We start from the raw sequence: 64,234 nt of genomic DNA on the forward strand, positions 1-64,234 counted from the left end.
ACTTGATCAGATAATCCAAAGAATGTATTGATTGGTTAATTTGAATTTTTCAGTTTAGAAAATGCTCTCATACCTGCTAGATGACCCCATGTTTGGTGACCTGTCATCAAATTACTGGTGAAGCAAAAAAAAAAAAAAAACCACCCTGATTGCAAATACTCTTGAAAACTAAGTTGTAAAATATTATTAGTCCAGGTTTTTCAAAAGAGGAGAATGTCAAAAGTATTAAAGTAATCCAAGAAGGAGGCATCCAAGCTGTCATTTTGCAATGTTCCAAGAAAGGATTGAGACTAGATCACAATCATGGAAAAATCAGCCTCAGGGACAAAAATCAGAAATATCTTGGTACGTAAGGAAAAACCTTGGGAGACAGAGCAAAGAAATGCTGCTAACGGTATGATTGGATTAGACAGAGTGTAACCTGCCACTGGATATGGTAAGGACAAGAGGCTCAGAAGAGACTTTCCCTAATTTCTCTGGCTGTAAAGGAGATGGGCCAGGGGAGGATTGTACTTATCACAGTTGGGAAGGTGAGGCAGGGTAAGAGGGACCTCAGCAAAACAGGGCTAGTCTTTCACAGAATGCCAGAGTTTGCACGGCATCTTTCAGCATCAATATGAGAGCAGGAAGATCATCCCTCAAATGAAAAAGCAAGACTCCTCATCTACCAGTGGGGTGCAGGTATCTAGAGACACATTTGAAAAGTTGCACTTGTTTCTGCTCTGCCTGGATGCAAGCAACTTTTGCTGAGTTTCTAATTCTATTCTGGGCCATAATTAGGTGGTAGATCCTGGGGCTTTCAAGAGTCTAGGACAACTTATCTCATCCAACATGTCATGGCCAACTTGCCACAGCCAATTCGCTGCAGCCAACTTGCCACAGGACCATTCAATGTCGTATTAATCATTTTATTCAGTTACTTTTATTATTGGTGACCATGAAAAAAAAGCTGAAACCTTTAGACACACACCTTGGGGCTTCCCAGTCAAGAAACTGCAATATAGAAATTATTACTAGTATTGCATTTTTGATCTTTTAATCATCAGGGAGGCAGAACCTTAGCTTTTTCACACACTGAGATTAGTAGGGCAAATATAGGTAGTGCCCTTGGGAAAGGCCAAGCTGCAAAGCCAACATAGGAGGCATTGCCAAGATGTGAAATCTAAGAGGACTTAGCCTCCAACCTTCCCCCCTGGAGACTCAGCTGCTAGAGCTGTTTAATTACTCTTTTGTCCTGCCTCACAGGTTTAGAGGTGACAGATGAGAAGCAATATATTCTATTTAACTCAAAGGTTTGAAGGCCAGATTTCAGCAAATTTTCCAATTATTTTTTTAAACATTAATTTTTTAAAAAAAAAAAATAAAGATCAGTTCCCAAGAGATCAATTTAAACCCAACCATTTTTCCCTTCCTTGGTAATGCCTAGGAAATATTTCCATTCTCTATCCATTTTGGATTTTTTCAGGGAAAGAAAGGACCCTTCCATAAATCCAATGGAAAATAGAAACCTAAATATTTGAGAACTGTGGCTTTATCCTGTCTCAGTTTGGCACTTTCTAAATGTGCTTCCAACAATCCCAATCAACATGCTGCTCAGCTATGACAGTTGTTGTAGTTCAACACATTTGGAGAACTTTAGATAGAGTAGGGGCAAACACATCACTAGTGTCCTTGTGGATATGACAGTTCTCTATATCCAAAATGGGCAACTGATTTGGCTTAAACTTGGTTATGAAATTTAAACTTTATTTAAACAGAAAAGCAATCATTTTCAGGCAAATGCATTAGCCAAATTCTTCAAATATTCATTTTCAGTCAGAACCCAATAAGCAGTGGTGGGATTCAGCTGGTTCGCACCACTTTGGCAGAAACGGTAGCTAATTTTTTGTTGCCCAGGCCCAGAATGGACTTCTGGAAGTGGCATCCACACAGAGAACTGGTTGTTCACATATTTGAATCCCACCACTGTCAATAAGTCTTTTTTTTCTGGGCAAACATCAATAATAAATTGCATTTTCAAAATACACTACTCAGTTCTTTATAAAAAAATAATGTCTAAAAGTAAATATTTATAGCTATTCTGAATCCAGAATGATTGGAAACAGATGGTTGTATGTGTTTTAGTTTTAGTTGTTTTAAAGGTGTTTCTGAATAATAATAAATAACAAATATATTCAGCCTCCAAATTATAAAAAATGTGTGTTTTTCTGCTGTTGGTTATTAAAAATCAAACATTATTATTGCTTTTATTCCAGAAACATGAAATAGAAAAGTCTTTGTGGGATTAAGATCCAAAGCACCCGTCGTGTCTTAAAGATTTTTAGGCAGTCTAATCTATTTTTAAAAAAGCCTTATAATGTCTGCTTTTATATTGTATTTGCATGCTTATTGTGTGTCTATTCTACTTTCCATATAACCGTATCACAAGAGCTATTTTAAATAATTGAATTGGTTCATCTTGCCTCATATTATAAACAGAGAAGGTCTCCATGGTTTCAAGCATTTTTTTCTCCCTAGTCTTTCTTGTAAATGCCAGAGATTCACCTCAGGAACTTCAGTAAGTATAGCATGTCATCTTAGGTGGGCTGCCTTGAAATTACTGAAAGAAAATTGGGCACAAATAGACAAAGAAATAAACCACCGACTCATTACCAAATATGGATTTACTTTACCCCAAAATAGGATATATTTTTGCATGAAAGCTTTACATGCTGAGGTATATGCTCAGATGTCTTTTTTGAAAATTATTTCTATAGTAGTTTAAATAGAAATATACTACATCTCAACATTATGAGGAAGATTGACCAGCTACTTAATCTCCTTCCTAGAGGCTAACAACTGTTGATTGGCAGATTAAGTCTACGTAGTGCCTCTTCCAGCCTCTAATTCTTTGTGTTTGGGCCCAGGGTCTTCAGTCAGAGGACTTCAATCTTCCAAGAAACAGGTTTTATCACCTCTCATTATTTGCCTCATCTTTGTGAAAAAGAGGAAAACAATCTGAACTTACAATTAAATAAGAAGGAGGAGAAGTTGTTGTTTCCATGATTTGGTATGTTTAAGTGAAAAGTGCACATTAGGTTTTATTGGATTTTTTTTTTTATGTGTTACAAACATAAATGAAGGGATTTGGGTAGAGACTCCTTCCTGTCATCAGTACATGGACTGAATTCAACCAGAATGGAATATGTGTGAAGGAATATGTGTGAAGGGATTCCACAACTGTCCTGGCAATGCATATATGCTGGTTTATGAAGCTAACTACATTTGCCACTACTTAATGGAAAACAGGAGTAGACTTCACTGTGCTTATCCAACCTTCCAGAGGAACATGTTTCATTTAATTGCAAGAAACCTCATGCAGTTATATTGTCATTTATGAAAAATTAATGTGACCATCTCCCCACTTAAGTATGAGCTGTTGGCTATGTGACTCTTGGTGGACTGGATATGAGAGGGAATTGCCAATGAAGCACAGATATGAAAATTGCAGGAGACCAGTATTTGGATGTGGCAGACTGTTCAGTTCAAATGCTTGAAAGTGGTCGCCTAACTTTCCTAATTCCTAGGTGGGGTTGAAGTAATCCCAGCAGCAAAACAGCAATATGCAATTTTAATCAACTGAACAAGATCCCCATGAGAAGGTGCAAGTTTAAAAATGAATGTATATTTCTATGTGGCAAAAGTACATTAAATAAAAGAAGCTGAACATGGAAAATCTCTCTTTGCAGACAACAGCTGCTGATACATGAAATCTGCCTTACAAACAAAATTATAAAGCCAGCTCCTCCTTTATTAACCTTAGTTCGGAGAAGAGGATGAAGAGGAATTGCTGAGGTCTTGGCTTTCTAAATCCAATTTATTTACTGGCCTTATTTCAATGACACTTTCCTCCTTCTCCTTTGAATGCAGAAAAATCTTGAGTGCGCTACTGTTCCCTTCTTTTTGAATTAGTCACATGTGAGGGACCATGCAATGACTAGACTAGACTTCATAGCTCATCTTATTAGGCTATTTGAGAAAAGGAAGTGGTGGAGAAAGAGAGCAAGGGAGGGCAAGTGAAACAAATAAAAGGCCATTTTTCTATGAGATGTTGAAAACTCACTGCAACCTAGAAAACTTTTTATCCCTCCCAAATCCATATTAAACACTATATAGCATGTACAGTTAGCCCTAATGAGAATTAATATCCTAAATACTAAAATAATTCACAAAGAACTAGCTCAATTGATTGAAGCCCCCAGTTCATTAGGGAAACAAACTGACAGGTTAGTTTAAGCTTCATGCTTGGTTCCCAGATGCATTTGTTCTGACAAGATTAAAGATGCATTTCAGCTGAGAAAAAAGGTATTGTTAAAATCAGGTCTGCCTTAGGAAGTGCAATTAGGAAATAAAAAATGATGTGCAGGAGGAAAAAAAGCCCAGGGTGGCCAAATGAAATTCACTATCTTGAGAAAAGAGAGCTTCACTATAATAATGTATAATTATACTTGCTGTTATGGAGTATATTCAGTCATTCAAAACATTTCGCAGATAATTTTTTCCATAATCTTCACAATTGCCTTGTGAGTAAATCAACATTATTATTATTCCTACTTCGGAGCTGGGAGATTTAAGTGATACAACTTATCCCTTTAATTGGAGGACATCTGCATTCCTAGCTCTTGCCCCTAAAGAATCTTTTTGGCATAACTGGATGTCTTAGGAAAAAAAACTTGTCCTTCACCTTCCATTTGTTTTGAAGATCTACTGGGGGCACAAAGGACCCTTCTACATTGTATGGTTTCTTCACTCCAAACAGTTGAAAGCAGAAAAACAATTGTTTCAACTCCTTCCAATCTCAAAATGCCAAACTGCAATCAGCCAATAAAAGCTCTTTGTGCAGTTGACAGATAGGAGCCTGCAAAAAATTGTCAGTTAGTGCCTAATCAACTACTGCTTGTCCCAGAGCATCAATCAATCAATACAGTTCCAATCAACAAACTACACAGTGGACAGAAATGAAACCAATTGTTACTCCTACACTCATCTACAGCATGTTTCAATGTGTGATGTGCATTTGGCTGCTTATTTGCAAGAATGTGGACACATCCCATTTCAAAAATAGAATATCCCAGGAAACATTTTTGTCTAGATCAGGGATGACAAACTGCCAGCCCGCAGGCAATGCGAAAAAAGTTGCGATACGTCATGACACATCACATGACGTGTCAAGTTTGACAACCGTGGTTTAGATGGATCTATGGTTGTGAGGGTCATTTTTTATTCTCCTTTTACTATGGCTTGTATTTTTTTGTTTTTATGATATTTATTATTATAGGTTTTTATATTTGTATTTGCTATTTTTATATCTTTGCTTTTTAGCTATTCTGTGTGAAGAGTTGCTTCTAAGTGAGATGGATGACTATATAAATTTGATTAATAAATAATAAACACTCAAACAATTGAGTTGTTTTGAGGGGCAGCAGTTTTAAGAAAGAAAATATAAAGAACAGGATATTCTTTATAAGTGTTTGGATATAGAATATTCATAAAATTCCATGTTCATACTCCTTAACTTTTTGTAATCAGCTATTGTTAGTTGGATACTGCTACTTAGTTAGGCCAATGGGTCAGGCTGAGCAATTGGTCAAAACTTCCCAGAAACTAGATGTTGCATAGCTAGGCCCAAGCCAGAAATATGACAGTGAGATCCTTTATTTATTTATATCTAATGGACAGAATCTTGCCAATCTAAAGCCATAACTTTCTAAGTTACTAGATATATACTGAGAGTTTCTAAAATATGGTTACCCTGAACCTCTTCCCCTCTCCTTCATCTAGCTCAGGACTGCAGTTTCTTGATCTGAGTCTCTTTCTGAGAAAGCTATGAATTGTCCAAATTTTCCCCCTCTGCTTCTGCAGGTGCACAGTCCATCACACTAGGCCTGGATCTGTTTTGTAATGTGAGAACTAAACCCGCCTTTTGAACAAAAGCGGCATGATTTCATTGTTTGAGACTGTGTCCAAAGGGCATTCATATTAACCTATTTTTTGTTGTTTGTTTAGATCTCACGTTTTATTGTTAAAAAGGAATACAAGCAGATGTCACACAGTGATTGTTCTCTTTTCTTACACACAAATCTGTGAGTGGAGATTAAGGTAGATGGCTGTGCTGAAAACAGCAACATTGCTTCATGTTTACTTTCTCATCTGAAACAAAATGGAGGGGGCTGAGTATTCCTGTCTATTCTTTCATAACAAATGACAAGGAGGAAAAGAAAAATAGACCTGATCTAAAGCAAACCAGCTGCTATTTCAGGGGCAAACCTATTTTGCCCCCATGACTTATTACCAGCACAAAAGGAATCTAACATTATCTAACTTCATTCACAATCTCAAGGAGTCCCTTGGAGACTTTTATTACTTTTATATTTTCCCCCTCTCTTCCCCCCCCCCATATCTAAAAGCTGCTTTATCACTCCCAGACACATATCTTTTTATAATGTTGTTTGTCTTCTCTCTCTTATTCACGAACAATTTTTCATAGCCATCTCAAGATTCATTTCTGTACATTTCTTCTACATGCCTTGCAAAAAGTTATTGGGAGTTTTTTAGACCCTGCGACTGAACTGTGAGAATGTAAAATATTTTAAACCTATGCTTTCGTTCCAAATGAGGAAGACAATGCATGTTTGGCAACTATGAAAATTACCAGTGGAACAAAACAGAAGAAACTGTAATAGACAATAATTCCTAACAAAATTAAACCAAATCCAATTACTAAAAGATGCAAGTACATTTATGTAGTATTCATAAAGCAATGGGACATGGTTTTGTAAGATTTAATAAAGCAAAATTTTATTTAGGGAAATAGGGCACAGAACAGTAAAGAATGAGGAAGGGACGGAGGGAGGGAAGGAAGGAAGGAAGGAAGGAAGGAAGGAAGGAAGGAAGGAAGGAAGGAAGGAAGGAAGGAAGGAAGGAAGGAAGGAAAAGCTGACATCTAAATCCAATAAACAATCTAAAACATGTGAGTAATTATTTCCAGTAATAAAAATGCAATGCATTATTTCATATTTATGGAGACAAATGGAAAAGTGTCTATCCTCACTAAACCAAACTAACCACTGGAAGTAATTAGAATGAAAGCTTTGTTTTTACTCTGTTAATGTAGCAGAGATTTGGCGTAAGGAGAGTTGCATAATTGTTAATGTAAATTTAATAAAGTCATCTTGTGTTTGAACAAGCAAAGCATTTCAGAGACTTTATGCAAGTAAACTTAAATTGCTGAGACTTCACGCTGCTAAATGTAATACAAGAAAAACAAATGATTTGCTTACTAATCAGTTCTAATTAATTCTCCTATCATGGATAGTATCTCCAAAGGACAAAGTCTTCCTTCCTTGAGGCAATGATAGTGGATAAAGGTTGCTATGCAGATGCCCTCTTCATATGGACCACATGAAAGAAGCAAGGAAGATTTCAGATGAAAGTGAAAAAAATAGCAGAGTTGGATAATCACTGACCATAGGGGACTAGGGCAACAGTTTTGTAACTACAATTATGTCAATCCCTCTCCAACCCCCAATGTGGGGTTTCGATAAAGCAACAGTAAATAAAATAGAAAATATTGTATATGCTAATAATCAGGCAAGAAGACACATAAAGTCAAACAAGAACTGAAATATTTATGACCATTTCAGTATGTTATTTTGCTCCTTTATAGGATCTCACTAGTAAGCATATTATAAACGTAATATATAAACTATAATATAAATTATTTTTTATTGAAGGAGAATTTTACACAGGGTTAAAAACTACAGAAACATAAAAAGTAAAGTAAAAAAGAAAATGATGTGAAAGAATAAAATAAGTGAGAAAGAATAAAAGAAACAGGAAGATACCTAAAAAACTAATTCTGATCTTCTTTGCAGCAGTTACAAATACAATTTTTACCATTTCCATCCTCTCAAATTTCATATCATAGTTCCCTTCTTTCCATAAACAACCCTTTTTAATCACAAATGAAGGCAAATATACATGTCCCAAGATAATGTTGCAGGATCCAATCTGGGTTGATCTCTGGGACCCAGAGATTTTAGTCTTCCAAGCTTTCAGACTCGTCCTAGAGCCCAACCTCATTCCAGTAGAGAGAAGTTCCCTTCAGCACGAATCTGAAATCTTGAAAGACTAACCCTCCGGTCCTGGTGACCGACCCAGATTGGATCCTTTTTAATCAATTTTCTAACTAATAACCAGGAACTTCTTAGAAAAAGGGTAGTTCCTCTGAAAAATTGCAAGGGATTGGAAATAAGTATTCATATTTTCAAAACATTCTTGAAATATCCTGAATTCGGCATTTACTGGTATATTCAGTAATATTTCTGTACCAGCTAAGACATAATATAAATCCTGAACAAAAAAAATCTAAAAAATATTTATTCTATTTTTATTTTTAATAATATCTGCATCTATTTATGCTATACTTATATCTTGTTAACTAAATTGAGCATGAATCTTTTTCATTTTTCAGTAAGCATTAACATTTAAGTTAGGTATTAAGTTAGCCAAAGGAGCTTCTGTAGATTAAGGATTTCATGTCATCACCTGGCATTATTGCTGTCCACTAAGAGAGCTAATCAATTTTTAAGAAAACACTTTTCTTGTTTGGCAAATAACAAGAAACTTGTAAAAGAGCATGGCAGATTAATGATAATTTCTAACAGCTGAATTGGTACTGACAATTTTGTGTGGGGAGAAAAAAAAATACTATTGATTGTAAATAATAATTTCCAGTCTGTTTGCTCTGCAAGCCTTGTATTTCTGTCTTGAATAAAAGTGCATTACAGAATCAGCACTGATTCAAAGCTGGAATTTTTTCCTAAACAAGATGATTGCCATTAAATGACAAAAAAAAAGAACATATGTTTCAGAGCAGAAGCAAAAAAAGGACAGTCTGATTACAAATTCCTAGCTAAAGACGTTTTATTAAAATTATGGTAGCATTGTGATCATGCATTATACAATCACACCTTTACTCATCCATTCATTCATTCATTCATTCCTCACTTTTTATATTTTAAAAGAAAAGGAATGTTCTTATAAGTATATATTTTAATTGCATAGCTTTTCAATTTCAGTTTTACTATGTTGTTCATACTAATCACTTTTACTGGGGGAAAAAATCATTCATCTAAATTAATCAAGTCCAACTTGATTCAAACCTTCCCCTCAAACCTTGTGTTTTAATTTTCTACTTGTATAAAAAGATATATGAGGAGAGAGCATAAGGCTTGCTTAACCACTTTGCCAACAGATTGCTATCTGTGAAAGGAGCAGAATGTGCTTTGCATCAATACAGAGATATTTCAGCCCAATTCATTTGTGTCATGGAACAAAAATCAGGCTGCTGTGCTGAGTTTCTCTAACTCAGTCATTTCTTTTTCTTAAAATAAAATACATTCCTTAAGCTTGTTAGCAAGCTAAGGAAGACACAAATTGTTCTCAGACTATAGACAGGAGATGAGAAACCATTGAGGTGAACAAATGGTTAAACTGAACCAAAATAGAAATCCAATCACAAGGACCATGATTTGAAAAGTAAATCTCACAATCAATGTATTTAATATTGCCATACTTACTCTTTCTTCTACCTCTTCCCACAAAGGCATTTTATAATAGTGTTATATTTTGTTGTGCTTTGTTATGCCTTAGATGAAATATGCTTTATCAGAGGAGACCCTTAGGGAATATTTTGAATCAAAGGCAAAACAAATCAGAGCCATTAGTTTCACCTAGAGCAGTGGTAGCAAATCTATGGCATGCATGCCAGAGGCGGCACTCGGAGCCCTCTCTGTGGGCACACGCACCATTGCCCCAGCCCCTCCTCCCCCCATGGCCCCTCCTCACCAGCAGCCCCCCTGGAGGAGAGTTGCCCTTGGGCGTGGCCCACACAGAGCAGCACAGCCAAGAACATAGCCAGTCAGCAGGGACAAGACTCCATCCTCACACCCCATAGCATGCAGATGATGCTGCAGGGTGTGGGTGGAGAGCGTAGCTGTCATGGCACTGCAGGGCTGCCTGGGTGATCTGCTGCGGTTGGCCATGGAGGCAGTGCATAGCTCTGCGTATGGGCGGGGAAGGGAGTAGGTGAGGGCGGAGCAGGCAGGGCGGGAGGCGGAACAGGGGTGGGGGGCAGTTTTTGGGCACTCAGTCTCTAAAAGGTTCGCCATCACTGACCTAGAGTGAGTTTTGTACAGATCTGCTCTGTAGAGCTATAAACTCTTGATAAGACAGTATCAGATGCACCGCTGCCAATTTGATTTGCTTTATTGCTTTTTAAATGGGGAAATATTACTTCTGTCCATAACACCTTCATGGCACCTGGCAACACCTAGCTGTCTGTCATCAATCTTGGGAAGTTAAACAATATAGGACCTAGTTGTACTGCAATAACGACTTCTAAGAAAGCTCAGCTCTGGTGGTGTAAGAAGCCAATGGCCCCTTTTACATCTATATTGGCTACTCTCAGTTGAATGGTGCACATATACACTTGCCTAAACCAAAATTATATTTTGTCCAATATATTACCGTATATGTCGGCGTACAAGGCGACCTGGCATATAAGACGACCCCCGTCTTTATCCCGGGCTGCATTCCTAGAACGTTGTCTTATACGCCGGAAACTACCAGTATTTCCGGCATATAAGACGACTCGGCGTATAAGACAACCCCCATCTTTGGCGTCGATTTCAGCGCTCGTGGAAGTTGCCTTATACACCGGCATTTACGGTATCTTGGGGAAAAAATCCCAATATATTTTATTTATATTTTTGTCCCCAATTAGCTGATTACATGGAACATGCAATAAATCTCTCTTTCTGTCTCCCAAAGTAGTCTTGATGATATTGTGCAAATAGTTCTAGACAAAAGAAGAAATTTCCTGGCAAAGATACAAAGTAGCTGATTTTTTCTGGTTAGTTTTACAGACCACGTTTGATTATGTATTTTGTCACCATTCATTTCTAAATTTCCTCACATTAAACAACACTTGGTGAAAGAATTACAGCATCTTACCAATTCCATTGTGTATATTTAAATTTTAAAAATCCACCCATTCAAGAAATGTGTTTTAATCATTTCTTCAGATACCAAATATTGCTATTTCAATTTCTTGCTGAAGCAGAAGACAAAACAGTCATCCTCTATTCTATCTCTTCCATGGAGTATTGTCTATCCCATTTTTCACCTGTCTCATAGCTACCTAGAAACCTGTTTGCCATATTGAAAATACAGAAGGATAAATAATTATCAGGCCTCCCAAACCAAGAAAGATCTGTAGAGTTTCTTCTAAGCAGTTTCTTTTATTGTTCCTCACAGATAAAAATAAATATTGCCAAATTAAAACAACTACTGGCATAATCAAAGATATGTGCAGAATCACATGTTATTGTAAGCCAGGGGTGTCAAACTGCCGGCCCATGGGCTGGATGTGTCATGGCGAAACCCTGTCCACCCCATTGCTGGCAATGGGAAAAAAGTCACGATATGTCGCAACACGACATGTGACGTTGCAAGTTTGACACCCCTGCTGTAAGCTGAAGTAAAAAGATAATCAGCTGACTCCCATTGCATCTTATTAACTCACCATATGGCAGTGATGAAGGAGCCATCTTAACTGTCTCCCAACCAAACTATCTAAACTTCACCGTCTCTTGGTCCTCTGGAATGCAGCCCTTCCCTTCTGGGAGTCCAATCTACATTCCACCATAATAATACTTTTACAGAAGCAAATAGGCATGAGCAGCCATATGCATCTTTCCTCTTGACTTAACAAGAAATAATATATCTGTTGCAAAATAGTTGCCTTTTATATGTCAAGGATCTACCTTCACTTAAAAAATGAAGAGCTACGGTTAAATGATAGGCAACTGCTTGCACATAGAGGTAGCATTTTCAATTCCTTGCATCTCAAAATGGTAAAAGCTTCTGGAGCATGGTTGCCACAATACAAAGCTGGATATACCAAGAGTCTTACTTGGTATAAGGCTACTTGTTCCATATGTTCCAATCAATTTTATTGAGTCTTAATTCATAGTATAGCATCCATACTGCATGCAACGTACCTTAATTTCGATATTTGAAATTTGAAAACTATCCCAAACTGCATTTGATGCAAAATGTGGTGGTCAGTCTGCTGAGCAGAGCAGGCACCAGGATCTTGTGATGCATGTAGTAAAAGGTCTACTTAGCCCAGGGGTCTTCAAACTCGACCTTTTTATGACTCATGGACTTCAACTCCCAGAATTCCTCAGCCAGGCATGCTGGCTGAGGAATTCTGGGAGTTGAAGTCCATGAGTCATAAAAGGGCTGAGTTTGAAGACCCCTGACCTAGGCTATCAATTTAAGATGTTGATGTTAATCTTATAAAGCCCTGAATGGCTTCAGGCATGGTTATCAGTGGGATGGCTTCTACTAAGATTTATCTAGTTCCTTAAATCAGTGAAAGGGCAGAGTTTTTCTGAAGATGTCTCTGCTGCCAGCTTGGCTACCAGGGACATGAGAAAATGGCTTATGCAGGTCCCAGAAAATGGAACACATACCGTATGGAGGTGTGTTTGATATCTACTATCCAAATATTTGGGGAAATAATGAGAAACATCTTTGCCAAACATTTAACTATTGGTTATATTAATGACTGTACTTTTGTTTTTCATCGCATTATTTTTGTATTGGTTTAATGCTCTGTGTAAGTTGCCTTGACTGCTAGAATATGCAGAAAGATGGAATATAAATTAAATAGTAAATAATTTTTTATTTGGGGGAGGTGTACTTGTGCAACTATGCTAAAAGACACAATCGCTACAACCCTTGATCAGAATACTGTAGAATACTGATTTAATTCACTAGAAGGCTGAAATGCAAAATTTGTTCTCTCAGGACCAATTTAAAACTGAAGGTCGATCCTCTAAATTAAACTAGCAAATACAACTACTTAACTATGAAGGTATATGGGCATTTTTCAAATGGACCCATCACCTGAAGAGCACACTGAAGATGAAACCAGTGGTCTGTAATAGAGTGGCAGTTCTGGGATTAAGAGATTCCTTGGATGCAATATTATGAGAAGGAGAAGAAGCAAAACAAAAATAATGAGACAAGAATACTTGATTCCAAGAAAGCCATTCTGTGTTACTGACAGGATGCCACTGCAAACCTTTTTATCTTAGGTCTCCATAGCATTCTTCAGTTATCAGACAAAATGTCAAGCAATAAGGCTTCTCACTGCAGTAAAAAAGAAAAAGTGAAAGGACTGGAATGTGCAATAGAAATAAACTGGCTTGCAATGGCTTAGAAGTGTGTATGCGTATGACAGTGTGTATGAAAATGTAGTCTATCAGTCCCTAAGGACTAAAGGAGCAAGCCAGAAAAACTGAGGGTTATCTACTGTATATCGTATTATATCACGTGTACAAGGTAACTTTTACAAAAGTGTTACACCTCAGCGCCGAAATTTTTGCAGTCTTCATTTGCTGCAAGCTATTTACAGATTTTCAGGGTTAGCAAACCTACCCCTTCCATACTTACAAAATATTTAGGCACCCTGGATTTCTGGTAGCTGAACTACAAGAGCCAAGAATCACAAACTCTTCTCTGCACAACAGATGCTCTTACACATGAGCTCCATTAAGACTGGTGTTGTGTCCTGAGTCTGCAAATGCAGGCTTGGGACGTTGCAATGGTCCTGGGCATTGCAGAAGCTGCCCGGGACCAGACTGAGTGGCGCCAGCTTTGCGTGCATGCACAAGATGCGAAAAGCGCCTGTCTTGTTGCCATTGTGTCCGGGGATCTGGTCATATAAAAAGAGGCCTGCGTGCCTTTGCTGGTTGTTGGTGTTTTGGCTGTAAATGAAATAAAGAGTTGTTCCTTACAAGATGTGTCTTTATCATTCACCATTATTGAAAGAACTTAATACTGGCGACGAGGATGGGATGCTTTACAAGCTAAACAGGAGGAAGCTTTAAAGACTCACCCAAAGAAGTCCTGAAGAGGGAAGACGGCGTTAAAATCAGTGTCCCAGCCTGCCAGTACACTGTCGCTGGAGGGTGAGCTTGGCTGAAAGACCCCTTCCCTAAGAAAAGCGAAGTGCAAACTTAGGATGGCGAAGATCGGCCGTTTATCCGAATTCGATATCTCACACCCAGAGAGATGGGAATCCTACGTTGCGAGGGTGGAGAATTACTTCAGGGTAAACCAAATCAGAGAAAATGGCTTGAAGGCTGCAACCCTGTTGTGTGTCTGTGGATAGGAAGCCTTTGAAATTGCAGAAAATCTGGTGGCCCCTGCCCCTCTGGAGTCAGTAACGTATACTGACTTAAAGAAACTAATGAAAGAGCATTTTCAGCCCAAGCTGTCCATCATTGCTTGGAGGCACACATTTGAACAAAGGGATCAGAGGGCAGGTGAATCTGCAGGTTCCGTTCCGCCATTTGCAGAGCATGCGGCAGGCAAGGCCACATCACATCCATCTGTTTGGGTCGCCAGAAGGTACAACCTCGTGAAGAATTGCATCTGAAAGGTACTAGGGTCCCCAGCCAAAATAGGGTGGGTTTCTGCACAATGTGCAGAAGTATTTTAAGGACAGGCACACATAAACCCCTAAAGAAGAAACTGTCCCTTAAAGTAAGGTTGCAAGGGGTTCCTTTATCCATGGAGTTGGACACTGGGTCCACTCTCTCCATTATTTCCCTCAACACATTTAGGAAAATTTGCAGCAGCAGTGTCCTTTGAGCTAAACTCAGGCCATCCAATGTAATACTCACAGACTTTCAGAATTCTAAGCTGCGTGTTAAGGGGGAGGCCACTCTTAAGGTACAGTACAAGGATTTTGAAGGTCCTTTAGAGGTGTTGGTTGTGGCCGGTGAACGCACAAGTCTTATAGGACTCGATTGGTTCGAGGCTCTGGGAATCCAGGTTACTGGGCTGCACAATTTGCAAACGCGGAGCCTGGCAGAAGTCTGCAAGGAGTTTGCAGATGTGTTTACTTCTGAGCTTGGATCCTACAAGGGGCCTCCAGTTTCATTACGCCCATCAGGGTTAACGCCCATCAGGGTTAAGCCTAGGAGGTACCTTTTGCCCTCAAAGGTAAGATTGATGCTGAACTGGACAAATTGCTCCAGCAGGGCATCTTAGAACCTGTAGATTCTAGTCCATGGGAAACCCCCATAGTAACACCTCTAAAGGCTACAAGCGCACACTAAACAAGATGCTGCAGCAGCATGCTTATCTAGTACCTGTAATAAGCCACATCCTGGCTTTCCTCAAGGGGGGGTGCATTTTTGCGAAGCTTGACCTGGCACAGGCCTATCAACAATTGCCTGTTGGTGAGGCAGCTGCTGAGGCTTAAACTATTGTAACTCATAGAGGAGCTTTCAAAGTATAGAGATTGCAAATTGGGGTGAATGTAGCCCCTGGCATATTCCAAAGTGTTATGGAGAACACACTTCGGGGTATTCCTGGAGTCTGCCCATATTTTGATGATGTTCTCATTGCTGGGGAATTATCTCAAAACTTGGCAGAGAGATTAAGGGCTGTCTTGCTTCATTTTAGAAGAACAGGCCTTAAATTAAAGAAGGACAAGTGTAAGATAGGAGTCTATTCTACTGACTTCTTGGGATTCAGGATAGATGCTCAAGGCATTCACCCTTCTGAATCTAAATTGAAAGCTATTTAGCAGGCCCCAAGCCTAAAGTCTAAGGGTGAGCTAGAAGCCTTGGGGCTATTAAACTTTTACCATGCATTTCTGCCACATAAAGCTGCAATAGCAGAGCCCTTACACAGGCTCTTAGACAAACAAGCCTGTTGGCAGTGGACCAAAGTCCATGAAAAAAGTTTCAATGAGGTTAAAGCCTTGCTTACTTCTAATGTAGTGTTAGCTCACTTCAATGAGCAGCTACCTGTTTGCATTGCCTGCGATGCATCTCCATATGGGGTGGGAGCTGTACTTAACCACCTGAAGGCTGATGGGACACAGGTCCCTGTGGCCTATTATTCCAGGACCCTGTCTTCTGCAGAGAGAAATTACACTCAGATTGACAGGGAGGCTTTAGCAGTTGTGGCTGGCATTAAGAAATTTCATGATTTCTTATATGGCCGCCACTTCATAGTCTATACTGACCATAAGCCCTTGCTGGGGCTATTTACCACTACCAAACATATCCCGTCTCCTCATATGCTGAGATGGTCCATTTTCCTGTCAGCATATGACTACACGTTAATTCATAAGCCTGGAAAGGAAATGGGTCATGCAGATGGCCTGAGTAGATTACCCCTGCCAAACTTGGAGCCTGATCCTGCTCCAGCCGTTAATATTCTGTCCATTCAAGAACTGCCTGAGTCTCCCCTCAATGCTAGGGATGTGGCTGCAGAAACTGCCACTGATCACACGCTTACACGTGTGCTGACATGGGTGTTGTCAGGATGGCCTGACAAGTGCCCTGATACTGAGTTCCAAAGCTTCTGGCACAAGAGGCATGAGTTGTTCACTTTCAAGGGATGCCTGTTATGGGGTAGCAGGGTAGTAATCCCAGCCTCATTGAGGTCTAGAATCTTAATCTCTCTACATGAAGGACAGCGAGGTATAGTCAGGATGAAAGCGCTTCCGCGCAGCCATTTGTGGTGGCCTGGCCTTGATAAAGCTATCGAGGTCCAGGTGCATGGGTACCAAGTGTGCCAACAGTCCCGGCCTGAAATGCTTCAGGCCCCAGTTCATAGGTGGGAAGAAACTCAAACCCCATGGTCTAGGGTTCATATAGATTACACTGGGCCCTTTCAGGGGCAATTCTTCCTGGTTGTTGTTGATAGCCATTCCAAGTGGCTAGAGGTTGTTCCTGTGTCCTCCAATACTACTGCCAAGACTATCCAGGTATTGAGAGGAATTTTTGCAGCCCATGGCCTTCTAGATGTTCTGGTTTCAGATAATGGTCCTCAATTTACCTCTTCTGAGTTCCAGGCTTTTCTTCAGGCCAACCTGATCCACCATGCAACTTTGGCTCCTTTCCACCCATCCACCAACGGAATGGCAGAGTGGATGGTGCGCACCACCAAGGATGCCCTCAAGAAACTGACTTATGGTAACTGGCATCACAGGTTAGCAGACTTTCTTCTTGCACATCGCACCACACCTTGCACAGCCACAGGGAAGAGCCCTGCTGAACTTTGCTGGGATCGCCGGCTCATCACTAAGCTGGACAGATTGCACCCTAACCAAGTAGCGTCTCAGGTGTCACAACCGCAGGCAACATGGAGACTTCAAGTGGGTGATCTGGTCTGGACTCGGAGCTACGGGCCTGGTCATCTCTGGGTACCAGCTGTGGTCAGCAAGGTCTCTGGACCTTTGTCCTATGAAGTGACCCTGGAAGATGGCCGCATTCTTCGATGGCATATAGATCAGCTGCATGCAAGGCTGGACTCTCACCCTTCCGCTCCTGGCTCTGCTCTGGGGGGGGGGGAAGGAAGGTTATAATTTGCATTCTGGGGATCAAGGTCATCAGCCTTCACTGGCCGCTGATGAGGCCATGGGTTCCCCATCACAAGGTTCCTCAAGGAACAGGAATTCATGGGGCAGGAGGTCATCCCACACACCCACACTTACTCCAGCCAGGGAGTCACACCAGAGGTATCCACATTATTCATACACAACAGACAATGCTCCAGACAGGGAGACTGACCGGGGATATCCACACAACTCACATCCTACAAGAGAACTGGCAACACAGCATGGGAACTGGCCAAATTCTGCAATTGCTCCCAGAAGGAAGACTGTTGGAATGGGGGCTAACAGAGAAGAAACTCCTGAAACTGGCACTTCTGGCATGGCCTTGGAGTCCACTGAGTACTGGGGCCCTGTAGCTACCCCGGAATCTCCATCTACTGGCCTTGGGTTCGAGGGACAGTGCTCCCAAGAAAGGTCCATTGTGAATCTGGGGAATACCAACCTTCCAAGGGATGCTGGCTTGGGCTCAGAGGGTCCAGCCAGCCAGCAGATGGGCAGGACAACTGGGTATGTGGGCAGCAAAGTCCTGACCTGCTGAGCCTGGCAGGTGAGCAGGTAGGTCAGGCAACAGCACCAGGGTCACCTGAGGCATTTGGGCAGCAACGTCTTGGCCCACCCAGTTTGATGGGTGAGCAGGGGAACCAAGCAAACTTTCCCGGTCCGAGGAGGTCGCAAAGGGCCAAGTGCCCACCCAAATATCTTAAAGATTTTGTGAAGTTGCTGTCCAGTTCTAGGGGTAATACTCCTAAAGTCATTGACTAGAAATGTTATTTTGTTTTATTTAATGATTTCGGGTATATCTATTCATCAAAACAATGTAGAGGGAATTTTGGTTGAAGGCAACCCAGGTACTCCCTACCATGCTTTTGACTATGAGAACGTATAACAATCTTCCCAAAGAAAAATGTTGAAGGTGTCAGGATTGTTTCAATCTAGGGGGGAGAGAGCATGGAAATGCAGGCTCGGGACGTTGCAATGGTCCCGGGCATTGCAGAAGCTGCCCAGGACCAGACTGAGTGGCGCCGGCTTTGCATGCATGCGCAAGGTGCGAAAAGCGCCTGTTTTGTTGCCATTGTGTCCGGGGATCTGGTCATATAAAAAGAGCCCTGCGTGCCTTTGCTTGTTGTTGGTGTTTTGGCTGAAAACGAAATAAAGAGTTGTTCCTTACAAGATGTGTCTTCATCATTCGCCATTATTGAAAGGACTTAACAACTGGCCTTTCCAGGAAACAGGTCTTTCATAAACACCGCCTTTTTCTAGAAATTACAGAGATGAAAGAGCCTAAGATCAGGAGCTGGAACATTTGGTACTCTTCATGAAGAGGCCCCACTGAGCTTTGCAGAAAAATGGCGTTCCAGAAAATCAATACTACTCTTTCAAAAGGGAACCAGCTAGTAACTTGGGGCAGAAGAGCCTTGAATTTCCTCTCTTAGCAGCCTCAGCTGCAAAGGAAGCTCTGCATGTGTATACATGCAACCAACTTTTGTGTGTATATTAAAACTATCACCTCTGAGCTACAAAACTCTGGAGGATCATTTGAGAATAGCAAATAGAGATTGAAAACTCTAAAATTTTGTGGTCGTTCAGTGATTGCTTTGATTTTTCAGCCCAGGAATGCCAGCCCTAGGACATCTGAATGTGTGTGTGAAAGCGTGCATGGATATAATGCCCAGCCTAGCTCTCAAACCACATCAGGTCCTTAGGTCACTAAAGGTAAAAAGAGAATTTTGAAGAATAATTATTTTCTCTGTTTATGTTCCATTCCCCACATGGCAAGAAGAAGTGGCTGGATTGTCCAGTATTGGGAGACAGATTCCCAGTGCCACTGTGGAATGTAATTAGTATAGATAGATAATTTGAAATGAGCCACTTCAACCACTGCCTAACCATATCCGTCTCCCCACACCATCAGCGGTTATTATTAGATATTTTTAATTAGCTATTTATTTCTCTTGGTTTTAATTATTTTATCTAGCCTCTTGCTTATACATTGTGAATCAAAGTCTGAAAATCCAATATCAAACCACAAGCCTATATAGTATTACTTGCAAAAATAAGCAACAATTCAAAAAGTATAACCCCCATTCTTGACATCCTTCTAGAAGTCCCTCAAAACATGACTGTGTCAGTAGACTTGGGTATCTGAAAGTAATATGAATTAGTGGGTTGGCTAATTACATTACCTTTAATAGTAAATCCTCTCTGTTAATCTGTTAATAATAGTGCTGAATGTTTTTAATTGTAGATTTTTTTAAAAAAATGTTTATTTTAAGATCAAAGGTCAGCTATATAAATACAATGGATGGATGGACAGATGGATGGATGGATGCTATTAGAGTGTAGCTTTATCATTAAGATTAATGATATGTAGTCTCATCCATTCCATAAAAATTAAAACAGAGTGACTAAATTTACCCATAAGCCTCAACTAATGACTCTAAGCAATTGCCTCATCCTATATTTTAGGTACACTTACTCTCCATAATTGTTTTTCTTAGAGCTCTATTTTAAACTCTTAAAACAGCACAAACTCTAATAGCCCTAAAGTGATGTGTGGCACTGGAGGCAACAAAATGAATGCAATCACTGGGATGTAGTCTATTCTTAACTTTTACTGCCAACCAGAGGAATGAACTTGGATATAAAATTTGAGGCTATAAATAAGCATAGGCTTCTTATTAAGATACATATGTTATAGAATTAAACAAGAATTGTAGGAAGCAGCAAGGTAATCTGACAGATACAAAAGGTCCCATGGCCAATGTACTTTCAGGTGATGCACTATTGTGCCAACTCTTTTTTTTTTTTTTTACAATTGCTTTCAGCTCTAAAAAAAAAATCAGCTGTTACCTCCAAACTCAGTCCAGTGAATTCCTAGGGCTTTTAATGTATTTTTCTGCAGTCCAATTTTATGCACATTTACTCAGTAGTCTACTGGGCACAATGGTGTTTGCTTCCAGGTAATTGTTTAAAACAATGCAATCCTCTCACTCAATTCCTTTTGTGGGGGTGGGTTGATCAGTAGAAAATAATTGAGTTTAGGCCCAAGGACTAGCAATTCTTAGCACAACCTCAATTTGTGTGAAATAACTCACACTGAATTCAGTGCAATTTACTCAGAGATAAGTCCATGTAGGATTTCAGCCTTTGTTATAGAACACTGAATTAGAACACTCGATCATTTCCTTTTTATTGTTTTATTGTGTCAGATCAAAGCAGATGCATTTGGGCTTATTTCATGGATGAGGAGAGCCTGCTGCTGGAATAAATGAAAGCATCAAGCTTATTGTAGTGTTTAGAAGATTTCAGCAGTTCTCCCAACCTTCTGTTCCAAATTGCTTCTGACAAGATGGTTCCAGGACAGCTGGAAGGAAAAGGCACTTGGGAACTTATTTTCTGCAGTTGCAGCAAGGGAAATAAACGCTCAAACTCAGCAACAGCGATACAGCCACTATCCAAGTGGAGAATGTGTAACGTTCTGAATTTGCTGAACTACTACAGTCCTACCAAGTGGGACAGACGAGAAATTAATTCTGAAATACATGGACAATAAATGTGAGAGAAAGAAAAGAATAAGTCATTGTCCAAAGTAGCATTATGTGCTAAGAGTTCTTGTAAGAAAAAAGAACTCAATTTATGCTTTTGATTTCTCTGATCAAATTCACAATGATTCGTGATCCAAGAAACACATAAATGGTGAAAAAAAATGGATTTAGGGAGGCCTTTGAAGTAATTAAGCTACCATATCAGAGATGCAAAAATTGGAATAATCACTACATGCAGGCAAAATGTTGGTGTTGTGTATGTCTCTGCTGTCCTGGTGATCTAGATATTTGCAGCTCTGTTATGGTAATTTTTCCAGTAGAGATTCTTATAGAAATGGACCTAGTGGCATAGTTCTCCACTCCTGATTTAGGGTTTTAATTGGCTCTAGGCCAGACCTGGGCATTTTGCATCCCTTTGGGCCATATCTGGCCTGCAGGTGGCCCCAGACTGGCATGTAGCATCAAGGCAGTCCCAGTTTCTCATGTGGCCCATGGGGAAAATTTATTGCCCACCCCTGCTAGGCCATTACTGAGCAATATTCCAAACTTTCTATGGTTTGATTATGAACTCTCCATGGTCCTGATATCCTGCAATTTTGTGGCATTCGTGCTACACTCAAGTGATACATTCTTAACATCATCCTGAATTCAATCAAATAGCTTACATTTTTGGGTTCATAAAATCCCTTCAGTCCCACATACCTGAAATGTAAAAAAACAATTCCTGTGGCTAAGTCACAACTAGACAATCACTTCTTCTTTGTAAGACAAAAATTAAACTTCTACTTGTTGACTTTTTAAAAACAATGCAGTTCTAATGAAACACCATAATTATTAGGTTTTATTTTAATTTGATGCCAACCTTTTATATAATTACATCTCACTTGTTATTTTTTATAAAGTCAGGATGGTCTTACTAATATTGTTCCACTGATGTAAGAAATAATTCAATGATCTATAATATATGTTAATAGTTAAACTATATATAGATATGCATTTTATTTTTTCCTTAAATTAAATTTTTTTTGCATTTCTCTATTAAAGTTTGATCTGTAATGCTTGATCTGTTCTCTAATTTAGCAAATTTATTTGAATTTTGTTTCCATCTTCTAGAGTATTAATTAACCTACCCAATTTTGCATCATTTAAAAACTTGATAAATCTATCCATCTCTTCATCCACATAATCAATAAAACTGTTGAAGAGGACTAGGATAAAACCTTATGCTTCCTAATGTGATAGATACTTCATTTCAGTTTGATGAGGAACTATTCATAAGTATTCTTTGCATTGGGTCTTCTAGTGCACATTTAATTGGCTTACTAATCAGAATGTCATGCATTAAATTATCCCTAAACTGTTTTATGCATCCACAATTCACTAATGGCAAGCAACAGTATAAAACTCTGCATTGAACAATTGTCCTTCTCCTACTGTTTCTGCCCATACTGTAAGAGAAGACAATTGGGATGTCATATCCATTAAGTAATGTTATCTGATAAATCAGTTGGGAATTGGGCTGTCTGCCAAATATAATAAGATTAATCAATTATTCTATCCTAGGAGACATATACTTTGTTGCAATGTTTTCTCTATGGAACAGCATCCCCACAAGGATTTGAATGATTCCAATCTTATTTCTCTTTAAATGGGTCTTGAAGTCTTGGCCCCTTCCAGAAGCCCTGGCATAGGTAAGATGCAGGCTGTTGTGTTATAAGAGATTTTACAAGTCTTGAGAGGATGTCTGACAAAATAACAGAATAACAGAGTTGGAAGGGACCTTGAAGTTCTTCTAGCTCAGTGGTTCTCAACCTGTGGGTCGGGACCCCATTTGAGGTCGAATGACCATTTCACGGGGGTCGCCAAACAACGCAGTCTGCCATTTTTTCCCCCTTTTCCTTACCTGTGCTACTCCCTTTTATTCTATTGGCTTTTGAAAGCCAATAGAATAGACTCTCTGGAATAGAGTCTAATTCTATTGGCTTTCAAAAGCCAATAGGAATTGTCCAGGCTGTCTCTGCCCTGCTGAGCCCGCCAAAAGTCCCATTCTGCAAACGGTGCTTCACCAGTTGAGTAGTCCTCGACTTACAACCAGTTGAGTAGTCCTCGACTTACGACCGGTTGGGGGTCGCAGCATTAAAAAGGTTGAGAATCACTGTTCTAGCTTAACCCCCTGCTCAAGCAGGAAACCTTATACCATTTCAGACAAATGCTTGTCCATTTCATTTGTCCATTGACCTTTTCTGGTTAGTCTTGTTGTTTTATATATTTATTTTTGATTGTTAATAGGTTAACTATTGTCAGGGTTGTTAGCAAGTTGGGCAGCTTTAGAAAAGTGAATTAATAAATATAAATGCCTACATTTAGATGCATTAGCAAGGTTTAATGGGACTGGTGTTTAACTAAACTGTTTTAGTTATTTTGGTGAAGAAAAAGCACCTTACAATTTAAAAGAAAAAGAAAGCAGAATTGCTCTTTTTTTATTGTCAAAGCCATTTTTCAGATCCCCTCCAACCTTCTGCACAAAAGTAGCCACAATATTAAGTCCATCTGTTAGAATGTTTTGTAAAATCAAGACTCTCTTGATCAGAAAAAGCAAGGCAGTTGAATTATTGATATAGAAAGGAACTGAACTGCGTATTCAGTGACCTGAAATATTCCACTTTTATACTACTCAGTACATTTTCTTCTTTCCTGAGGAAGAGAGGGTTTTTTTTCAAGAAAAAAGATGAAAAAAACTATGCCTCCACATCATGTTTCTTCAGAATAAACATTTTATCTGAACTACATTTCCTAATCAATCGTACTCATCCAATTTCTTGGACAAATCATTTGAACATTGAATTGTAAGATTGGAAGGGACCTGGAGAACCTATACCATCTCAGACAGGTGAATGTCTAATCTCTTCTTAAAGATCTCCAGTGATGGAGTGCCCATGATTTCTAGAGGCAAGCTGTTCCACTGGTTGATTGTCCTCACTGTCAGGAAGTTTCTCCTTAATTCCAGATTACTTCTCTCTTTGATCAGTTTCTAACCACTTTTTCTCGTCCTTCCCTCTGGCGCTTTGGTGAACAACCTGGCCCTCCTCTGCCTCGAGGCAGCCCTCAGATACTGGAACACTGCTGTCATGTCTCCCATATTACTTCTTTTATTTAGACTAGCCAAACCCAAGTCCTGCAGCCATTCTTCATATGTTTTAGTCACTAGGCCTTTGATTATCTTAGTTGCTCTTCTCTAAATTTTTTTCCAAACTCTCAACATCTTTTTTGTGATATGGTGACCAAAACTGGCTGCAGTATTCCAGGTGTGGTCTTACTAGGGTTTTATAAAGAGGTACTAATACTTTGTGTGATCTTGATTCTATGCCTCTGTTTATACAACCCAGGATTGTATTAGCTTTTTTGGCTGCTGCTGCCCACTGCTGGCTCATGGTCAGGTGATCGTCCACTAGGACTCCAAAGTCCCTCTCACAGTTACTGTTTTTAAGCCAGGTCTCGCCCAATCTGTATTTGTACCTTTGGTTTTTCCTGCCTAAATGTAAGACTTTGCTTTTCTCCACATTGAAACTCATTTTGTTGGATAGTGCCCATTGTTCGAGTTTGTCAAGATCTTTTTGGATCCTGAGTTTGTCTTCTGGGGTGTTGGCTACTCCTGTCAGTTTGGTATCATCTGCAAATTGGATGAGTTCCCCTTCAATTCCCTCATCTAAGTCATTTATGAAGATATTGAAGAATACTGGGCCTAAGACAGAACCTTGTGGTACCCCACTGCTTACTTCTCTCCATGTGAATGTAGTGCAATTGAGAACTACTGGTTGAATATGGTTTGGCAGAAGCTACAAATCCATCTGATGGTGATGTTGTCTATTCCACCTTTTCCTAGCTTATCAAGGAGTAGGTTGTGGTCTATTTTGTCAAATGCCTTACTGATGATGTCTCTAATATATTTATTTATTTATTTATTTATTTATTTATGAGACTTATATACCGCTTTAAGTGCAAGCACTCTCTAAGCGGTGTACACCAGTAAGCAATGTATATATATTTTACATTGCCCCCAACAATCTGGGTCCTTATTTTACCTACCTCGGAAGGATGGAAGGCTGAGTCAACCTTGAGCCGGTGAGATTTGAACCGCTGACCTGCTGAACACAGTCAGCTAAAGTGGCCTGCAGTACTGCACTCTAACTGCTGCACCACCTCGGCTCTTATAATTCCCTTTATCACTTGTTCTCTATTTGTAAGGATTAAGTCCAATATAGCTTTACGTCTAGTTCCCTTCTCCATCTCTTGGGTGACAAAATTATCAGCTAGGTTGGTTAGGAATCTGTTTGATCTCCTGCTTGCTGCAGAATTTGACTCCCAGTTGATATCTGGATAGTTGAAGTCTCCCACTACTACTGTGGTATGCTTCCTACATGCATTTGTTAACTGGTTGGCTAAGAGTTCATCTATTTCTTCTAATTGGCTTGTAATATACACCTCTGGTAATGTCACTTTTTTTCTCTTTTATATTGACCCATATACATTCTGGAGAGATTTTATCTTTGATCATGTGCATTTCTGCAGCTATATACTGTTCTCTTACATATAGTGCAACTCCCCCTCTTCTTTTTGTAGACCTGTTTCTTTTGAACAATTTGTATCCATCCATCAGTCCAGATGGATGGATACAAATTTGCCCTGTTTTTTCCTCAAGCTATGAGCATTGGTATGTAAGCATTTAAGACTTTTATGCCTCTCCATGTGTGTGTTTCCTGTATCTCCTGATTGTTGTTTGAGTTTTTCTTTTTTTTTCATTATTGCCTACCTCATTGTTTGATTTGTTTTCTTGGGATTTATGATTGGTTTTGGGTTCTAGAGATTCTAGAGATTGGTCACCCTCCCCCCTCAGTTTTAGTTTAAAGCCCTCCTGATGAGTTGGGCCAGTCTTTTTTGCCTATTTTCATGAGGTGTAGCCCATCCCTTGCCAAGAGTCCTTCATGTAGGAAATGCAGTCCATTATCCAGGAAACCAAAGTTTTCTTGGTGATACCAACCCTTTAGCCAATGGTTTATTTCTAAAATTCTTTTTTCCCTCAGTGGGTGTTGGCCTTTCATTGGGAGTACTGGTGAGAACACTACTTGCACTCCTAGCTACTTAACTTTATTGCCTAGTTGTTTGTAATCCCTCATTATTGTACTCAGATTTTTTATTGTGTCGTTCATCCCAATGTGGAGGAGGAGGAGGGGATAGTAATCTGTGGGCCTAATTATTTTGGTTAGGTTCTCAGCTACATCTTTGATTTTTGCTCCAGGTAGACAACATACCTCCCTGAATTGTATGTCTGGTCTGCATACTAAACTTACTAAATTCCCTTAACCACTCTTTGTAGAATTTAATCTTCAAATCCCTCACCATCTCTCCTTTGGCCATTGCAACATAAAGCAATATTACCACTTCCCATAAGTTTAACACTACACCTCTATTGATACAGCCCAAAACTATATTGCTCATTTGGCAGCTACAACATATTGTTGGCTCATGCTTAATCTGTGGCCTATCAACACACCTAGATTAGAGCAGAATACTTTTCCCAATTGTCCAGAGTATTTTTCTGCTTAAAAATTGTGCACAAAAATCTAAAATAAGTCTCAGGGAAAAATATATACACAACATAAAGTACATGCTAGATCTGCTGTGTACCTTTGTGCAATATTTATTCATTGAACAACAAAGAAATGAGTTGGAGCAAATTTATGACACAGACATGCAATTATGTCATTATATGATCGTCATACTTATCTTTTTAAAATGTAAAATTGTTATGAGTGTCTTCATGTTGGGAGTATAGAGACAGTTGCTCAACAATAAAATGGATGGCATATACATTTAATAAATAAATAAAAATTTAGGTATCTTCATGCTGTTAGAAGTTATCCTTCTAGTAGTTACTATCTTTGGGGAAAAAAGATATACAATTCTCCAATATTATCCCCTTTCATGGGAAATAGATGCAGTCAAGTATCAGACAGCATTTTCCTTCATCTTTCCAACAATTCATTTCTCAACTTGAGAAAAATAGAGAAATAATCCTAATAATGATCATGTTCTATTTATTGTGAGATTGCTTGTTAAAATTCTTGTATACTAGCTAAACTAAATTGTGTTTATTGATTTGTTTCCCAGCCTTATATCATGTGCTGCTCTGGTTATAACTTACTCTGAGACTTTGACTGACTTACAACCAATTTAATAAGGATTAAAAAAAATACAGCAATGCTAACATAAATTTCCTATCATGCAGGAATAACCTACACATAAAAGACATTCGTCTGCTAGGAGGGAATTATAAAATTACACCCTCTCAGACTTCAAAGCCTGTTTTAAAAAACCAGTTTTAACAGTGTAGAAGATTGTGAGACTTGGACAATTTTTAGCAATGGGAGGCATTAAAGCGCAACTGTAGTTGTTCACGATAGGTTTTTCTAATTTAGGTAATTAAATAAACTATAAAGGACCTGCCTGAATTAAACCTCCCAAGAAAGCAGAACTTTTGAAACAGACATCATTTCAAAAGGAACTTTTATTGGAAGGTGTTGATAGCGGTAGTAGCAGGCAGGATCTGAGGATTTCCCATATAAACCAATAGTTTAAAAGAGACAATGAAAACCCCACCCCAACTGTCCATCTGGAAGATTCAAATGGGCCTATCCACAGGTGTGAAAATGTTGTGGGAACGGAGCAATAAGGCGCCGCTTCCAAGGCTATTAGGTCTCCGCGCTTCTTCTCCATGCCTGGAGATAAGGCACATAAGATGGCCAGAAGCACATTCCATTCTCACCCCGAGGAAGTAACTTCAAAGAGGATAGAGCAAGGAACAAAGCAGCAAGGAACATTGTAGCAGCCTCGAGTTCCCCCTCCCCACAGAAAGATGGCAGAACCCGAGAAAGGCAGATACCCCAATGCCCATAGAAAGACAGGGTTCTGACAATATCCATTTGGTTTCCTGCCATAAAGGAAGATTTTCACTTTACAGAACATCAGTCCTTGTTTGGCCCTGCTCTTGTGCAATACTTAAAAATGAAAATATAAAAATGGAATAACCGTCTAACAGTGCATGGGGCCATCCAGATATGCTTTAATGTTAACAAATGATGGGGATTCTCATTCTTACATTCTCTGAATATTCCAGACCTGAACTTGATGCTATTATCCTCTCAATAAAATGAAAACACTTTTATTTGGACCCAGATTGCTGGGGGCAATATGCTGACTCTGTGAATCGCTTAGAGAGGGCTGTAAAGCACTATGAAGCAGAATATAAGTGTAAATGTTATTGCTTTTGCTACTGCTATTTATTGACAGGTAAGAAAATATTAACAGGCTGGATACCTTAAGCCTATCTGTCCAATAGCACCATCTGCTGTAAAAGAGGTGTGTGCCGTTTTGAGAAGAAGAATGCATTTCTTTTTTTCACTTTACATAATACTTGTTCTTTGAGAAAGCATGAGGACAGGTCTTACCCTTTCTATAGCAGACTATATACTAACCTTTCCTATAGCATCTCTTCCATCAAATCAACTCCATTTTGTATCCAAGCAGCATATATTAAGATGTTCTCGTCTCAGGAAGATTTTCCAGATTTCTTTCAAATTTTGCTAATTCATTATTTGCAAATCATCGTTGTTGTTGTTATCATCTTTCATTTATTTGTATGACTTTAGATTTTTCTAATCAAATAGGAGTCACCTGAGTTTTAGAATATGAATTGATTATACATACGTATGTGTATCGCATCACACTCGTGCCTTAAGTATCGAGGTGCTTCTGAATTAAAAGGATTAGCCAGTGGCATCACTGTTACCCTGGGGAAAACCCAGTTATGGGCTCCCTTTCATGTCGCTGGCAAAGGATGGAGGCTCACCGTCTCCCATGGCAGCACTCAGGTCTCAAACATAGGCTTGCCACCCTCCTACCCAGTGTCCTAACTATGTGAACCACCATGCTCCTTAGATGTGCACGTACATATACATATATATGTATACATAAAGTACATATACACATGCACACCAACTAAACTTTAGTATAATTAGATTTATTTTAAAAAATACTTAAAACAGGTTCAGGTAACAGAGACATGTTACAACTTTGTATTCATTTATTCTATAGTTGCTGCAGTAATCCACTTTCCTGTATGATTTCTTTCTGTAACTATTTATCTTGATTACTTTTCTGCAACATTAACATAAAGGCTCATAGTGAAGATCTGAACCATACAACACAGTCCTCCTCAGGCTTTTGGGGGCTCAGGGAATATTGGGACAATTTTATTTCTGTATACAGAACGAAAGAGAACTCAGTGTTACTCTTAGGGAGAAAGGCATAGAAGCGTGCAATTATAAAAAGAGAGGGAGGAAAAAAATATAGCATACTGGATGTTGATAAATCTGTGTCTACCTTTACCCTAGTGTAGACATTATGAGTGCTGGACCTGGAATAAGGAGACCTGGGTTCAAATCAACCTTCAGACACAGGAGTTCACTGGATCATTTTATTAGTTTTCCCCTTTCAAGACAAACTACTTGTGATTTCATACAAGCTAGCAATTTAGATATTAAGCCAGATACAAAAATAATAAATGAACAATGAATCATTATTATTTTATGAGTTTGAAGGATTCTATCTTTTGCCCTGAAGAAGGGTTCACCTTTTTATTTATCCTTCTTGTTTCTTAGTTCCTATATTCCAAGGTAGTATATGTGCCAGCACCATTTAAAGTTCATATACTGAAAGCCTTCCTTGTGAAGCCTTTAACAAACCCACCACAACTTCTCTGGATGTGTGGGACTATGAGTCCCCTTATCCCTAGTTAGGATGGAAATGATGGAGATATAATCAAATAATTCTGGAGCATGCCAAATATTTTTCCATCTTTTCTTCAATTGTTTACACCAACGTCAGGGTCTATGTGCCAGATAAAGCAAAGGAGGATAAGATCAAGAAAGAAAAAGAACCATAGAATCATAAATCATAGGGCTGGAAGGGATCTTGGAGGTCTTCTAGTCCAATCCCCTGCTCAGGGCAGAAGTCCTTATTCTATCCTGGACAAATTGTTGCCCAATCTCTTCTTGAAAACCTCCAGCGATCGAGCACCAACAAGTTTGGGAGGCAAGCCATACCATTGACTAACTGTTCTCACTATCAGGAAATTTCTCTTTAGTTCCAAGTTGGATCTTCCTTCGCTCCTTGTCCTGCATTAAGGAGCTTTGGAGAATAAATCGACTTACTCTTCCCTATGACAGCCCTTCAAGTATTGGAACACAGCTATCATGTCACCCCCTAAGCCTTTTCTTTGTTATGCTAAACAATTGATAATAAATAAATGTTAAATAAAATGAATTTTATTTTATTTCTAATATTTATTATATTATTTTATATTTATTTTATCTTTATTTAAATAAGTAAGTAAGTAAGTAAATAGGCTACCCTGTAGGTAAAGGTAACAAATAAACCAAAGGGTGAGAGAGTAGGATAGAGAATTGTGATACCTTTCCACTGGAAAGTATTGGTTCTCTAGCTATTTTTCCAGCTATTTTTTTTTTTATCTGACCATGGATTAGCATGAATTCAGCTAGTCCTCAACTTACAGCAGTTCATTTAGTGAGTGTTCAAAGTTACAAGAGACTTATGACCATTATTCACACTTACGGCCATTGCAGCATCCTCAGGGTCATGTGTGATCCAAATTTGGACACTTGGCGACTGACTCATATTTATGACAGTTCCAGTGCCCCGGGGTTATTTGATCACCTTTTGTGACTTTCTGACAAGCAAAGTCAATGGGGAAGTCAGATTCATGTAGAAACTGTGTTACTAACTTAACAATTGCATTGAATCATTTAACAACTCGCTTAGCAATAAAAATTTTGGACTCACTTGTAGTCATAAATTGAGGACTATCTGTAAATATTTTGATCCCAAAGCTAAGAAGGGGAAATATAATCTGTTTTGTTCAGGTTTTTTAATTTCTCTCTCTTTTCCTCTGTCCTAGGTAGAGACTAGGATTTCTGTACCATGCTTTCTGTGTGCCCCCTCCAGAAATTCAGGTCGTATTAGCTCCCCCTTCTATTACTTCATTTCCTTTGGGAGAGTAGGATTCATTATTAAAGCTTTATTATTTATTTGTTTACTTCATGGTATTTATGCTTCTTTTTTTACATATCTACATATTTACAGAATGGAATTAGATAAAGTCATTGCTAAATGTCATTAATCAAAACTTTAAAGCTGCAATCCCTGAGGTCACAAGATCACCCAAAAGTGAGAAAAAAAATCTGTTTGGAAGTGGAATTCCATAAGCCTAAGCAAACTGATAACTTTCCAAAATAAATTATCCCAATAAAAGAGGATGTGAATCCTTCCTTTCTTCCTTCCTTCCTTCCTTCCTTCCTTCCTTCCTTCCTTCCTTCCTCTCTCTCTCTCTCTCTCTCTCTCTCTCTCTCTCTCTCTCTCTCTCTCTCTCTCTCTTTCTTTCTTTCTTTCTTTCTTTCTTTCTTTCTTTCTTTCTTTCTAAGAAAGTTTCCATAATATATTACCCAGATCCAGATCTGCTGAATAATAATGTATTTTTATAGCCAATTGATAAAGTCTTCCCCCTTCACTTGAACTGAGGATGTAGTATTTCCAGGGCATATCTGAGATATGTGCAGATCTACTTTCATTGCAATAGTGGGCAACATGCAGGAATCTTCTGTATACAAAAGGTGTTAGATAAGGCCAACAAAATTAGAATATGGGTTTCTTATAATATTAATAAAAACACACTTCTTTCAATAGAAATGGCATTTTATTAGTAATACCATGCATATACATGTGTGTATGTGTTTATGAGAGTGATACATATTTTAATAGTAATTATTTTAAAAAATCATAAAAACCTTTCAGATAGGTCTCAAGCAGGTCCAAAATATTCTGCTTATTATACAACACAAAGCAAGTCATTCCAACCTAGAACCATAAAATCCCCCACCTCCACATCTGAAATCAAGTTCTGTAATTCCTGGAATATCTGATGTCAGATTTGCTGCCTTTTTAATATAGCCGAGCTAAAAGTTCTGTCTGAGTTGTTAGTGAATGAGAGAGAGTAGGAAATCAAGAAATCATGTCTCTCTGCTGACTTATATTAGAACCACAGAAAATGGGAGGGAAATATAAGTTTTGGCTTTTTCAAGCTCCTTGCCCTTATTTACCTTTTTTTTTAAAAAAAAAAAAAAGTTGAGCTTCCATTGCTCTTAGAAAAGAAAATAGTTCAATAATGTATAATATTATAATTTTGATATTTTGACATGCCCAGGAATCCTGAATTTGACAAAAATCTTACATTTTTGAAATGTCAGTAATAAATCATCACATCCATGCTTATAATGATTGTTATTATTAGAACAGGATGTGTGGCATATGTGCAGGGCATACACAGAAGCCTCTGGCTATGCAACTGCCAGAAGAGGTTGTGAGCCAATGCAAATTATCTAATTCAGATCAGGCATATCATCCCAAAGTGCATCATAATGTCTTTGCAACATAAAGCCCTTCATTAAAATAAACGGAAAGCATTCAAGTAGACCAAACAGGTAAAATACTAAGTGCTGTCCATGGGACTGATTTTTTTTTAATCTCGCCAAGAATCTTCACCTATACTGTATGCTCATGATTGCTGTCCAATTGCTGTCTGTTGCTGAATCTTAGAACAAACCTTGGACAGGAATTCAGAATTTAGTGATGAGATTGAAAGCTCATTTGCCTTAGTGTGTGTGTGTGTGCACGTGCGTGCGTGTGCATGTAAAACCAGTTGCATTTTGCCCCTGTGCTAATAAATTTGGGGAAAGATATATTGTGGGCAGAAAAGTCCTGGAGTTTAATTTGGAGTATTCTACTTGAAATACTATGTCACAGTGTTCCCTCCTGCGGTCCCAATGCCTGCATTAAAATGAGAGCTGCAGGATTTGCTTATAGGTCTTTCCATACAATTAAGCTATCTGTGCCTAAGGCAATAAACAATGAGGACAAAACAATTGTATGGATGGAATTAGGTCCTGTCTTCAAGCAATTTTTCCAGTGACACAATCCATCACATACCTTCCTACTTAGAAACTACTAATGCAGAGACAACAGACTGTCTCTCCACAAAGCCATGTTTAAAATACACCCCCCCCCCCGAATTTGGCTTCTCTCTATGAATGAGTGATGAGTCCTTTATGGGTTTTTTTTTAACAGTTGTTCTTCCTTTGGACTTTGGAATTTTTAACTTATTTTAGAATGTTTTCACTCAGAGTCATTATAGATTGGAGCAGATATATACATGTATTAAAATAAAAAGAAATCAGATACATTCTATGGGTGAGAAAAACTTCATGATTGTGATTAATCAACTTAATCAATCTTTTTTTAAAACCCAAGTTACTATGCTTATTACATTTTTGGAGAAAGTGGACTATATAAATATAATTGTGTGACAAAAGCTAAAATTTTCAGAGGACAATATTTTCTTGCACTATATACCCAGTACATATAATTTGACAACTGACAATATACATGGATTCTCTGTAATCTTACTATCGCCAAAAGACTGATATTGCAGGTTTAGGAAGATATGGACCATTTCTCAATGGATTGAAGATCTGATTACACTTGCCACATATGAACTAATTGCCTATAGATTAGCCTTTGTATGGACAAGTATAATGAAATATGGGACTCATTTAAACAAAATACAGTAGATTAAAAATAATTATATAAGTGCAATAGAAATAGATATGTATTGAATAATATTCGCACTAGATAAGTATATATAGAAGTTTATGTTTACTGTGAAAATGATTTATCATGCTTTTTTTTACTTTGTCATATTTCTTTCCCTTTTTTGTTAACGCACCTTTTGTTATTAAAAAGCAGTAAAAAATCATTTTAAAAATCAGCTTAATCAACCCATAGTTCTGTCTGCACAAATCTTATGATGACAATCTTTGACATTGTTTGATCCAAGTTCTATAGCATTGAGCTGTAGAAGTAAAATCCAATTTATAAAAATATAAATAGAATATGTTTTTTAAAAGTCTTCTGACTCTTCTGTTTTCCAAATTATGATATTCCAGGAACCAATGGCTTAATTGCATCCATGCATGGGCATATTGCCTTTAACATATGTGTATATGTACAAAGGACATACTGAATGAAGCAATTTCTGTATTCCTTGACCTAAAATCTTCTTACATAATTGTCACTGTGCATACAGTTCAATCATAGGTAAAACTAAATCTGCAAACTGATGATAAGAACAGGGAAACTGCATAAACCTTGGAGTGCAGATGTGGATTTTATGTTCAGTTCTCTATCATTTAAAGTTTCAAGTTCCATCAGAATGGGTACAAACAATGGCTTTTTGTGAGAGACCCAAATACCAGAAACAGATCTTTTAGACCATCCAACCACCCTTAGCTATAATACATGTTGTATAATTTTCACAAGAAATGAAGGCTCACATAATAAGGGAACTTTAAGGCACAATATTTCATATACTCAACCACACATTCATCAACCACAAAAATACAAAAAGAAAAGTGCAGAATACTGTACATGTACTCTAGAAGCAATATCTCATCCAAAGTTTCCACTGAATGAAGTAGGGCTGTATTTCTAAAAGTTGTTACACAGTTTACTCAGTCTTTCAACCTGAAAATGAGGCATACAAAATTCATCTCACTAGTTTAGAAATAATACAAACTAAAGCCGAAATGTTGATACAATTCACATTTCCAAATGGGCAAAAACTTAACATTAGCTTGAATAATCCAAATGCTTCTATAGCTATAGTGGTGAAGGCTTTGACTTGACTTAAAAATGGTTGGTAAATCAGTACACTTTTTACACAACTAAGGTCAGCTACAATAACTTGTACCCTGCTATTTTTTTAATTTCATTTTTCTTGGACAGATTAAAGTGCTAATGGATACATTCAGTGATTACAAAAAAGAGCACTGAGGTTGATTTAATTGAAGCCAAGCTGAGATTGACTACTGACTCTGACTAAGCTAAGTCCTTGTAATACTCCAATCTCTGAAGGTTGACAGGCAAAAAGTTGGTGTCCAAGATGATATATTTACAGATTTTTTTTAAAAAAATGCTAGCAAACGCATGCAATGTTCTATTGAGTATTAAATATTTGATGCCACTTCTTCTTTAAAAAGATTTCAGTTTCTGATCTCACCAGTTGAGATGGAATACTGAAATATAATTCTAATTGTATCTGGTTGTATGAACTCATACCTGTGCACAAAGCTCAGTATGCAAAGCATAAGGAATTTAAAGCTTGTTAATTGTAATTAAGCAAAAAAGAGTAAAAAGGCTTCAAAGGAATTAAAATAGATTGAACGGGGGGGGGGCATATTACTGGGGTAGGGAATGTATTTGGCATGCAAGAAGTTCCCAGTTTTAACTGATGGGATGCCCAGTTCAAAGGGTCTTGGATGACACTTGTAGGAAATACTGTACTAGAACACTACTACTGGTCAGAGCAGACAGTACTTCATTTAAAAAATACCATTTATATGTTTCAGTATAAAGCAGTCATGATAAATGGCTTTGTACATCTTTCAAGTTATTATCATACCGAGTTTAAAACACTTACCAACTAGAGAGTATTTTGGGGATGACGTCAGATCTTGGTTCAGAGGAATTAGGTCTCAGTTGGGAAGGGCTATTTTTAAATCCATTTGGAAATAAATGACAGAATACATATCGCCAGGGCTTTTTTTCTCATAGAACACCCAGAACTGAGTTCCGGCACCTTTTTTGGATGGAACCTTGTAGGGTAAGCAAGGTGGGTTGTATGACGTGTGTGAGTTCCGGCACCTTTTTTTTTTTTTTTAGAAAAAAAGCACTGCATATCGCCATCTAAAGGAGGATAAGCATCCCTTTGTTTGACCATGGGCTGTACTTAAAAGTTTTGGAAAAGGCCAGGTCTATGAGAGGTGAAATTATGATGCAAAGGAATGGAGCTATCTGATGCAAATGAGCAAGGACAGGAACTTTTTTTTTGTCTTTTTCTCTCTTTTTTTTTAAGTGAGGCATCTAAAATACTAGATACTGTTGGTATATAACACGAGAGAAATTATCTACAATGTATAAAGGCATCTCAAATATACACTATGTTAGAAATGTGAACAACATGAAGAGACATTTCAAAAAGCTTTAAAAATTGGATTGAAATACATACATTGATAAAGAGGATGCTAGATCAATATTCAATTGAAGTCAGAACTTTTCCTTTTAGGAATGATGGTTGGAAAAAAACTATGAATGATTATTTCAATATATGATTATTGTGGTGATATTACTCTATATACAAAGATGGAAAGATTCAGTGCTAGCTACCATGGGGGAATGGTTGGTGAAATGGATAGAATTGTCTGAGATGGCAAGTGACCTTTAATTAGAGAAAGGATGATAGGTACATTTATTGGTAATTGGAATGCCCTAATAGGCTTAAATGGAAAAAAAATGAACTTGTGATTTATGATTTTGATGATTACACAAGATATAGGAAGAAGAGAGTTATGATTTAACTTTAGAGAGAGAGATTAAAATAAAATTGAACTTATAACTGCTGTGAGGAATATCAGAATATCTTTATATTTTTATATATTTTTATATCTTTCTTTTTTTTTTCTACCTTCTTCTATTTTCTTTTCTTATTGCACTTTTAATTTTTCTGGTATTTCTATCCTCTTTTCATTTTCTTTTTACTAATTTAGCTGTATTACTTCTTATAATTGTTTTTAAAACTTTATATATAAAATAAAATATTATGCTAGAGAGGGGGCATAGTTTAACTAAAGATTCTTAAGGACTATGATCTTATAGCTACTTTAACAGATCACATTCTTTGGATTTTCAATTATGGCCAGATAGTTTCGATCTGCTTTGCTTAGAGCATAAGGTTTAGCCTAAATAAATAATAATAAATACTGGGGTGTTTTGTTTTGTTTTTACAACATGTTACCAAGCAAAACAAAACAAACAAGCTATTTGGAATGTAACATTGGAAATTTGGAGAAACTTGAAATGTAACATTTGAAATTTTGCCAAATTTATGCGAAGAAGGTTTACGTGAAATGCTCCAACATTTGCCAGCAATTCACATGCATTAAACTTTTTAATTACAATAACACTAGAGTAACTTTGTGCATTTTTAGGTGGAAGTAAAACTCCTTGGTTTCAACAGCTTATACTCAGGGTAGTGGCTACAGGAATAAAACCAGATTGCATGTGTCCACATTAACTAAGGGCGCAAAGTGATTATGTGAACAAATTGGAAGTTCCTGCCATGAAAGAAGAGGGATGCTGTTTGTTAAGAAGGACTAGTATATTGGCAAAAGGCTAAGATGAAAAGGGCTATCAAGTGATAATAAGGCAAATTAAAGCTGTTATCTAGAATTGTTTTCCATCTATCAGTGTCCCATTTTTAAGATCTGATAGGTAAAAGTCTGCCATTTTAGATGATATTTTAAAGGAATATGAAAGGAAAAAGTACTCCATGGTACTTCTCTTTCTAGGCTGGGCTTCTCCAAAAGGATATTAATCTATTAATAATGTCACAGAACTGTAATACACAACTGAATGTCTAAGAGCAAAGCTCACTCAAGTTGTAATAGGCTTCACAGTTACACACTCTTCCCATGAAACTCTGAAAATTGTGATTTAGCCATGGAATGGGATTCATTAAAAAAAATATCACCCTGGATGTAGTTCCTAAGAATTCTTGTGGGGAAATTACCATTAATAAAAGAGCTATCAGGATTTTTTCACAGACAGCATCTTAGCTTTGGAAGCAGGTTCTTTTTTGCACACACCTACCTAATATTTCTCTTTGGCATTTTTTGAAGAGAATTTTGGCACCTGCAACTTTTCCAGTGATCTTCACCAAGCCACCATCTCTCTTCCTTAGAGAGCACCTTCAAAACTAATCAAAGACATTTCACAAATCCCTGTGACATTCTTATGTCAATTGGGACAACATGAACAGATTTGTCTCTTATGGCAATCTGATAAGTTCAGCATCTGAGCTCCCCAAATCATATCCCACAGACACATAACAATAGTAAAAAAAAATGATACTGATTGTATTAGGCCAGGAACAAGCAGACTTTAGATGGAGATCTTTCAATAGATCTGCTAGTGGATTGCAAACATTTCTGAACAACCAGTGGTTTAACTAAAGCACCACCAGAATATTTTCTACCAATGAAATTAGACTGCTGGATGAAGAAAAGATAGGAAGAGGGACCACATGTGATGATTCATCTCCCAAGGAACGAAATCAGTGGTGGGATTCAGCCAGTTCACATCACTTCAGCAGAACTGGTAGCTAATTTTTTTGTTGCCCAGGCCCAGAACGGACTTCCGGAAGTGGCATCCACACAGAGAACCTGTTGTTCACATATTTGAATCCCACCACTGAATGAAATCCAAAAGACTATAATCTGATACAAAAAAAAACATGCCTCAACTGAGCATAAACTTACAGACTTGTGTGTGTGTGTGTGTGTGTGTGTGTATGTCCCACTGGTTCTATTAATATTTTGCTCCTGGCTATGAGTGCTAAATCAGAATTCTTTCTTATAATTACACTGGAGTGCTAGTTTTAAAAAAAAATGCTGTGCCCACCTTTATGATAGGCATTCTACATTCCTAGAGCCAAATCAGTATAACAGAGATCCAGAGAGAGGATCCGGACCAAATTTAAGAGAGTAAATGAATGTAGCTCCCCTGCTCATCCGAATTATTGATTTTTACTTGCCCAAAAAAATCCCTGAATTTTAATAAAATCGCTGACTGAAACAGAAACCAAGCATGCTAGCAAATAAATGATTAAACCTAGATAATTAATGCTGTTGAATATTTCAAAAAGAGGGGTGGTACGAATGAATCAATATTTTTAATGACTATGAGTCTTTTTAGACATTTCTGAGAAGCAGCTATCCACCCTCTTTAACCTTCACTTTAGACCAGCCAGCACATTATCCTCTTATTATCAGTCTACATTTCTAAGGAGAGGTGGTATAACTTAGCAGTTAAAGTTAGTCTGAATATATACATATAGAAAACTGGACAGCCAATAAGCACTTCACCCCAGGGCTCACAGCTTATTAGAAATTCCAGGTTGCACTGTTTCCATATGGACACCATTGCTGTGCAACCAAGCAGCCTTGAGTGTTAAGTGCTACCACCGGAGCATTCTGCAATATAGCTGACTTGACCCTTTGATCTCGCCCATATTTGCACATTAATGCATCACTTTAGCAAAGTAATATGCCATCCAGGCATCCAGAAACAAGTTAAGCCATGTCTTTTAAAAACAACAACAACCCTCATTTCATTTTATAAATAAGCAATTGAGAATTTTGCTCCAAGTGGCCACTTGAATAGCCCACTCCATAAATGGCATTCTCCGAAGAATAAGGCACAATATGATATGAATGCAGTTCTTTGTAATAAAGGGACTGAGAACGACATTCTTGTACCATAAACTTCAGCCGTTTTCTTGTATCCGAATAGGCAGTCCGACAGCATGAACTTTCCTTAAGATACTCATAGCGTTCACGCTCAGTTTCCAGATGAATCTTCCGCAACAAGTTATTTATCAGGACTGAGCGGCGGAGATAGAGTTCAGGATCTTCAAGAAACTGAAGCTTCTGCAGAGACAGTTTCAAAATACAAGCCCGGTCTTCAGGTAATATCAGGTGCTGAGCAAAAAAAAAGTGGAAGTTTTTAAGGATAGGAGAAAATACAGTACATGTAGCACAGAATAGGCCTACCAGAGCTGTGCTGCAAAAACATAGTTGACCATTAGACGACACCAAAGAGATACAACAATGCTTAATGTTTTCTGCCATCTAGTAATACAATTTTTTGCAGCCCACACCTCTAACCCAGAGACAGAATCAAGCTGTAGTCTTAGTTGATGTTGAAGAACACCAAAATAATCTGAATCTATCATTATCCATTGTGAGAGTGTGCAATGTTTCTCCCCTCCTTTTTTGCTCCCAAATGCCTCTATGATCTGTTCTGTAATTAATTCCTGAAATTCAACACTCCAATTTGCTGTAGAAATTTACTGGCATGGATTGGCACCTATTTTTCCCTTTTTTAAAAAAAGGATTGTTATTTTAGAAAATATTATTGATTGGACACTGAAAGTATTTTATGGAGCTTTTGTGAAAGTTGGTAGGGGGATATAATTGCTTTCTGATGTTTTTTCTTATGTTATACTTTTTCATAATGTGGAAGAGATAGAAGATGTTGTCCCTACTTACTTAGCCTACTCCTAGCAGACTTATGACTTCTGACAACCAAGAATACAAAGCTTTTTCCATAAATTGAGCCAAAAGCCTCATCGGGGGGGGGGGGGATTACATAGCAGAAGGGATGCACTATGAAAAGAGAAGTCCTTGGATTTCCCAAAGCGGACATGGGTTGAGCTGGACATTGTGGAACAGGAGGCCTTGCAAGCTTCATTTACATAGGAGATCTTTATGGCCTTTTTTCCTCTTTCTTACTGAAGAGGAAAATGACTTTCGCCAGTCATTTGTTCTTCAAATATAAATCCAGTACAACTGGCATGTATACATGTAATTTATCTGTATTGCAATTAAGATAAAATTCTTGTTAAAATTATTGCTTTTAACAACTATCCATGCATCACAAGTTAGGGAAGGCACCTATATTAATTTCAGCTTTGTTTTATTAACAAAAACATACTCACTTTTGGAAAATACCCTGGGTAATCTTGATGTAAATCTTCTTCTTCTGCATATTTCCTCTTAAAGTAGGCTACTTTCGACGTTGTTAAGGTATTTGTCAATACTTGGCTTCAATATGCAAACAAGAAGGTTTTGTCATTATTTTAGCAGCCCAACAATTTTGTGACACTTTTACAATGACTTCTTTCAAATCACAAGCCATTGTATTTACATTTATTTGAATGTTAGAAGTGATTGGTTATAATATTGTGATTGTTTTAGATGCAAGCAACCAGAACTACTTGTGAATAGCCTCAGGCAGCAACTTTATTGTTTATATCTATATTACAAGAATCTGATCAGGCTGCTTGCCTTGTCACACTTATGCCATTTGAGACTGCACAACAATTTCAAACTATTCTCTCACTTGACCCCCTTCCTCCACCCTCCATAATATATACATAACAATAAGGTTAAGAAAGTTCATTAAAAGTTCATTAAAAAGGAAAGTATAGCATGGTGCTTAACTTTACATGTGGCCCCTAAGCAATCATATGTATTTTGTTGTCCTAAAAAAACGAAACCTAAGGCCAATTAAAGATAGACTATGCTAATAGACACAGATATAACAACAGATACTCCAGTGTTCTAGCAGTTGATGTATAAGAGAATAGATCTCTCCCTTTTTCTTGGTGAAGGCAGGAGTACAGTTTTCCAAGTGACTGTTGGTTCTTTATACAATCTCAGGGCAACAGGAGCTATAATTCACATGGTCTAAATCATTTATGAGCACTGCACCAAAACGACATGAGCCTCCCTCATACATCTGTATTTATACACTATCTGCTGAACAGCACTTTATGCACTGAGGAAATTCTAAAAGGTTCCTGCTTTTCATGGTATAAATTTGTTGATGAATGGGGGTGATGGATTCATGAGGTTGTTGTCCTTCATACTTATTTTCTACTTTTAACAAAGCCTAATAGTTCATAACCAGATTGATTTTACTATTGTTTAAAGTTTTCTAATACTTCAGCTTTAAGTCAGTTGTACTGTGCAATATGATCTTTGACAAAGATTGCAAACCATAAAATAATAAATCATAAATAGACACCATAATGACATTATGCACTTCATTATGTTGACATCATTTGTACAATGATTAATGTATATGGGGGTGAAATCTACTACTGCTTCCCCTAATTCTCCCTATGATGGCCCATTATTATTTATTATTATTTATTTATATATATATTTCATATACTTGCCTCTGTCAGCTTCATTTTCAACACTATTTTCCCCCATACGGATATATATTTTTGGAGTACTTTTTATACTCATCACAAGATGGCAGTGGTGCCACACTGAAAATCCAAGCAGTTCTCTCACATGTTCAGCTCAAACTGATCAACTAATAAAAATTGTGCATTCTGCTTTCTCTTTCTTCTACTTTTCCCCCAGTTTCAGTATACTTTCCTTCGCCATTGCTAAAGGCCTGAAACTTTCCAGAAAGCTCTGCAATCCTTTGGTGTACTTGTATATTTTTTTACCTTTTTTAATTTGACCAATTAATTTTTACAACATGAATAAGTGCAAGTTCTTCTGGGCCAAAAATGATTTCCCTTTATTACATGGTGTCACTTTCAGCTGCATTACAAAGACACCTGCAAAAAGAAGTTAATGTTTGGTTCTGAAATTATTGTAGCAGTGGATATTTTAAGCTTCGGTGTTTACCTGATGTTATAAACAGGTGACTTAAAGTAACAGCTTATCTATTAATCTTTTAAGGAATTTACTATATTGCAATCATTACTGAAAGTGTCCGAAATTGTCTGACGGTTGAATCATTGTAACTGGAATAATTGGAATAACCTTCAGACAACTTCAGACAACCTTCACACATCTCTGAGAACATATTGCAATAATGACTATCTTTTTTCCTTTTTCTATTTAATAATGATAAATATTAAAACCAGGAATAGAGACATTGAGAGAATCACCTCCATTATATTATTTGTTGTTTTTATTTGAATGTCTACATATAGAAACATTTTCAAAGTTTCTGGGCAGAAATTTCTATTCAGCTGAAAAAAATGTTCCAACTGCTTTTTGTAATCAGTTTCCAGTTTCCTTTATATGGCAACCAATTTAAAATTTTGCCTTTGGTTATCTGATAAAAAAAAGATATAAAAGAAGTTATAAACCAAAAGCAATGGTCAATTCCAAGCATTTCTTGCAAATGGAAAGGGAAAGATTGGAGCCAAAACTGAAACCGATGTCTAAGAAGCAGACATTATGGAATATACAATTACTATATATTCTTGGCAGCGTGAATTATTTACTTCATAAGCCAAGTAGAGGTTAAATCTCTTGGGTGTCCTTGCTATCTAATTTGTTGACAATGATCGATCTCTGTTACCCTTTACATTTGCAGTGTTCCACTGGGGAAAAGCAAGGATGAAATTTCTTCTTATTTCAATAGCCTGGCTGGCCAGATGAATAAATCATCAAGACAAAATCATTGTTTCTTCAGCAGGGAAAATGGGTTAATTGCTTCTGTATATACTGCTCAAAAAAATAAAGGGAACACAAACGTATAGGATCCTATACGTTTGTGTTCCTTTTATTTTTTTGAGCAGTATACATGAAACTGAGCGTTCACATGCTTGTACGTACATCTGACACACATGCACATCAATATAATTATCTTGATTTCTTAGATTGCCCCTGACTGGATGTCAGATGTAGAGATTTCTCATGTCCAGCACTTTCAATGTCGGCTGTGTAAATTGAAGATGGAATATACATCAGAGCTACCCACTGTTAATAGATGCTGGCCATGAAGCATAGCCTGCATTTTCAGAGCCATCAAAGGATCCTTTAAGATCCTTCTTTAGTTTGATTGGAGACCAGAGAACTTAATGCCAAGATCATAAACCTTGTCATTTATGTAATCACAGCAACACCACAGTGTTATGGTTCAGAATGCTGCTCACTGTTAAAGTGGAAGAAGAAAGTTCAACCCTTTTTCAGAGAACATGGATAAGTCTCATATACCTTCTTTGACACTTCAACACTCCCAGTCCCACTTGACTGTTCTTTTTTCGTTAAATATTTGTCAGCTGCAAAATGCTAGCTCCAGCCTCATCTTTTATTTCCAAGACTGCCTCTGGGTTCCACAGAGGCTTCACATGGAATTTTAAAAAATGAGTGGCTGCAGTCCAATGTTTCATTTGCAAATGTGCTCACCTGTCCCAAAAAAAGAAGATAAAGATAAACTAGGCTGGGAGACTAAACGTAATGACAGAGAATAATCTGTCACCTTTGTCTTCTAGAAAATGGAGGCTTCCACCCACTATGGTAAACATTTTGACAATAGGTAAGCCCATCCCCAATGCATCAACTTCTGAGAGCACAAAAGACATGCTACCCACATGCCAGACATGTCCATTTGGCCCCAAAGGATGGCCTATCACTGCCATGGGGCTCTGGAGAGCCAGAAAACAGCAGCAATATTGCAGGGAGTCCACAAATGGCTCTGGGGGGAAAAACCCCCACTTGAATCAGGAAGTTCCTGTTTATAACTTCCTTGCATGGTTGGCCTCTCTAGGCTGGTATTTCCTGCTTTGATTAACAGTAACTTTAAATTGGGGTGAAACTGAAGGAAAGGAAGGAAAATTCAATCCTGATCACTGCTGGAGACGCTATGGCAGGAAAATAGATTCAAGACCTAAAGAAAGAAAATAGCTGGCCTTTATATACCAAAGGTTGCTCTCATTATGAAAATAGCAGTCTTGGGGATGGGTGATTTATTTCTGGTTCATGACAGCTTCAGCTCAGATATAAATGAATTCAATCATGGCTTTGGCAAATATTAATTTAACAACTACATAACAATGTACTTTAATGGATGTTTCCTAAATGGTATACTATGCCTATAGGCATTTTCCTTACAGAAAAAAAATCACATTTTTGAACACGGTTCCCCCAAACAAACACTATGTTACCATTTTGCGCACATTCTGCATCCAAGAATTACACTGTAAAATCTGAAGAGTAATTGTATTCTAAGCTGCATATTAGCCCAGAATGTTTGAATCAGATCAGTGGATTTACAAAGGCCACAATTCTTCATGCATTTACTGGGATTAAATCTCGGTGACAAGTTGAAGATAAGGACAGATGTAAAACACAGATATAAACATCCCTTCAGAAAATTTAAGTGACATTCCCCTAATGTTTTTCTTCTCGTTAAAGAGATAAGTTTAAGTGTTCCTGTCAATTTAATTAAAGCAATATTAAATTAAAAAGCTAGCTTGTGCAGTACTTCTTGGTATTGGACTAAAAATCCAAGTTCAAGTCCATCCTCAACTATAGAAAGAGCTGGTCAATCTCCTTTAGCTCAACCTTATATGGAAGTTTATATTGAAATATGAAATATGTGATGTCACATATGTTCCTTAAACCAATATATGTTGGTGAACTTGGAAATATTTGAGCTCTTGAGCAGGCAGAATATATCTATAGGACATCTTGCAATTGCTTTAAAATGGTGTGCATCATTCCAGTTGCCTAATCTACAAAATGACTGCTGCTCCATTTAGATCAACATTATCCACAGAAGCTAGCAAAAACTTTCTAGGATTTTAGACAGGGATAGAGCTGTCAAGAATTTGCTCTGGGTCCTCCTGTCAATGAGCCTCAATGTCTCTCTATAACAGTCCCATTGCAATTGCTATTATAAAACTTCATATCATATCAGTTTTACTCATCTCTAGATTTGCCCATTTTTGTCTGTTTTAATCCAGCTTCCCAGAAGAATTATTTCATTTACTGTTTTTTTTAAAATCATTGTCACTAAAAAAGTAGATGCTGGTTTATAAGGGATTACCGTAAATGCCGGCGTACAAGGCGACCCGGCGTATAAGACGACCCCGTCTTTATAGCCGGGCCGCATTCCTAGAACGTCGTCTTATACGCTGGAAACTACCAGTATTTCCGGCGTATAAGACGACTCGGCGTATAAGACGACCCCCGTCTTTGGCGCCGATTTCAGCGCTCGCGGAAGTCGTCTTATACGCCGGCATTTACGGTACATATATTTTAATGAGGAATCCTATATGTTACTGTTGAACCACGAGAGCTATAGCATTCTGTCTCCTGTATAACAAGATGAGGATGTGCTGTGGATGATCAGAGCATCAAAGTGTGGAAGATTTAGTTGGCTATGTTGTGTCATTTCCAGCTGGAGATTTTCTGGAGAAGATGAACTATCTAGTGATATATAGATTTTCATTTCAATTTGGCAATTTTATGCAGATTTTTATGGAATAAAAAATTTTTCATATCATTTTATTTTTTCATATTTTTATTTCCTAACATTTATAAGAATCAGTGTCTTGTAGTAGTTCAGGTGCTGGACTAGAAATAGAGAGACTGAGGTGGTAGTCCTCCCTTGAGACAGAAACTAGCTGGCTGATTTTGGGCTAACACTCTCTCCTAGCCCTCATCTGGGAAGTTAAAATATACTTATCCACTAACTAAATAAATGTTAATAGCTCGGCACTTTGAAACCTCACCTGATGGAAAAAGCTCCCATCAATTTGTCCCAGTTCTTGCCAACCTAGCAGTTTGAAAGCATGCAAATGCAAGTAGATAAACAGGAACCACTTCAGTAAGAAAATAACAGGGACATGAAAGGAGCCCCCTTGGGCGGCCCTTGAGCAAAGGTGATGTCATCAGCTACTCCTTTCAATCCGAAAGCCCCTTGGTAGATGCTTCCAACACAAAAGTTAATAGTAGCAGTCTACTAACTGTACATCAGCATAGTCAGCATTATAAATGTATGATTATTATATGAGTCATTTAACATTATACATTTCCTAGCCTTTTTTCCTTGGTGTCTCTATAATCTGTATATCTACCACAAATGTATCCAACTTTCAGTAATGTAGCTTTTTTTTGTAGTTTTTCATTGGTTTAAACTATGCAAGAAAAACTGCTGGCCAGATTTCATACGTTGGTGGTATCTATGTTTCTGTACAGACTAAAAGGATTGAAATGCCATATTTTGCTCCCCAAAAATTCTGTGGTACCATTCCTTCTAGAATAACAAAGATTATGTAATTATGGGGAATGTTTTCAGCACTTCCTAGATGTCTCATAAGATTCATGAGTTGTACTGATTTGTCCCAAAACCACTGTAATATATACAGATGCAAAATTCTTCAAAATCATGAAGGATAATTTAGTGTATTATTGTCACATTGAAGTTCTGGGATATTATGAAGTCACCAGAGTGACTCATATGGAATTGTCTAACCTTCTTGATCCATGTGCTTAGATATTAGTCTTGAACTGTGATATGGCCCTAAAGCTGAGCAGCAAAAGACGGCTAGGATAGTGGGGTTGAGGCTGGATCTAATAAAGTAATGAGTTGGGTATTTTCACAATAGCAAAATAAACATTTGCAAGGAATGTTTAAATCTGGACCCTTACATTTAATAAAAAGATATACCTGCTGATATAATTGGCATCCTCTGTTCTATAGTTCTATGAGAATCGAGCAGGAAGCCAATAAAGTAGAGAGATTCTCTGGTTCTCTCTAAGCTTAGACTAAAAATTCAGTCCATAATCAATAGATTTAAAGGAACATGAAAGACATACTAGTTTTTTCTGAAGCACAAAGCTAGGAAGTCCTTTGGGTGTCTATGGTGGCACCACAGTTCAATGCAAACTAACCACAAGAGTTCTATGAAACTATCTTCCCTTATCTGATACTCTATATATATTTTAATCACAATTTACATCTTCTCTAGCTAGAAAGGTTAGTAATCAGAGATCAAAAAAATGCAATACAACACATCTGGAGAGACACTGGCTGGAGAAGGTTGCCATAAGGAGTAAAACATCTGATTGCTGATGCAGTATCTTGAGACTGAAGTTCCAGACTCCTTCAGAGACTTACAATGCCAGTGCTTTGTTGTTTCTCACTTTAATTAAACCCAAGCAATATGTTGTACCTTCTCGTGCCAAATCAATCCACAAAGTGACTTCTTGCTGTGCTTTCAGTGGTTCTGATGAGTTTCTGTCTTCGGAAAGGCTTAGCTAGCATCGCTTCCCACACAGTTCTGCTGAACAAACACCTGCGAAAATGAATCAAGAGAAGAGGAAGAGAGGAAAGAGAAGGAAGGAAGGAAGGAAAGTGAGAGAGAGGGGGGTATACAAGCACCCCAATGCAAACATTTTGGGGGGATGGGAAATATCCTGAAAGTATTTGCTATCCTAGACCTTGCTTACTGCTTATTTGCTTACTAGAAAATGAGAAAAGGTCATATCCAAGGTTACTGATGATACCTCCAAGAGAAAACAAATCATGTTGATCAGTGATAGATCAGTAAGCAAGGCAAAATTATAAATCAGATGTGCTTGACTGTAAATAGCAATTGTTGTTTTTTTTTAGTTTGCCAGGCCACTGATGACAACCAAAGACTCTAATTTTAAAAAAAAAGAAAAGAAATTATTGAATTGCAAGCTAAACCTTGTGGTTTATTTTTGGGTCAGTTCTGTTGACATATTTGAGATATGTTTGACCATTACAAGATAAATGATTCAGACAGACCCTCCAAAGTATATCTTGAGAGGCATGTTCCTGAACTGTCTAACTATAAGAGGGGAAGGCTACAGTATAGCTTAGTGTTTTTGCTTTGTGGGCAGGAAATCAGTGTTATATGTATTTAATTATATCAGTCTATTCTATTTAATTTCTGGAATAAAACAAACCACATGAAAATTCATTGTTGTGGGTACCCTCAAGAATAACGAAGTCAGATAAGTTGTTAAACTAGAACTATAACTTTATTAAACTATAAAAAAGGATTTTTTTGTCTCAGAAATGTTGTAGCTCTCTTCATAAGTTTCATGCAGCCCTTTGTCTTAGGACATCAACTAGACCAGTCTTTTATCCCAGTTACATCTTCATATACCAAGATAGGCCTTTCTGAGCTGGAAGCTATAAAATTCAAGGGCCGCCTATTCAGGCATCCAACACTTTTTTATTTTCTTTCTTGAAGGACCTATCACTTTAGGCTAATCTATTTTATTTTACCAATTTGTATACCATCCATTTCAAAATGGCTCTTGGAGTTTGTAGTTGAAATACATAAATGTTGAAAAATGAGCTTCATAAATCTCATAAGGACTCTAAAAAGCCTGGGTAAAATGTCAACTAGCAACCAGGTTGATGATAGTTTCAAGGACAATGCAATTCTCTTCCAAAAAGAAGACAAAATTTACTATTGATGTAAACAAATCCTATGCTTAAGACCAAGGACATAAGCTTATGCTTCTTTTATTCCACTGTTCTTATCATGTTTCCCTGTCTTATTTTTTTTTTTTGCCTCCAAAAGAGGTAGTAGGTCTTACTTTTGGGGGATGCCTTATTTTTTTCCAGACACCTGCTTTGCCTCATGATGGCGGCACTGACAGTCCTGTCAGCAGGAGCCTATGTGACTGCTGGCCCACTTCTATGGCTGCTCACGGTTGCTTGCAGCCAGAGGCTGCTTAGCCTGCTGCAGCATGCCACTGCCATAAGGTGAGGCAGGTAGGGGAGGGGGTGGAGTTGCCCCAAGCACCCATAAGTGCCCAAACATTTCTCGCCCAGAGGGAGACTGGAATCTTTGTCTGCTTGCAAATGGGGCAGTTGGAAACTGAGGCATTCACTCCATTTCCAACCACCCCATTTGCAAGCAGACGAAGCTTCCAGTCTCCATCATTTTTCCGTCTGGGCAAAAAGTTTTTGGGGCCTATGCCTTGGTTTACAAGCACCCCATTTGCAAGCAGATGAAGGTCCAGCTCCCTCTTGGTGAAAAGTGCATGGTGCATCCAGATCGCCTACCTTCCCCCCCCCCATCTTTGCCTCTGTGCTGTACTTACCTGCACTGCTCCAAGGGGCCAGTGGAGGTTAAGTTTTATTTTGGGGGTAGGGCTTATATTAGGCTCACCTGAAAAAATCAGGGTAGAGCTTATTTTTGGGGTGGATCTTATTTTCAGGGAAATATGGTATTCCACTAATTCTAACCAACTTATTGAAACATTTATTGCTCATCAAATGCTCAAATAACCTTTCCTTCAAATAAATTTAAGATGGATGGATGGATGGATGGATGGATGGATGGATGGATGGATGGATGGATGGGTGGGTGGGTGGATGGATGGCACCTCCAGCTGACTTAGTGCTCCATGGCACCAAAAATCACAATCGCCAATGCCGATTCTAAAATTTTTCCTAGGCAGGAGAGTCAATACAAATCTTAATTTCAGGCAGCTTGTGATAGCAAACTCCCCACCACTGCCATAGGCATATCATTCTGAGCAAGGTCATTCTTGGAGGAGAAGGAGGAAGTGGTGTGCAAAAATAAAAAAAGGCAGCTGCAACTATACAATTAATGAGTTCATGTTGACTTTTAAATACTCCATCACCCCAGCAGATGGCCCAGAGTCTGAAACTCTTGAAAACTAATACTGGTCAGCAAATAGTGCCTGTTTAGGTAGACCGATATCTCACAGGCATAAAATAGACACATAGATTTCTAACTTTTTTGATAACACAAGTACATTTTTGTGCATCTGAATTCTCCCAAGTTTCCATAGTCAGGGGTTCCTCCCTGCCTATTCTAGCAGTGATCCCCAATTTTTCTGGCACCTGGAATCAGTTTCATGGAAGACAATTTTTCCATGGATTGTGGAGGGGAAGAGGAGCACGCAACCTTGATTCCTCACACGAGCATTTTACAGTAGGGGGTCACACTCCTATGAGAATCTAATACCTGATTATCTGAGGTGGAGCTGAAACGATGGTGCTAGCACTGGGGAGAGGCTGCAAACACAGATGAAGCTTCACTTGCTCACCTTATCTCCAGCTGTACAGCCTGATTCCTAACAGGCCGTGGACAGGTACCGGTTTGTTGCCCAGGGGTTCGAGATCTTGTTCTTGTTTTGCAATAGATTGCTATGCACCATTTCTGGCATGTTTCTAAAACCATTCCTATTTCTATAGCCAGGGCTTTTTTTATCATAGAACGCTCAGAACGGAGTTCCGGCACCTTTTTGGGATGGAACCTTGTAGGGTAGGCAAGGCAGGTTGTATGACATGTGTGAGTTCCGGCACCTTTTTTTTTTTTTTTAGAAAAAAAAGCACTGTCTATAGCCATGGCTTTTGCAGTTCATTAGCAATACCTATTCTGCTCTCAGATTAAGCAAAAGGCTTTTGGAGTGGAAGTAACAGAAAGGGTTGTCAATCCAGGATTCATGATTCCAAGCTAGCAAACAGTCTCAGCCAGTGTGGAGCAGCTGCAGTTTCTCCCCCCCTCCCTCCTCCCCATTGCCTTCCTGTTCATAACACCCATCCTATTTACAATGCACCACATCTGATCAATGGCAGCTGGTTGGGAGAGTGGATTATAATCTAGGCAGAGAATGATCAGGAAGGGCAATTACTGATATCACAGTCTATTGTAAAGGACAATAAAAGATATAAGTATAGCCCAGCTCTGAAGGCAGAAAGCTCAGAGAGATCGGGAGGTTTGCTTGCTCAGGCAAGATTGGGAAATATGCAGCTTCTTCAGGTAGTGGAAATTTCAGCCATATGACTAAAGCTTGACAGCCTGGTTCTCACCTTTAAAAATCTAGCCTTTCCTGGGTAGCTTTGATGCTGTCCTGATTACAATCTTGGAACTCAAGTCAAGGCATGGATTGCAAGTTTATGCAAGAAAAGCTTCTTGACTTACAAATCATAAACTCATTAAAATTTAGCTTGCTCGAAAAATCCTAAAAATCCAGCAGTCACAGGTTTAAGTTTTGAATTTTTAAAAGGTAGTTTTAAACCTCTCCAGAAAAGGCAGTAAGGACTGAAAAAGAAGTTTGGTTTGCCAAACATAAAAACCAAACAGATAAGGACACGCACAAAAGTGAGACAGAATTAAATCAGTGTGATGAATGGGATATTTCTTAATGATGAATGGGATGTTTTGTGACATGTCTAGAGCCAAACAGGTGCTTCAAAAATCCAAAGAGCCAAGAGGATGGAAAATAGGGGTGTGGGGTGTTGATAAACTTCACTTATGATCGGTGGGTTTAATTTGGTACAAGCCATAATCTGGGCAGAAGTGATTACTCCCCCTCTTCCTTCTAGCTATTCTTTTTCAGGGCCAGTAATTTTGGCATAGGGTTTGGATTCAGTTCCTTGGCTTCAGCCACAAAATTACAACGGGTAGTTCATTCTCTTAAAGAACTTTGCAGGGAAACAAAGCCATGGCTGTGCTCGAGTCCTGAAGAGGACAGCTCTGAGAATGAATGAGGAAAGATTTGCCAAATCAATAGGCATATGAACTCTTCAACCTAAAACTATTGATTGAGAAGTAACTCTCATTGATTTTAATAGCACCACTTAAATGAGGTTAGGAGATCAGCAAGCAGGAAAGTGTTCCCTATACATAATTAATATAAATTGCAAAGAGCCTTGGATGTGACATCACAATCTATCATCTGGAGATTTGGAAAAGTCTATGAAACCCTTCCAGAGTGATTAACACATATTTAATACAGTGAAACCCTTATATTTTTAGAAGATGTTCTGATCTCCTCATTAACTCTCTCAGATATGGTATGGTCTAATGGCTCTTTGCCAGATGCATTAGACCAACATTTCTCCTAATCCACCTGCCCACCACCACTACATACAATAATGGTCTGCCACCTGTCTAAAGCAAATTGTCTTGTTATCGTCCCTGCATCTAATATTGGGAGGAGTCTTGCCTCCATAGGCAAGTTTACATTGTGCTACCCCATCCTAAAGTTGTTGAAGGAGCCCATTGAATGGCTTTATGCATCCATGCAGATGCCATGCAAAAAAAACAACAAACCAAATTCATAATTTATTTATTCTCAACATGCATTTTTACCTCCCAGCACAGTTTGATTATATTAAGTGCACAAACACAATACACAGCAAAGTTGCTTGTTCCTTATGGTTTGTAGTTAGCATGAATTTCCTTCCAAAATGCCTCCTAAGAAGGATCTTCAATAAACTTTGACAGGGCATGCTGGATAGTCTCCTACTATTTCTGAATGTGCTAACTGTTCAAAGGAAACTTAATTATTCCAGTCAGAACGTGGATGAAATGAGTATGTGGGCAGCACATTTTCACATTTTAAATTCTTCTATCAGTTGCTTCTTGGAAGGAAGAGGGTTGAATCCAGGTGTTATTTCCCTATCCTGGCTGTTGGAATATTATATACCAGCTTTAAAAAAATGCATTGAGCTGGCAAATCAGTTTAGAGAAAATCCATTCAACACCCTAATTTTGCATGCAGCTAGTCATTCATGCAGCTCTGTTCCTAGCTGGATCAAACCAAAATCTTCATTTGGAATACAGTATAATATTTTTAATTCACTGTTTGAATTTGAATAGTGGAGCCTGGTTGATATTATAGTCATCTAGATTAAACTATATCATTTGGTTGAATTTGATGGCTGGTTTGCAGTGGGAATTAGACTCCGATACTATCTGACACAAGACATGGAATCCTTCTCAGTTTTTGACAGCTTGTGAAAGTTCACATTTGATCCCTGCTAAAATTAAAAGAGTGAAGCACTCTCAGTTTGAATTTCAAGTACAGTAAACATTTAATAGAATGGTAGCATTCAGGATTTTGCAGGAATATTGTTACATGCTATACTCTGCAGTCTCAGGTATTAGTTCTTTAATTTTTATTTCACCCATATTAAAGCTTTAAACTGAATGCCTTGTATATAATATTTTATGTATGTATGTTTAGTTTATTGTTATGCTATTATTAGCCAGGAATTCTAGAACTTGGAACCCCAAGTCCTGCCTCAGGTTGGTTAAGGATATCATAATCTTTAAAACAACCCTTTGAAGCAGATTAAGATTGTTGCTTGTTGCAGTTGCTGCTTTGGGGTGGATGGCTTGCGTGCCAGGTTCAATGCCAAGAAAGCCTACCTAGTTCAGATTTCCCCAATGAAGTATTGGAATTGCAACATCCAAAATCCCCAACCAGCACCATGGCAGCTGGGAAATCTGGGAATTGTAGACTTGACACTGTGGACCAGGGTGTCCCTTCTGGTTCTATCTCCTGAAAGATTGTGGCATAATTTCCTTCTATTTTATTGGGAAACAATTTGAAAAGTATAATATAAGCCCTAGATGCAGTTCAAAAAAAGAGATTGCCAAATTCCACCCCAACAGAGCCAAGACTCATCCCTGTATGTAATGTAGGTTCCTACTGTGACACTCAACTTTCCCCCAAACGGTAGGTGTGGAATTTAGCCATAAAAAGGATATTCCACTAAGACATGCAAATTAATTTCTCTTGTCTAGGTAGAAAGATGAAAGATAGAATTATCTGGATATAGATGTATGATTTCAACAAACTGACACGGAAGAAGCATAGTGGCCCGAATGGAACCTATAAAAAGGCAATTAAAAATATTCTGTTAACATGCTTCTTGAGAGCTAAATTTAAAGCATTATGTCACTGTAATTAATTTATTGGCATTGACCGTGAAAATAACCGTGTGGCAAAGTTATAAAAACTTACAGCATTTCATATATAGCTAAGTCCTAAGGCATCATCTTTAAACAATGTCAGGGAAATCAGCCCTGACATTGAGAGAATATATGTGCCAATAAGATGTTCCATGTTGGGCATGTTATGTTCCATATGAAAGAGGTTTGATCTTACAGGCAGGCTATTTCTCATACATACCAAAACCTTGTATTGGTTATTTTTCAGAAAGTCCAATCCTAGAATTAAATATTTCCCCAACGTGGTGCCCTCCAGACATACTGGATCACATTCCCCATCATAGCCCAGGGATTATGAGCGAAGGTGTCTGACACATCTGGAGGTTGCTAGTTTGAGGAAGAACATGACTTGATACTCCACCACCACCACACACACACACACACAAAGTCAGTGTGAAATAAATCTTGAAACCATTTTTTTTTTCCTCTTCCTGTATGGCTGCATCTCCCTTAAGGGCAGGAGAGAGTATTTCCTGCAAGCCATCAAATGAACAGTTGACAGTAACAAGCTGAATGAAAAGACCAGCAACGTCCAGAACTTCTCCGAAGGATGCTAAACATCATGCAAGAAAAGGGGACAGGAGGGAGAGAAGCCATTCTATCTGAGAGCCTTCCTGTAAAGAGACTGGGGGTCCTGGGAGCTTAGGTGTCAATTGGATAAATAAAATACCTTTTACAGGGAAAAGGAAACGTGGCTGGGGCGTAACAAGGGCGCCTTCTGTAAGCAAAATGTCCCAGCAGATAACAACCCTTATCGCTTTAGGAATAGAGCAACCCCCTCCCTTCCCCAACACGCGCGCACACCGAGGGAGATCTCCGCTGCCCACCCCCACCCCCCCGCACAAAAAAGAAACAGCCCTGAAATGTTGAAGGGCTTATCATCGGAGTAGCTTCATTTCTGCTGCTGTGTCTTCTCACAGGTGATTTATTGGGGGGGGGTCACCTTTCTCGTGCCTCTCTCTTTGTACCCACGGAGCCTTCGTCGCAAAACTATTCGGCGAAGGCTGAACGGGTAACTTGGTGTATGCTCAGAAACCCTTGCAGCGGATCAGAAGGGCATTGCGCGGGGCTTAGCCTCCCCGCCTCTCAACCCTCTGCTGCTCGAAGCATCTCGAAACGCGGAAGACGAAGCGGGCTGAGGGGGGATGCGGTGCCCTGCCCTGCCCTGCCTTGCTCAGTTCTGCTTACCTTCCCAACGGTGCACCTGCCTCAGGGGAAGGCTGATGCGAGGACTCGGCTGGTCTCTTCCCGCTCCCGTCGGTCAGCTTTCTGCGGGTCCCTGCGGTCACTGGCGAGCTCATCGCCTCCTCTCTTCAGCAAGCAGAGAGGCGGGCGCCCAGATGTTCCCTTCCTTCCCGGATTGGTCCAGAGGGAAAAGATGTTAGCTTGTTGCTAGGCGCGTTGCTAAGAGCCAGTGACGCTCTTTTTCAGCATCTCCAGAGCGGCTCCAGAGGCCGCTCGGCATGTCCTGAGGAAAAGGGGAAGTGGACAGAGGTGAGGGCTTTGGGGAGCAGGAAAGAGCAGGGAGCCAGGCGAGGAGGTGGATGGGTAACAGGGCAGGCAAGGGGAGAGGAGTTAGGACAAACGGTGGCCCAGCAAATCAATAGGGCTGTGTGCCGTATTTATTTTTGAGATTCCCTGGACTGAAGCATACAGTAGATAAATCTACCTGAAGAATTGCTCAGGGAACAGCTGATGAAACTGCCTGCAGAAAGACGCAGATCATGCCCTCCCAGGGAAGCTTGACTGACCGAGTAATTATCGATTATACAACCACATCTCAAAGGGGAAGCAATTTCTGAGTAAGGTGCATAGTGTAGTCCAAATCAGGATGTCCTTCATGGAAGGACATGCATGCAGAGGCCAGCTCCAAGACTATAGAAGCTGCAAATATATATGGCCATATATAAATCATGTAAGTTTAAGAAGCTGTTATAGCTATTATAGTAGAAAATCACATTTCTCCTACAGAATGCTTCTCAGCTAAACCAGTATGTAATTGGTTCAGTATATGGTTCAATACTAGGCTAGATACTTCCAATACAAGATTAGCAAGACTTATCAAGGACATTTCCTTGTTTGAGGTGAAGCAGGCAATGGGTTCCCCCAAGCTGGCAAGTCAAGTTTCAAAACTGGTCTATTCTATTCTAGCTCTTGCTATTTAAGGATTAAATTAAAGGGGCTCCCCCTTCCCTGAAATTTCCTGGACTCTTTCTTCAAGAGAGAAGGAACAATTCCTTATTAAACAGGAGGGACATGCAGCCTGAATATAGAAGAGCACTGGATGCTGAATGGCTCCTCAGCTCCACTGGCCTCTGCTATTCATGTCATTTGTCTCCAAATGATCCAGGAACTGAATGATGGAATGGCAAAAATATGAACAGATTTTCTATGATGGGTACATATGACATGGACAGTTGCCTCTCAGAATAATGACTGGAGTCCCAAACGGGTGGCTAACAGCACCAGTGAGATTGTAAACACTTCATTGGGCACCCATCTGGATCCCTGACCCATCTGAATTTTTCAGTTAAAAAGAAAAAAGTTAAAAAGTGCAAGTTGGTTTACGGCAAATCAAAGGGCATCATTTTTATTTCCAAGATCACCTCTGACTCCAACTGGATCTCTCCCTGGCTTAATAATCTGCATGTACAGATAACTCTCAGGTATGTTTACTGAAATACATTCTTTGTGATGCTGCCTTTATCACTAATGCATAAATGTCAGTTCAAACAGAATTCAGCAACCAGGCTGGTCTTTAGAGAAACTCAGCTTCCACATTATACTTAAGCCAGAAGCACTCACAAGCATTTTTTTTTCCAGCTGAAATATAGAAGGCTGGTAATTACGTTTAAAGCTTACAGTTAGAACCGAGTTTATGATAGAAAAGTTCCCGTTATCTATAATTCCTCTCCTGCCCCCACCTCCACTCCAGGTCATCAAAAAAAGTTGATGATCCAACTTTTGCAGGCTTATATCATAGTGACTGGAGGGTCAAGACTTCTCTTAAACACCTCCCTTTTTGGGGGGGGGACAAGTATTCTCAGCTAAGTTGAAGCTTTTAACAAGGTCCTAAAGCATAAGCAGATTTTTAATTGCTGGTTGAAATTGTCTTAAATATTTCAAAATTTAATTTTGCCTTTGCCAAATAGTAGCAGTAGTGTTACTTATTTCTAATATAATAAGGCAAACAAAATCAGCCACATGAGCTTTCTTTGAAACATTGGCTGATGGCAAAATTTAGCTTTGCTTGGAAGTGTTTCTACCTGCTCCCTTAGGGGATGAAAGAAGGCTGGTGCAATATGTCCTAGGGGAAAGCGAGCAGGGTAACAAGTAACATTCAGATAAACCAATGTTTTGAAACTGGCTATGCCCCCATGGAAGCCATTTTGTGAATAAGCAAGCCACCCTTAGCAAACAATGGTGGGAATCCTGGTGTAAAGAAATCTCTGTATTCATTTAGGCCAGGATGGGCAACTTTTGTCTATTCAGATTTGCAGTTCCTCAGAGGAAATCTTTTCAGGTCACATAATGATCAAGACTAAAGAAAGCAGTAAGGGATACATTTCAAGTACATCTTGAAATACATCTAAGTACAATACTGGGTGAGATAATCAACCAGTTTAGAATTTGGTATCAGTGCTGATGATACCCAGTTATATCAACCCCCAGCTAGCTAAGTGAGGCTTCCAAGGTTCTGTCCCAATTCCCGGAGGCTGTGCAGGTTTGGATAGGAGGGACCACCTCCGACTCAATCCTACCAAGACAGAATGCCTGTGGGTGTTGGGCTGCCTGGATCGGGTGATATTTCTTCTCTGATCTTGGTTGAGTTGACACTTTCCCCTTTGAAGGTGATGTCATGTTGAGGCTCTTCCTGGACTCACAGCTCCTGCTCAAGAAGCAGGTGGTAACTATAATCAGGAAAGCTTTATCTGGTTCACCATGGAGCTGTCCTTGAAGACTATCTAAAAGCTTCAGCTGATCCAGAAAACAGCAGGGTGACAATAATGAACACACCTCAGTGTGCCCCACCTTGAGTTACTTATAAAATAGTAAAGGTGAGATAAAAATCTAATAAATAAAATACCTCTACTTTGAAAATGTATTGGTTGTCAGTTTGTTTGTAGATGTGATTCAAGTTGCTCAATACCATCTATAAACCATAGGATTTGGCCACTTGAGGTCTGTCTCCCAAAATATTTGTGTGGCCAGGGCTATTTTTGTCATAGAACACCCAGAACGGAGTTCCAGCACCTTTTTTGGATGGAACCTTGTAGGGTAGGCAAGGCAGGTTGTATGACATGTGTGAGTTCCGGCATCTTTTTTTTTTTTTTTTTACAAAAAAAGCACGATGTGTAGCCAATTCAATATGACAGAGATGGCACACCCCAAGTTCCTTCAATTAAACAGTGCCATCTATCCAGGCCAGGATAGATGGCAGAATTCTGGGAGTTGAAGTCCACAAGTCATAAAAGGGCCAGGTTTGAAGACCCCTGATCCAGGCCCTGGAAATGCAGCTTCTCTGTCTCAGTCCCTGCCTTCTGGAATGAGGTTCCCTCCAAGATCCAAATGTCTCCTAACCAGCTGGTGTTTCAAAAGGCCCTAAAGACCTGGTTCTTCACCCAGACCTTCGGTGAAAGTTAGTGAAGTCTCCTTTGGACCCAAAAGTTTTCCACGTGATTTGTCACCCTGCCATCTTTATTCTTATTATTGTTTCTTGTTCCTTATGTCTTGCTTTTCATGTTTTAAATAATTAAATAATTAAATAAACCACTAACCACTGGGCAATACTGATCAATACTAGGAACAACATACTCCAGAAATTATGTGGAAGTAAATGGGGAGCTTCAGCTGCCACCCTCAGATTATCAGCACTAGGGCTGGTGTACTTTGCAGCTGAATATATATACCGTGCCCCTGTGCCCTACTAGTAAGTTAGACACCAGACTCAATGACACCATGAGGATTATAAGCAGATGTATTAATACCACTCCAACTTGCTGGCTTCCTATTTTGAGCCACAAAGCACCGCCAGCTTTACAAAGGCAAGATGCACTAGTGAGAGAACACAGAAAAGTTATGAACAACTCACTCCTACCAGTGCAGGCCAACTTTGCTCATTTTTCAGCAGGAACACTGAAATCCAGGAAGCCCCCACTGGCACTTGCACAACATCTGCCCAACAGCTATAACATCAGTTCTCAATGGAAAGCCAAATGGGTCGCTGAATGCCCAGTTATAAGAAGATATATAAATGACCCGCTCCCCCCCAAAAAACAGGTGCCAGGCTTTGAACTACTATGTCAGCAATGGACAATGCTGAATAAGATTGACACCTCATATGGCATCTGCTGGGACTCTATATAAATGGGGCATAGAGTCCTCTCCTCAGTGTGACTGTGGGGTCCCACACCAAACTGTAGATCACATTTTGAGTGTCTATAAGCTCAGGGCATTTACCAGTCCAGTATCTGATTTTTTAAATAAAAACAATGCTGCGTATCAATGGCCTAGATGGCCTAGACATTAATATGATAGATCTTTTTGACATTTATATTTTATTGGGTTCTACTAATCTAGTTGAAATGTTAATGTATATTGCTAGTCCCTGTATAAATATATAAATAAATAAATAACTCCCTGGGCATTAGGGAGCATATACATATAATAAATAGTAATAATACCAATTATCACTGACCCTCTTTGTCCCAAACACCAGACTGCAGAAAAAAAACCAGTGAGCTCTTTCCAGACATCTCTATTGAACTCTTGCATAGATTTGAAACTCGGCTAGTTGTTCTTCTTGCCTCACCTCTAGGTCTTGCCAGCTTACTCAGTCATTACATGGTGACTATAATTGTTCTCATGCTGCCATGCAAAAAGCATCATCCTGATCCCATTCTCTCTCCCCACCTCCCTACCCTGTAAAGTCATTGTTATCTGCTACAATGGTAAAATGCATGTTGTGCAGGTAAAAAATCTCTGATTCAGTCTCCAGCATTTCCAAATAATGGTAAGAAAGATCAATCAGAAATCATGAAAAGCCATTATTAGTACAGTATACTTAAAGAATAATGCTCTCAAATGAGCCACATTCAAACAAGCTTCTTATATTCCCACTGAGAATGATTGCAACTCAGTGGTGAAACAAATACTTTTGTTAGGAAAGATCTCCATGTTCAATCCTTGGTATTTTCAAGGTCCCTTCCAACTCTGTTATTTTGTTAAAGGTCACCTTGGAATTCTTGGAGCAGCTCCTTTAACTGTGCAATCAAAAATGCACAATCAACCACTTCTCCAGGGGCCATCCAAAAGTTATCACCTACTTAAATAGGGCGAGATAGGCAAAGGACTATATTATCAAAAACATGAGGAGTAAAGTTTTAATGAATGCAATCTCATTTTAGGTGAAGTAAAATTAACATTTATTTTTTTCCTGACTACCCAATTTTGGAGGATGGCCTCTGGCAGATAGTTCAGAGGTCAAGTGAGGTTCTTAACAGGAAAGAAGTTGTGCATGTCCCATTGGGATAAACAATATTGACTTGGGGGACCAGTGTTACTTGAGTAAAGTAGCAGCCTGTGGTCAGAGAAATTGCTGTACCAGTTCAAAAGGATTATGGTTGATCATGCAGCTGCAAGACAACCTGCTGTGTGAAACTACCACATCATCATATCTTTAGCAACCAATGGATTCAAGACCTGTTTTGAGTTGCTGTTAAAGCTTGCATTTTTCTTTTTTCTTTCAATAAGGGGTAACCCTTCCCAAATAAGAATACACCATACAAAGTTGTCTGTGTGGCTTGGCCTCCACCTCTTTCACATTTTTTTATTGTGTACTTACCAGGGAGATGTTCAGTTACCATGGAGATAAAACTCACAGAAGTATCTAATCACTAATAGAGGGGGAACTCAGCTTGAGTAATGAATTTTCAGTCAAGAGCACCAAAGATTGTCAATGTTGAGAATGGAACATATTTCAATTCTGAATTCACTCTATTACCTGGATCCCCCACCTCAACACAATTCCCCATTTGTTGTGGCATGTCTGAATCTTCCTGTGCTTTTATGCCATTTCTCTCTCTTTTCTCTTCCTTACCCCCTGCCTAGTTCTGACACACTTCATCTTCAAGTGGAGATTCACAGGAAGTGTTCCTTTAGTGCAATATAGAATTAAATTGTAAAATTTGCTGCCTTAAGAAATGAAGAACACCAATTTACATGGTTTTAAAAGGGAACTTCACTTCAAATCCTGCTGTGTTGCCTCATCATGGTAGGGTCTGTCTGTGGGAGTAGTGAGCAAAGGACACCATTAAGAGTATAAAATCCCAGCAGGATTACCCAAGTCATCCCAATTGTGCCACGCACGCACGCACACACACACACACACACACAGGAAAGAGAGCTAGTATATATAGAGAGAGCTTTTGTGTGTGTGTGTGTGTGCGTGCGTGCGTGTGTCTTTGTATGAGAGAGAGAGAGGACTGCAGCAATAGTGATGGATTATCATTTTGCTATCATTTCATACTTCATAGGAGAAGGCAAACCATTTTTGTATTTTATCAAGAAAATTCTATGGATACAATATATAATATTGGGTAAAGCTGTAGTCTGATAAAGAGTTCTTCAGGATAAATGGCATTCAACAGCATCAAGTCTTTTAGAATACTAATGCTTTTTTTAATTGTTAAAGCCTTCAGAACATTTAGTTGCTGCATGTTGCCATGCATGAGAAGAAAATCCAAAACTGCAAATACAAAATTACACTGAAAACATGGAACATCAGCAGCATGAAGTTAAACATAGGAAAGCTCAACAGATGAAATGAATCAACTACACATTGTCATCTTAGGCATCAATAAATAGACCGGAACTGAATCTTTTCAGTCAGATATCACAGTTTATTATCCACAACATGAAAAACAAAGAGGAACAGCATTGCTTTCATAGTTAAGAAAGGTATAGCAAAAACAGTATTGGGTTACACTGCAATCAATAACTAAATAGACAATAGACAGAATAATAGAATAACAGAATAACAGAGTTGGAAGGGAGCTTGGAGGTATTTTAGTCCAATCCCCTGATCAAGCAGGAAATCCTATACCAGTGGTGGCGAACTTATGGCAGGCGTGCCAGAGGCAGCACTCAGAGCCCTCTCTGTGGGCATGCACGGCACGTTGCAGAGATGGCAACTGTCCCTCTTCAACCAGCTGCCTGTCCAACCTCTTATTGAAAACCTCCAGTGTTGGAGCACCCACAACCTCTGGAGGCGATTCCTCTGATTAACTGTTCTTACTGTAATGAAATTTCTCCTTAATTGTAGTGTATGGAGAAAGGATTTAGAATTGAGGTCCTATTGAACATTGAGCATTATTAAGTCCTGCAAACTTTGTCTACTTCTTGATTTTCTCTAAATCTATGCCCAACACTTTAGACATAAGTCTAGCTGTTTTAGTTAAAGTTTGTTGAATTTCTTGAATGTCTCCCAAGCCATGTTCATCATCTATTAAATTACTCACCTTGTAATGAAATGGAATGTGATACTGGGTCAGTGGGGAAGGAGGTAGTGTCATGTGTTGGCCCCATCAATCCTTCTAGGATATACCAAATCTAAACAGACCTAATATAGTACATATAGTGTTAAACTAAATTCAGTCATTCAGTTGTACTGTGCAAACTTTTAAACCCAGTCAGCTAACCAATTCTGCTTGCTCAGTTGCCCAAGAAACAGCCAAAGAAATGGTGACAGAAAAAGTAAGTCATCTGATTACAAACATGACACTGTAGAACTCAAGTTCTGATTGATTGCAATGGCAAGCCATATCTGCCAATTTAAGATGGAAAGACTAATAATGTCCTGCCTGTTCTTTTCTCATGGAATACTAGCTCCTTTCTGGAGAAAATGAGTAGGAAACTGCCTTCTCAAAAGGTTGACTTTTGATCCTGTTTGTATGATTGTATGCTACCAGAACCACCAATAAGACAATCTGAGTAGATTAAAATTAGAACCATTATAATTATAAATCACTCTGTAAACTAAGAACGGCTACAGAAATTATTTCTAACAACAACAACAACAATAAGTTGGAAGGGACCTTGGAGGTCATCTAGCCCAACCGCTGCTCAGGCAGGAAACCCTGTATCATTTCAGACAAATGGCTGGCAGTCTCTTCTTAAAAACTTCCAGTGTTGGAGCATTCACAGCTTCTGGAGGCAGGTTGTTCCACTGGTTAATTGTTCTAACTATCAGGAAATTTCTCCTTAGTTCTAGGTTGTTTCTCTCTTTGGTTAGTTTCCATCCATTGCTTCTTGTCCTGTCTTCAGGTGCTTTGGAGAATAGCTTGACTCCCTCTTCTTTGTGGCAGTCCCTGAGATATTGGAACACTGCTATCATGTCACCCCTCATCCTTCTCTTCATTAAACTAGACCAGGGGTAGGCAACCTTGGCTCATTTATGACTCATGGACTTCAACTCCCAGAATCTGGCTCAGGAATTCTGGGAGTTGAAGTCCACGAGTCATAAAAGAGCCAAGGTTGCCTACCCCTGAACTAGACATACATAATTCCAGCAACCGTTCCTTATATGTTTTAGACCCCTAATCATCTTTGTTGCTCTTCTCTGTACTCTTTCTAGAGTCTCAACATCTTTTTTATATTGTGGTGACCAAAACTGGATGCAGTATTCCAAGTGTGGCCTTACCAAGGCATTGTAAAGTGGTATTAACACTTCACCTGATCTTGATTCTATCCCTCTGTTAATGCAGCCCAGCA

At 38.7% G+C, this 64,234-nt stretch overlaps 1 long non-coding RNA gene across 1 annotated transcript; it reads right to left on the reverse strand.

Moving 5' to 3' along the window:
- Positions 1 to 31,887: 31,887 nt before the first annotated feature.
- Positions 31,888 to 55,809, reverse strand: LOC120297184. The gene is made up of 4 exons (XR_005553716.1): positions 55,652 to 55,809; positions 47,879 to 48,001; positions 40,880 to 40,985; positions 31,888 to 39,860 (listed from the first exon to the last, which is right to left on the reverse strand). It is a non-coding gene; the product is annotated as an uncharacterized LOC120297184 (long non-coding RNA).
- Between the last annotated feature and the right edge of the window lie 8,425 nt (positions 55,810 to 64,234).

This window comes from Crotalus tigris, unplaced genomic scaffold (assembly GCF_016545835.1).
Source record: "Crotalus tigris isolate CLP2741 ecotype Arizona unplaced genomic scaffold, ASM1654583v1 scf7180000023598.3388751, whole genome shotgun sequence".
In the NCBI taxonomy this organism is placed as follows: Eukaryota; Metazoa; Chordata; class Lepidosauria; order Squamata; family Viperidae; genus Crotalus; species Crotalus tigris.